This window comes from Rutidosis leptorrhynchoides, chromosome 7 (assembly GCF_046630445.1).
Source record: "Rutidosis leptorrhynchoides isolate AG116_Rl617_1_P2 chromosome 7, CSIRO_AGI_Rlap_v1, whole genome shotgun sequence".
Classification (NCBI taxonomy): Eukaryota; Viridiplantae; Streptophyta; class Magnoliopsida; order Asterales; family Asteraceae; genus Rutidosis; species Rutidosis leptorrhynchoides.
In genome coordinates this window covers 14,014,543-14,086,631 of record NC_092339.1, presented here as the reverse complement: position 1 = coordinate 14,086,631, position 72,089 = coordinate 14,014,543, and the positions used below count along the sequence as shown (strand labels likewise).

At 33.1% G+C, this 72,089-nt stretch overlaps 2 protein-coding genes across 2 annotated transcripts; both read right to left on the bottom strand.

Moving 5' to 3' along the window:
- Window positions 1-46,447: 46,447 nt before the first annotated feature.
- LOC139857477 (protochlorophyllide reductase, chloroplastic-like) lies at window positions 46,448-49,614 on the bottom strand. Its single transcript, XM_071846251.1, has 5 exons — window positions 49,466-49,614; window positions 49,311-49,391; window positions 47,926-48,454; window positions 46,950-47,308; window positions 46,448-46,852 (listed from the first exon to the last, which is right to left on the bottom strand). Exons 1-5 carry the CDS (start codon window positions 49,505-49,507, stop codon window positions 46,697-46,699), a joined length of 1,167 nt encoding a protein of 388 aa, XP_071702352.1. The 5' UTR covers window positions 49,508-49,614; the 3' UTR covers window positions 46,448-46,696.
- A 505-nt stretch (window positions 49,615-50,119) lies between these two features.
- On the bottom strand, window positions 50,120-54,777 carry LOC139858958 (uncharacterized). Its single transcript, XM_071847783.1, has 7 exons — window positions 53,239-54,777; window positions 52,172-52,262; window positions 51,895-52,052; window positions 51,604-51,655; window positions 51,453-51,532; window positions 51,213-51,306; window positions 50,120-51,019 (listed from the first exon to the last, which is right to left on the bottom strand). The coding sequence occupies exons 1-7, from the start codon at window positions 54,775-54,777 to the stop codon at window positions 50,436-50,438; spliced, it is 2,598 nt and encodes an 865-aa protein (XP_071703884.1). The 3' UTR covers window positions 50,120-50,435.
- Window positions 54,778-72,089: the final 17,312 nt, after the last annotated feature.

Here is a 72,089-nt window from a genome sequence, read left to right as displayed (position 1 = left end):
AAATATTGTATAAAAGTTTGAACGCGAACTATTATTATAATCAGTTTTTCATATAGAATTGTAGTAGTTGAATTGTATATTAGCTACTAAGTATGAACTTAATGGGTAGGTACTACCCGAATTTAAACTTATAAAATGCTAATATGAAGAAAAAGCTTTTATAAATGAGTTCATATTATGCTACGAAATACTATTAACTACTCTTAATATTCTGTATGATTAACTTGTTCTATTTGACTATTTTGAAGGAAATGGCACCGACTACTCGACACACCGTGAATATGAATGAAGAGGAATTCCGTACTTTTCTAGCTTCAAACATATCCGCAGTACAGGATGCGCTACATACCAACAATAACCTTGGATCTAACAGTACAGGAAATCGTGTAGGATGCACCTACAAGGAATTCACTGCCTGCAAACCTTTGAAATTTGATGGAACCGAAGGACCGATCGGATTGAAACGGTGGACCGAGAAGGTTGAATCGGTGTTTGCCATAAGTAAGTGTACTAAAGAGGACAAAGTGAAGTATGCTACGCATACCTTCACAGGTTCTGCGTTAACATGGTGGAATACCTATCTAGAGCAAGTGGGACAAGACGATGCGTACGCACTGCCGTGGTCAGCATTCAAGCACTTGATGAACGAGAAGTACCGTCCCAGAACCGAGGTCAATAAGCTCAAGACAGAACTTAGAGGGTTACGAACCTAAGGATTTGATATTACCACGTACGAAAGACGATTCACAGAATTGTGCCTATTGTGTCCGGGAGCGTTTGAAGATGAGGAAGAGAAGATCGACGTGTTTGTGAAAGGATTACCGGAAAGAATCCAAGAAGATATAAGTTCACACGAGCCCGCCTCCATACAACAGGCATGTAGAATGGCTCACAAACTAGTGAACCAGATTGAGGAAAGAATTAAAGAACAGACGGCTGAAGATGCCAATGTGAAGCAAGTCAAAAGAAAGTGGGAGGAAAACGGTGATAAGAATCACCAATACAACAACAACAGCAATTACAATAATAATCGCAACAATTATCCCAACAATCGCAACATCAATCGCAACTATAACAAACGGCCCAACAACAACAACAACAACAACAACAACAACAACAACAACAACAGCAACTACAACAATCATCCCAACAACAATAACAACCGCAACAACAACAACAATCAGAAGCAGCTATGCCAAAGGTGTGAAAAGTATCACTCGGGGTTCTGCACCAAATTTTGCAACAAGTGTAAAAGAAATGGTCATAGCGCGGCGAAGTGTGAGGTCTACGGACCAGGGGTTAACAGAACGAAAGGAACAAATGGTGTCGGAACGAGTAATGGCGGAGCAAGTAGTGTCGGAGCAAGTTATGCCAATGTAGTTTGTTATAAATGTGGAAAACCGGGCCACATTATTAGAAATTGCCCGAACCAGGAGAACACGAATGGACCAGGCCGCGGAAGAGTTTTCAATATTAATGCGGCAGAGGCACAGGAAGACCTGGAGCTTGTTACGGGTACGTTTCTTATTGACAATAAATCTGCTTACGTTTTATTTGATTCGGGTGCGGATAGAAGCTATATGAGTAGAGATTTTTGTGCTAAATTAAGTTGTCCATTGAAGCCGTTGGATAGTAAATTTTTACTCGAATTAGCAAACAGTAAATTAATTTCAACAGATAATATATGCTGGAATCGAGAAATTAAACTGGGTAGCGAAATATTTAAGATTGATTTGATACCAGTAGAGTTAGGGAGTTTTGATGTAATAGTTGGCATGGACTGGCTGAAGAAGGTGAAAGCAGAAATCGTATGTTATAAAAATGCAATTCGCATTGTACGAGAAGAAGGAGAGAACCCTTAATGGTGTACGGAGAAAAGGGCAACATGAAGCTACATCTTATTAGTAATTTGAAGGCACAAAAACTAATAAGAAAAGGTTGCTATGTTGTTCTAGCACACGTCGAGAAAGTACAAACTGAAGAAAAGAGCATCAATGATGTTCCCGTCGCAAAAGAATTTCCCGATGTATTTCCGAAAGAATTAACTGGACTACCTCCACATCGATCTGTTGAATTTCAAATAGATCTTGTACCAGGAGCTGCACCAATAGCTCGTGCTCCTTATAAACTCGCACCCAGCGAGATGAAAGAACTGCAAAGCCAACTACAAGAACTATTAGAACGTGGTTTCATTCGACCAAGCACATCACCGTGGAGAGCTCCTGTTTTGTTTATCAAGAAGAAAGATGGTACATTCAGGTTGTGTATCGACTACCGAGAGTTGAACAAACTTACCATCAAGAACCGCTACCCACTACCGAGAATCGATGACTTATTCGATCAACTACAAGGCTCGTCTGTTTATTCAAAGATTGACTTATGTTCCGGGTATCATCAAATGCGGGTGAAAGAAGATGATATTCCAAAGACTGCTTTCAGAACACGTTACGGTCATTACGAGTTTATGGTCATGCCGTTTGGTTTAACTAATGCACCAGCTGTGTTCATGGACCTTATGAACCGAGTGTGTGGACCATACCTTGACAAGTTTGTCATTGTTTTCATTGATGACATACTTATTTACTCAAAGAATGACCAAGAACACGGTGAACATTTGAGAAAAGTACTAGAGTTGCTGAGAAAAGAAAAACTGTACGCTAATTTTCAAAGTGTGCATTTTGGTTGGAAGAAGTTCAATTCCTCGGTCACATAGTGAACAAAGAAGGTATTCAGGTGGATCCAGCAAAGATTGAAACCGTTGAAAAGTAGGAAACCCCGAAAACTCCAAAACACATACGGCAGTTTTTAGGACTAGCTGGTTACTACAGAAGGTTCATCCAAGACTTTTCCAGAATAGCAAAACCCTTGACTGCATTAACGCATAAAGGGAAGAAATTTGAATGGAAGAAACCCTTGACTGCATTAACGAAATTTATTTAACGGGTAGGTACTGTAGTGACCCGAACTTTTCCATATATATATATATTAAATGAAATTGTTAGTTAATTAATTAAAAACTATGATAAACTTTGATTTAAAAGTTGTTATTCTGAGAAAATGATTTTTATTATGAACATGAAACTATATCCAAAAATTATGGTTAAACTCAAAGTGGAAGTATGTTTTCTAAAATGGTCATCTAGACGTCGTACTTTCGGCTGAAATGACTACCTTTACAAAAACGACTTGTAACTTATTTTTCTGACTATAAACCTATACTTTTTCTATTTAGATTCATAAAATAGAGTTCAATATGAAACCATAGCAATTTGATTCACTCAAAATGGATTTAAAATGAAGAAGTTATGGGTAAAACATGATTGGATAATTTTTCTCATTTTAGCTACGTGAAAATTGGTAACAAATCTATTCCAACCATAACTTAATCAACTTGTATTGTATATTATGTAATCTTGAGATACCATAGACACGTATACAATGTTTCGACCTATCATGTCGACACATCTATATATATTTCGGAACAACCATAGACACTCTATATGTGAATGTTGGAGTTAGCTATACAGGGTTGAGGTTGATTCCAAAATATATATAGTTTGAGTTGTGATCAATACTGAGATACGTATACACTGGGTCGTGGATTGATTTAAGATAATATTTATCGATTTATTTCTGTACATCTAACTGTGGACAACTAGTTGTAGGTTACTAACGAGGACAGCTGACTTAATAAACTTAAAACATCAAAATATATTAAAAGTGTTGTAAATATATTTTGAACATACTTTGATATATATGTATATATTGTTATAGGTTCGTGAATCAACCAGTGGCCAAGTCTTACTTCCCGACGAAGTAAAAATCTGTGAAAGTGAGTTATAGTACCACTTTTAAAATCTAATATTTTTGGGATGAGAATACATGCAGGTTTTATAAATGATTTACAAAATAGACACAAGTACGTGAAACTACATTCTATGGTTGAATTATCGAAATCGAATATGCCCCTTTTTATTAAGTCTGGTAATCTAAGAATTAGGGAACAGACACCCTAATTGACGCGAATCCTAAAGATAGATCTATTGGGCCTAACAAACCCCATCCAAAGTACCGGATGCTTTAGTACTTCGAAATTTATATCATATCCGAAGGGTGTCCCGGAATGATGGGGATATTCTTATATATGCATCTTGTTAATGTCGGTTACCAGGTGTTCACCATATGAATAATTTTTATCTCTATGTATGGGATGTGTATTGAAATATGAAATCTTGTGGTCTATTATTATGATTTGATATATATAGGTTAAACCTATAACTCACCAACATTTTTGTTGACGTTTTAAGAATGTTTATTCTCAGGTGATTATTAAGAGCTTCCGCTGTCGCATACTTAAATAAGGACGAGATTTGGAGTCCATGCTTGTATGATATTGTGTAAAAACTGCATTCAAGAAACTTATTTTGTTGTAACATATTTGTATTGTAAACCATTATGTAATGGTCGTGTGTAAACAGGATATTTTAGATTATCATTATTTGATAATCTACGTAAAGCTTTTTAAACCTTTATTGATGAAATAAAGGTTATGGTTTATTTTAAAATGAATGCAGTCTTTGAAAAACGTCTCATATCGAGGTCAAAACCTCGCAACGAAATCAATTAATATGGAACGTTTTTAATCAATAAGAATGGGACATTTCATATATACCAATAGTACATACATCTAAAAGCTGTGTATTGTACGAGTATGAATACGGGTGCATACGAGTAGAATTGTTGATGAAACTGAACGAGGATGTAATTGTAAGCATTTTTGTTAAGTAGAAGTATTTTGATAAGTGTCTTGAAGTCTTTCAAAAATGTATGAATACATATTAAAATACTACATGTATATACATTTTAACTGAGTCGTTAAGTCATCGTTAGTCGTTACATGTAAGTGTTGTTTTGAAACCTTTAGGTTAACGATCTTGTTAAGTGTTGTTAACCCAATGTTTATAATATCAAATGAGATTTTAAATTATTATATTATCATGATATTATGATGTATAAATATCTCTTAATATGATATATATATACATTAAATGTCGTTACAACGATAATCGTTACATATATGTCTCGTTTCAAAATCATTAAGTTAGTAGTCTTGTTTTTACATATGTAGTTCATTGTTAATATACTTAATGATATGTTTACTTATCATAATATCATGTTAACTATATATATATCCATATATATGTCATCATATAGTTTTTACAAGTTTTAACGTTCGTGAATCACCGGTCAACTTGGGTGGTCAATTGTCTATATGAAACCTATTTCAATTAATCAAGTCTTAACAAGTTTGATTGCTTAACATGTTGGAAACACTTAATCATGTAAATAACAATTTCATTTAATATATATATATATATATATATATATATATATATATATATATATATATATATATATATATATATATATAAACATGGAAAAGTTCGGGTCACTACAGTACCTACCCGTTAAATAAATTTCGTTAATGCTGTCAAGGGTTTCTTCCATTCAAATTTCTTCCCTTTATGCGTTAATGCAGTCAAGGGTTTTGCTATTCTGGAAAAGTCTTGGATGAACCTTCTGTAGTAACCAGCTAGTCCTAAAAACTGGCGTATGTGTTTCGGAGTTTTCGGGGTTTCCTACTTTTCAACGGTTTCAATCTTTGCTGGATCCACCTGAATACCTTCTTTGTTCACTATGTGACCGAGGAATTGAACTTCTTCCAACCAAAATGCACACTTTGAAAATTAGCGTACAGTTTTTCTTTTCTCAGCAACTCTAGTACTTTTCTCAAATGTTCTTCGTGCTCTTGATCATTCTTCGAGTAAATAAGTATGTCATCGATGAAAACAATGGCAAACTTGTCAAGATATGGCCCACATACTCGGTTCATGAGGTCCATGAACACAGCTGGTGCGTTAGTCAATCCAAACGGCATAACCATAAACTCGTAATGACCGTAACGCGTCCTAAAAGCAGTCTTTGGAATATCATCCTCCTTCACCCGCATTTGATGATATCCAGAACGTAAATCGATCTTCGAATAAATAGACGAGCCTTGTAGTTGATTAAATAATTCGTCGATTCTCGGTAGTGGGTAGCGGTTCTTGATGGTAAGTTTGTTCAACTCTCAGTAGTCGATACACAACCTGAATGTACCATCTTTCTTCTTGACAAACAAAACATGAGCTCCCCATGGTGATGTGCTTTGTCGAATGAAACCACGCTCTAAAAGTTCCTGTAACTGACTTTGTAATTCTTTTATTTCGCTGAGTACGAGTCTGTATGGAGCACAAGCTATTGGTGTAGCTCCTGGTACAAGGTCTATTTGAAATTCAACGGATCGATGTGGGGGTAATCCCAGTAATTCTTTCGGAAATACATCGGGAAATTCTTTTGCGACGGGAACATCATTGATGCTCTTTTCTTCAGTTTGTACTTTCTCGACGTGTGCTAGAACAACATAGCAACCTTTTCTTATTAGTTTTTGTGCCTTCAAATTACTAATAAGATGTAGCTTCGTATTGCCCTTTTCTCCGTACACCATTAAAGGTTTTCCTTTTTCTCGTATAATGTGAATTGCATTTTTGTAACAAACGATCTCTGCTTTCACTTCTTTCAACCAGTCCATACCGATTATCACATCAAAACTCCCTAACTCTACTGGTATCTAGTCAATCTTAAATATTTCGCTACCCAGTTTAATTTCTCGATTCCGGCATATATTATCTGCTGAAATTAATTTACCGTTTGCTAATTCGAGTAAAAATTTACTATCCAACGGCGTCAATGGATAACTTAATTTAGCACAAAAATCTCTACTCATATAGCTTCTATCCGCACCCGAATCAAATAAAACGTAAGCAGATTTATTGTTAATAAGAAACGTACCCGTAACAAGCTCCGGGTCTTCCTGTGCCTCTGCCGCATTAATATTGAAAACTCTTCCTAAATCATGAAGTCCTATGTTCGGATACATTGAGTCAAAATAATTTCTTAACCCGTTGCGTAAAATAGCACTTGGGTTCCCCGCAATATATGCGTCAAAGTAAATACATCGCAACTTATGGGTTTCCCAATGTGATATCCCCCATCTTTCAAACTAAAGTCTCTTATAAACCAAGGCATTCTTGGAACGTTCTTCGAATGTCTTACAAACTGATTTCGCCGTAAATAGTTGTGCTGAAGAATTCTGACCGACTCTAGACAAGATTTCATCAATCATGTCTCCGAGTAGGTCTCTTAAAATATTGGGTTGTCTACCCATTTTGTGTTTTTATACTGTAAAATAGATAAGAGTTAGATTAATAAAAAAAATACTTATTAATACAAGCAATTTTTACATATATCATAAAGCATAAGCACGCTATATTACATATATTACACCATACGAATACAACTATCTTATTCCGACTCGCTCATTTCTTCTTCTTCGGTTTTGGTTCATTTTGCCAAGTTTCTAGGGATATATGATGTTCCCCTAATACTAGCTGTCGTTTTCCACAACGGTTTAGAAAAACCTGGTGGTTTAGAGGTTCCCGGGTCATTGTTACAACTTAAGGACTTCGGGGGTTGACGATACATATAAAGTTCATCGGGGTTGGAATTAGATTTCTCTATTTTTAAGCCCTTTCCATTATTATTTTCTTTTGCCTTTTTAAATTCAGTTGGGGTAATTTCTATATCATCGGAATTCTCGTCAGAATCCGATTCATCGGAGAATTGGTAATCCTCCCAATATTTTGCTTCCTTGGCGGAAACACCATTGACCATAATTAACCTTGGTCGGTTGGTTGAGGATTTTCTTTTACTTAACCGTTTTATTATTTCCCCCACCGGTTCTATTTCCTCCTCCGGTTCCTCCTCTTCCGATTCTGATTCTTCTTCCGGTTCTGATTCTTCTTCCGGTTCCTCTTCGGGAACTTGTGAATCAGTCCAATATATATTCGACTCTTTGTTATTATTAGGTGAGTCAATGAGATTTGTGCTAGAGGTAGACATCTATCACACAATATCAAACATGTTAAGAGATTAATATATCACATAATATATACATGTTAATAATATATAGTTTCCAACAAAAATGTTAAGCAATCATTTTTAAAGAAAACACGGTCGAAGTCCAGACTCACTAATGCATCCTAACAAACTCGATAAGACATACTAATGCAAATTTTCTGGTTCTCTAAGACCAACGCTCGGATACCAACTGAAATGTCCTGTTCTTATTGATTAAAAACGTTCCATATTAATTGATTTCGTTGCGAGGTTTTGACCTCTATATGAGACGTTTTTCAAAGACTGCATTCATTTTAAAACAAACCATAACCTTTATTTCATAAATAAAGGTTTAAAAAGCTTTACGTAGATTATCAAATAATGATAATCTAAAATATCCTGTTTACACACAACCATTACATAATGGTTTACAATACAAATATGTTACATCGAAATCAGTTTCTTGAATGCAGTTTTTACACAATATCATACAAACATGGACTCCAAATCTTGTCCTTATTTTAGTATGCAACAGCGGAAGCTCTTAGTATTCACCTGAGAATAAACATGCTTTAAACGTCAACAAAAATGTTGGTGAGTTATAGGTTTAACCTATATATAGCAAATCGTAACAATAGACCACAAGATTTCATATTTCAATACACATCCCATACATAGAGATAAAAATCATTCATATGGTGACCACCTGGTAACCGACATTAACAAGATGCATATATAAGAATATCCCCATCATTCCGGGACACCCTTCGGATATGATATAAATTTCAAAGTACTAAAGCATCTGGTACTTTGGATGGGGTTTGTTAGGCCCAATAGATCTATCTTTAGGATTCGCGTCAATTAGGGTGTCTGTTCCCTAATTCTTAGATTACCAGACTTAATAAAAAGGGGCATATTCGATTTCGATAATTCAACCATAGAATGTAGTTTCACGTACTTGTGTCTATCTTGTAAATCTTTTATAAAACCTGCATGTATTCTCATCCCAAAAATATTAGATTTTAAAAGTGGGACTATAACTCACTTTCACAGATTTTTACTTCGTCGGGAAGTAAGACTTGGCCACTGGTTGATTCATGAACCTATAACAATATATACATATATATCAAAGTATGTTCAAAATATATTTACAATACTTTTAATACATTTTGATGTTTTAAGTTTATTAAGTCAGCTGTCCTCGTTAGTAACCTACAACTAGTTGTCCACAGTTAGATGTACAGAAATAAATCGATAAATATTATCTTGAATCAATCCACGACCCAGTGTATACATATCTCAGTATTGAACACAACTCAAACTATATATATATTTTGGAATCACCTCAACCCTGTATAGCTAACTCCAACATTCACATATAGAGTGTCAATGGTTGTTCTGCAATATATATATATATAGATGGGTCGACATGATAGGTCAAAACATTGTATACGTGTCTATGGTATCTCAAGATTACATAATATACAATATAAGTTGATTAGGTTATGGTTGGAATAGATTTATTACTAACTTTCACGTAGGTAAAATGAGTAGTTTTTATCAATCTTGTTTTACTCGCCATTTCTTCGTTTCTAATCCGTTTTGAGTGATTTCAGTGGCCACGGTTTCGTATTGAACTTAACTTTATGAATCTAAATAGAAAAAGTATAAGTTTATAGTCGGAAATACAAGTTACAAGTCATTTTTGAAAGAGGTAGTCATTTCCGTCGAAAGAACGACATCTTGATGACCATTTTGAAAAACATACTTTCACTTTGAGTTTAACCATGATTTTTGGATATAGTTTCATGTTCATAAGAAAAATCATTTTTCCAGAAGTATAGCTTTTAAATCAAAGTTCTTCTTAGCTTTTAATTATCCCAACCAAAACAGCCCCCGGTTTTACTACGACGGCGTATATCCAGTTTTATGGTGTTTATCGTGTTTCCGGGTTTTAAATCATTAAGTTAGCATATCATATAGATATATAACATGCGTTTAGTTGATTTTAAAAGTATAGTTAGAAGGATTAACTTTATTTGCGAACAAGTTTAGAATTAACTAAACTATGTTCTAGTGATTACAAGTTTATAACGTTGAATAAGACAGCTTTTTATGTATGAATTGAATGATGTTATGAACATCATTACTACCTCAAGTTCCTTGGATAAACCTACTGGAAATTAGAAAAATGGATCTAGCTTCAAAGGATCCTTGGATGGCTTGAAAGTTCTTGAAGCAGAATCATGACACGAAAACAATTTCATGTAAGATTTCCACTCGAAATAAGATTGTTATAGTTATAGAAATTGAATTAAAGTTTGAATATGATTATTACCTTGTATTAGAAAGATAACCTACTGTAAGTAACAAAGGTTTCTTGATCTTGGATGATTACTTGGAATGGATTTAGAAAACTTGGAAGTAAACTTGCAATCATGGAAGTATTCTTGATTTTATGAAACTAGAACTTTTGGAATTTATGAAGAACACTTAGAACTTGAAGATAGAACTTGAGAGAGATCAATTATATGAAGAAAATTGAAGAATGAAAGTTTTTGTAGGTATTTTTGGTCGTTGGTGTATGGATTAGATATAAAGGATATGTAATTTTGTTTTCATGTAAATAAGTCATGAATGATTACTCATATTTTTGTAATTTTATGAGATATTTCATGCTAGTTGCCAAATGATAGTTCCCACATGTGTTAGGTGACTCACATGGGCTACTAAGAGCTGATCATTGGAGTGTATATACCAATAGTACATACATCTAAAAGCTGTGTATTGTACGAGTACGAATACGGGTGCATACGAGTAGAATTGTTGATGAAACTGAACGAGGATGTAATTGTAAGAATTTTTGTTAAGTAGAATTATTTTGATAAGTGTCTTGAAGTCTTTCAAAAGTGTATGAATACATATTAAAACACTACATGTATATACATTTTAACTGAGTCGTTAAGTCATCGTTAGTCGTTACATGTAAGCGTTGTTTTGAAACCTTTAGGTTAACGATCTTGTTAAGTGTTGTTAACCCAATGTTTATAATATAAAATGAGATTTTAAATTATTATATTATCATGGTATTATGATGTATAAATATCTCTTAATATGATATATATACATTAAATGTCGTTACAACGATAATCGTTACATATATGTCTCGTTTCAAAATCATTAAGTTAGTAGTCTTGTTTTTACATATATAGTTCATTGTTAATATACTTAATGATATGTTTACTTATCATAATATCATGTTAACTATATATATATCCATATATATGTCATCATATAGTTTTTACAAGTTTTAACGTTCGTGAATCACCGGTCAACTTGGGTGGTCAATTGTCTATATGAAACCTATTTCAATTAATCAAGTCTTAACAAGTTTGATTGCTTAACATGTTGGAAACACTTAATCATGTAAATAATAATTTCATTTAATATATATATAAACATGGAAAAGTTCGGGTCACTACATGACAAACACCGATTCGACTTTCTCGGTCCACCGTTTCAATTCAATTGTTCCTTCGGTTCTATCAAATTCCAAAGTTTTGCAGGCAGTGAATTCTTTGTAGGAGCATCCTACACGATTTCTTGCGCCGTTAGCTGCATTGCTAGATTTAGAGTTATTGTTGGTATGTAGCGCAGCCTGTACTGCGGCTATGTTTGCAGCAAGAAAGGTACGAAATTCCTCTTCGCTCATATTCATGGTGTGTCGAGTAGTCGGTGCCATTTCCTTCAAAATAACCAACTGAATTGAGTTAATCATACAGAATATTAAGAGTAGTCAATAGTATTTCGTAGCATAATATGAACTCATTTATAAAAGCTTTTTCTTCATATTAGCGTTTTATAAGTTTAAATTCGGGTACTACCTACCCGTTAAGTTCATACTTAGTAGCTAATATACAATTCAACTACTACAATTCCATATGAAAAACTGATTATAATAATATATCACATACAAATATTCTTTAAACTTACAACTTCACTATATTACATATAACATGAAATATAGTACACTATGATACATGACAGTTTTGAAGATAAATCTAGTTAATACGCAAGTTGTTCAGCAAAGAAAATAAAGACACGTAATTCATAAGTCCAGAAACAAGTCACGCATTTTGGTTTTACTAAGATGACTTCCCATCCTTGGTCTTGTGGAAAATAACCGTTATGACCATTGGCTAGGCAGCATGTTGTAATGTCGTCAAAAGGACGGGGGTTTCGTAATGTCCAACAGCCCCGTAATAATCTAAAAACCTTGTTTCTCACTCCAACTACTGAATCCATCACTTGTGGGAAGGTTTTATTTAAAAGTTGCAATCCGATGTTCTTTTTCTCACTTTGGTAAGAAGCGAACATCACTAACCCGTAAGTATAACATGCTTCTTTATGTTGTATGTTAGAAGCTCTTTCTAATTCACGAAATCCTATGTTGAGATATGTTGAGTCAAAATAGGTTCTTAACCCGTAGCGTAAAATTGCATTTGGGTTCCCCGCATTTAATGCTTTAAAGAAAACACGGCGTAACTTACGGTCTCCCCAATGTGATATACCCCACATATCAAAGGAATGCCTTTTATAAACTAAGGCATTTCTGGAAAGTCTTTCAAATGTTTGACAAGTTAATTTCGCCATAACTAAATGTGCTGATGAATTCTGACCGACTCTAAACAAGATTTCCTCAATCATATCCTCTGGTAGGTCTTCTAAAATATTCGGTTGTCTACCCTTAACGTCCATTTTGTTTTTATACTGTAAAATAGACAAGGATTAGATTCGTAAAAGATAATTAACAAACAATACAAGCAATTTTTACATAGAACATAAAAGTACAAGCACACTACAATACATATAATACAAAACATGATTACAACCCTCTAATCTGAATCACTGGTTTCTTCTTCTTCGGACTTGGTTCGTTTTCCTAATTTTCTAGGAATATATAGTGTTCCTCTAATACGAGCCGTCGTTTTCCATAATGGTTTAGAAAAACCTGGTGGTTTAGAGGTTCTCGGGTCATTGTTACATTTTAGGAAATACGGATGTTGTCGATACATATAAAGTTCATCGGGGTTGGAATCGGGTTTCTCTATTTTTATACCTTTTCCCTTATTATTTTCTTTCGCTTTATTAAATTGGGTCGAGGTAATTTCTATAACATCATCGGAATCCTCATCGGGATCCGATTCATCGAAAAATTGGTAATCTTCCCAATATTTTGCTTCCTCGGCGGAAATACCATTGACCATTATTAACTTTGGTCCGTTGGTTGAGGACTTTCTTTTATTTAATCGATTTCCTATAGGTATCAATATTTCTTCCTCCGGACCCTCTTCTTCTTTTGGTTCCTCCTCTTCCGATTCCTCCTCTTCTGGTTCCTCTTCTTCCGGTTCCTCCTCTTCCGGTTCCTCTTCGGAAATTTGTGAATCTTCCCAAATATATTCGACTCTTCATTATTATTAAGTGAATCAATGGGATTTGTACTAGAGGTAGACATCTATCACACAATATCAAACACGTTAAGAGATTAATATATCACATAATATTTACATGTTAATAATATATAGTTTTCAACAAAAAAAATGTTAAGCAATCATTTTTGAAGAAAAACACGGTCGAAGTCCAGACTCACTAATGCATCCTAACAAACTCGGTAAGACACACTAATGCAATTTTCTGGTTCTCTAAGACCAACGCTCGTATACCAACTGAAATGTCCCGTTCATATTGATTATAAACGTTCCATATTAATTGATTCCGTCGCGAGGTTTTGACCTCTATATGAGACGTTTTTCAAAGACTGCATTCATTTTTAAAACAACCATAACCTTTATTTTATCGATAAAGGTTTAAAAAGCATTACGTAGATTATCAAATAATGATAATCTAAAATATATCATTTACACATGACCATTACATAATGGTTTACAATAAGAATATATTACATCAAAAATAAGTTTCTTAAATGCAGTTTTTACATAATATCATACAAGCATGGACTCCAAATCGTGTCCTTATTTTAGTATGCAACAGCGGAAGCTCTTAATAATCACCTGAGAATAAACATGCTTAAAACGTCAACAAAAATATTGGTGAGTTATAGGTTTAACCTATATATTATCAAATCATAATAATAGACCACAAGATTTCATATTTCAATATACATCCCATACATAGAGATAAAATTCATTCATATGGTGAACTCCTGGTAACCGACATTAACAAGATGTATATAAGAATATCCCCTATCATTCCGGGAAATCTTTCGGACATGATAAAAACGAATTTGAAGTACTAAAGCATCTGGTACTTTGGATGGGGTTCGTTAGGCCCAATAGATCTATCTTTAGGATTCGCGTCAATTAGTAGATCGGTTTACTAATTCTTAGGTTACCAAGCAAAAAGGGCATATTCGGCTTCTATCATTCACCCATATAATGTAATTTCAATTACTTGTGTCTATTTCATAAAACATTTATAAAACTGCATGTATTCTCATCCCAAAATATTAGATTTTAAAAGTGGGACTATAACTCACTTTCACAGATTTTTACTTCGTCGGGAAGTAGAATTGGCCACTGGTCAATTCACGAACCTATAACAAATATGTACATATATATCAAAGTATGTTCAAAATATATTTACAACACTTTTAATACGTTTTAATGTTTTAAGTTTATTAAGTCAGCTGTCCTCGTTAGTAACCTACAACTAGTTGTCCACAATTAGATGTACAGAAATAAATCGATATATATTATCTTGAATCAATCCATGACCTAGTGTATACACGTCTCAGGCTAGATCACAACTCAAAGTATATATATTTTTGGAATCAACCTCAACCCTGTATAGCTAACTCCAATATTACTGCATATAGAGTGTCTATGGTTGTTTCAAATAATATATATAGATGGGTCGATATGATATGTCAAAACATTTGCATACGTGTCTATGGTATCCCAAGATTACATAATATATTAGAATACATGTATAATACAATATAAGTTAGCTAGGATATGATTAATATAAATTTGTTACCAATTTTCACGTAGCTACAACAAGCAAAAATATCCAATCTTGTTTTACCCATAACTTCTTCGTTTTAAATCCGTTTTGAGTGTTTCAAGTTGCTATGGTTTCATATTGAACTTAAGTTTATGAATCTAAACAGAAAAAGTATAAGTTTATAGTCGAAAATACAGGTTACAAGTCGTTTTTGTAAAGGTAGTCATTTCAGTCGAAAGAACGACGTCTAGATGACCATTTTGGAAAACATACTTCCACTTTGAGTTTAACCATGATTTTTGGATATAGTTTCATGTTCATAAGAAAAATAATTTTCCCAGAAGAACAACTTTTAAATCAAAGTTTATCATAGTTTTTAATTAACTAACCCAAAACAGCCCGCGGTGTTACTACGACGGCGTATATCCGGTTTTACGGTGTCTTTCGTGTTTTTCAGTTTTAAATCATTAAGTTAGCATATCATATAGATATAGAACATGTGTTTAGTTGATTTTAAAAGTCAAGTTAGAAGGATTAACTTTTGTTTGCGAACAAGTTTAGAATTAACTAAACTATGTTCTAGTGATTTCAAGTTTAAACCTTCGAATAAGGTAGTTTTATATATATGAATCGAATGATGTTATGAACATCATTACTACCTCAGGTTTTGTGGATAAACCTACTGGAAATGAGAAAAATAGATCTAGCTTCAAAGGATCCTTGGATGGCTTGAAAATTCTTGAAGCAGAATCATGACACGAAAACAAGTTCAAGTAAGATTTCCACTCGAAATAAGATTGTTATAGTTATAGAAATTGAACCAAAGTTTGAATATGAGTATTACCTTGTATTATAAAGATATCTTACTATAAATAAGAAAGATTTCTTGAGGTTGGATGATCACTTTACAAGATTGGAAGTAAGCTAGCAAACTTGGAAGTATTCTTGATTTTATGAAACTAGAACTTATAGAATATATGAAGAACACTTAGAACTTGATGATAGAACTTGAGAGAGATCAATTAGATGAAGAAAATTGAAGAATGAAAGTGTTTGTAGGTGTTTTTGGTCGTTGATATATGGATTAGATATAAAGGATGTGTACTTTTGTTTACTTGTAAATAAGTCATGAATGATTACTAATATTTTTGTAATTTTATGAGATATTTCATGCTAGTTGCCAAATGATGATTCCCACATGTGTTAGGTGACTCACATGGGCTGCTAAGAGCTGATCATTGGAGTGTATATACCAATAGTACATACATCTAAAAGCTGTGTATTGTACGAGTACGAATACGAGTGCATACAAGTAGAATTGTTGATGAAACTGAACGAAGATGTAATTGTAAGCATTTTTGTTAAGTAGAAGTATTTTGATAAGTGTCTTAAAGTCTTTCAAAAGTGTATGAATACATATTAAAACACTACATGTATATACATTTTAACTGAGTCGTTAAGTCATCGTTAGTCGTTACATGTAAATGTTGATTTGAAACCTTTAAGTTAACGATCTTGTTAAATGTTATTAACCCAATGTTTATTATATCTAATGAGATGTTAAATTATTATATTATCATGATATTATGATATATTAATATATCTTAATATGATATATATACATTTAAATGTCGTTACAACGATAATCGTTACATATATGTCTCGTTTCGAAACCCTTAAGTTAGTAGTCTTGTTTTTACATATGTAGTTCATTGTTAATATACATAATGACATGTTTACTTATCATTTATCATGATTAAACATAGTGTAACAATATCTTAATATGATTCATATGTAATTAGTAAGACGTTGTTATAACGATAATCGTTATATATATTGTTTCGAGTTTCTTAATTCAATAAACACAATTTTATGTATATAACTCATTGTTAAAATACCTAATGAGATACTTACTTATCATAATATCATGTTAACTATATATATAATCATATATATATGTCATCATATAGTTTTTACAAGTTTTAACGTTCGTGAATCACCGGTCAACTTGGGTGGTCAATTGTCTATATGAAACCTATTTCAATTAATCAAGTCTTAACAAGTTTGATTGCTTAACATGTTGGAAACACTTAATCATGTAAATATCAATTTCATTTAATATATATAAACATGGAAAAGTTCGGGTCACTACACACGTCGGTATCATCTGTGGTAAATTGATCCTTATGTCTTCAATTAGTACCAGTCAAGAAATTCAATCACAGATACAACCAATTCGATTAGGAATCGTACGCCTTTTCTATATTTTTTTATATTTTTTCTGTTTATAATTTGGAACCTGTCGATCCAATTTCACTATAAACCAAAGGAAGTATTCAAGTATATTGATACATTCACCCGACTTTCACATCCTCATTATCAGTTAACAAATTTAATTAGTTCCATTTGTTGAATTTAATCAAAAGAATGAAGAACACAGGAAGCATACCCTGTTCGCGTATTAAATTTTTTATAAGCTCAAATTCAAAATCAATTTCAAAATCCATAAATGTAATGTTGTTAGGAATCGTTCATTTAAACTTTCTGTAAAGTTTCAAATCTTAATTTTTTGTATTGAATTCAAATTTTGAAGTCAAATGTATTTTTTCAAAAAGTCAAACATCGAGTTCATCGTGAAATTTGAAGTCGTGTTTGTGTTTTCAGTAAAATTGTTGATGGATAAAGTTTCCAGGAGTCATTTAGAATCTAATTCGTGTAGAAGTCCAAAGCTAAAACTCTCTACAACCGAAAGTCACATGATGAGTTGTTAATCATTTTCTTTTGTTTTAACAGCTCAATTTTTCTCTTTTCTTTCTGTTTTAAATTAATTTAGTCGCCCATTAAACGACGTTTCTGTCTCGATTTCTGATATTATTCGAACTTTTAAGCCTATTAAATACCTTGGTTTGAGTCTGGTTGATCCAGTTCGAGTTGGAGAAGAAGAAATAAGGAGGGAGTTAAATACGGGTTATAAGAATTAAATGGGAGAAATAAATCAGAAAGCAGTGATGGTTCGATGGTCATGAGTGTTTTCGGGTGGGCGTGAGGTCTCGAGTTCGATTCTGGCTTGATGCAATTCTTTGTAATATGGCTCCTTTGATAAGGTAGCCTATTTCTTTTATTTATTATTACTACTACTATTATTATTATTATTATTATTATTATTATTATTATTATTAATGTTATTATTACGATTATGATTATTATTATTTTTGTTAATATTATGATTATAATTATTACCACATTTATATTTATAAGTATTATAATTAATATTAGTGTTAGTATTATAATTACCATGATTATTAATAATATCATAATCATTATGTTATTATTATTATTATTATTATTATTATTATTATTATTATTATTAAAATTATTACTATAAGTATTATTAATATGTTGATTATTGTTAAATTGTATCATTTATGAAATATAGATATTATTACTAATATATGTATTAATATTATTATGATTAGGGTTATTATTATTATTATGGAATATAATACAAGTTATCATTTTTCTCATTAATATTAGTACTAGTATCACTTTTGTAATTTTTAATATTATTATTATTATTAAGCAAAGGTATCATTATTAACAATATCTTCATTAATATTATCATTTTTTAACAAAGTTGTTATTATTATTAGTAAATCATTAATATCATAACTACCATAAACAGTAAAATTAATATTGATACAAGTACTATTATTAATATCATTGTTATTATCACTAATAGGGTTATTATTAACATATGTATATTATTAATGTTATTATCATTATTTATTTTTACTAATATTAACTTTGTATAATAGAACTACTGTTTTGATAAATAAATTAAATACATACAAAAATATATATATTTAACACATATAACATAACAAAATTTAATATTTATATATATATATATATACAAAATGAACATATATATATATATATATATATATATATACACATATATATATATATACATATATATATATATATATATATATATATATATATATATACATATATATATACATATTATTAACATAAAAATGATATAACTAATACATTTATATATATATATATATATATATATATATATATATATATATATATATATATATGTGTGTGTGTGTGTGTGTTCAATTACAACTATGAATATTAATAAATATACAAATGATATAGGTTCGTGAATCTGAGGCCAACCCTGCATTGTTCAATGTCGTCATATGTATTTTTACTACAAAATACATTATTGTGAGTTTCATTTGCCTTTTTACCCTTTATATTTTTGGGTTGAGAATACATGAGAAATTTTTATAAATGTTTTACGAAATAGACACAAGTAATTGAAACTACATTATATGGGTGAATGATCGAAGCCGAATATGCCCCTTTTGCTTGGTAACCTAAGAATTAGTAAACCGATATACTAATTGACGCGAATCCTAAAGATAGATCTATTGGGCCTAACGAACCCCATCCAAAGTACCGGATGCTTTAGTACTCCGATGTTGTTTTTATCATGTCCGAAGGATTTCCCGGAATGATAGGGGATATTCTTATATGCATCTTGTTAATGTCGGTTACCCGGTGTTCACCATACGAATGATTATTTTTGTCTCTATGTATGGGACGTACGTTTATGAGAAATGAAAATCTTGTGGTCTATTAAAATGATGAAAATGAATGATTATGATAAACTAATGAACTCACCAACCTTTTGGTTGACACTTGAAAGCATGTTTATTCTCAGGTATGAAAGAAATCTTCCGCTGTGCATTGGCTCATATTAGAGATATTACTTGGAGTCATTCATGACATATTTAAAAGACGTTGCATTCGAGTCATCGAGTTCATCAAGATTATTATTAAGTCGATTATAGTTGGATATATTATGAAATGGTATGCATGCCGTCAACATTCGAAGTATTGAAAGTTTATTTTTTTAAAACGAATGCAATATTTGTAAAATGTATCATATAGAGGTCAAGTACCTCGCGATGTAACCAAATGTAATGTATTCGTCCAGATGGATTAGGACGGGTCACGTCACCCGACAGCTATTTTGACATGGATGTTCACCTAAGCTCCGGAAGCAGCGTCACCAGAATGAATCAACCAATCAGTCATCCCCAATTCATCTGATGGGTTCGTAGCCTACTTAATCATTGGAAACAAGAAGAAGGCGATCCCTTTCATCCACCACATTTCCCTCTTGGCGATGAACCTGAAGCAATTACCGGCGAACCTGTTCGAAACACCATTTTCACCCTCATTTCCAGAATATCTTGCAACAATTACATAATAACCATAATTCTAAACATTATTCATCCGTTCGTTCTGTAACATCCCGCGTTTTTCCGTTAAATTTATTTTTAACACCGTCTTTTTCTTTTAAATAATACCTTTCGTTATTTAAATTCGTAGTTTCCGTTGACTAACGTTCATAATAATTCCGTCATTTAATTATAACATCTCTCGTTAACTTGCGTGTTAAAAATGTTCGATCGGTTAAATCCCGCACCCGCTTTGAAACTCGAGGGACCGGAGTTGCCAAATGGGCAAACTAGTTGACTAGGTCAACTAGTCAACCCATTTCATCCATTCCATCATCTCCCTCATCCCTTTTCTCTCCATCTCAAGAACATACACACAAACCCATTCCATTCATTCATCATCTAAATTCAATCTTGGAAGCTCACAACAAATCCGATTACATATTTGGAATCCTCTCTTCATCCTCTACAATTTGATACCAACTTCATCTCGTTTGGGTAACATTTCTAAAACTCTAGATTTCTCTAAATTCGTGTTTTTGATTTGAAATGGTGTTAGTTAGTGTCTATGGCTCGAGTCTAACATGAATATATGTTTGGTTTGCTCGATTTGTTGTTTTTGGAGTAACTAGCATGAACTTGAAATGGGTGTGCTTAATCCTTGATTTTGGATGAGTTAATGTTGTTAGATTGTTAAAGTGCATGTTTTAATTGTGTTACTAGTATCACTAGCTTCGTTTTGATGCGTAGGTTGATTAAGAAAACTTCAAAAACATGAATATTGATTTTGTGATGTTTGACTAGGGTTTGATAGTTCTTGACATGAACTTTTGATGCTTGAATGCCATGGAATGTTAATTGTTAGTGATTAGTTGTAATGTATGCTTAATTACCTTCGAAACGGCATATCGTATGTGTAAATTGGATTCCCGAATCATAAAATACGTTTTACGAACTTGAAACTTTGAAAATAAACCTTTCTTGATCAATTGACGAGTTTTCGGTTATTGTAATTGATGTTTTTGTTTGATGAAACGTGTTTAGTTGTTTTCCTTGTCAAATTACCTTTCCGACGATATATAGTATGCATTTTGGATGTTTTCGGTTCATAAAATAGGTTAATTTGAGTTTTGGTTCGTGACTTGGTCTTTTTCTGCAAACTGCATGTTTCCCAGGTATTGCGCGCCGCGCATATACCCGCGCGCCGCACAAAATTAGAAATCCCAGATGTTTGCCTTCGTGGTTAAGTTCTGACCAGGATTTACACTTGGGTGCGCGCCGCGGAACCCTTTGCGCGCCGCGCATATGCCCAGCTCATTTTAGTTTTTATTTTTCCTTTCACAAAATGTTTCCCGCTTAACCGTAACTCCGATTAACATGAAACTTGGCCATTCTGCTCATAAATGATTTCTCATCATGAGAAAATTGTCGGACACCCGATCCGACCCCGTTGACTTTGACTTTGACCAAGTTTGACTTTTAGTCAAACTTAACCAAACAATTATACGATCGTTCTAACATGCTTAGTTACTTGTATCGTGCATGAAACTTGACTAATTGATTCACATGCTACATAATCGAGTCGTATTGAGCCATAGGACTAATTGAACATCTTTGACCGTTTGTGTTTACCGTTATTGATACAACCTATATGTTTAGGTCAAGACTAGCTTTGTCTTTGCACGCGTCTACTTGTTGAAGTACTTTATTAACTCTTGCACTCAAGGTGAGATCATAGTCCCACTTTTACTCTTTTTGAACTTATATTGGGATGAGAAAACATAAACGATTCTTTGAAACTAAGTGAACACAAGAACGGGAAAACAAACATTCTACATACGAGTTTAGAACAAAAATCCTCAATTCGATTATCATTAGTTACACTTGTCGGGTGTAAGCGAGAACTTATGTTATATGGCCATATGGGTTGACAACCCTCATCTTTGACGGTTCGCTACCGTCTACGGATGAAATATATTTTCGAGAATCAGTGTTTGTTCTAGCACTAAGTGATGGGGTATACAATGGAAGGAATGTTAAGCTTTGATAATTGGGTGCTCGTGAAACAAACTTTTGGAATGTATTACTATTATTTCATTGATGCAAATCTTGTGGTTCACTTGTACTTACTTACTTAAACCTATGATTTCACCAACGTTTTCGTTGACAGATTTCTATGTTTTTCCCAGGTCTTGCACGATATGTGAAACATGCTTCCGCTTACTATTTGATACTTGCATCCGATGTCGAGTATACATGCATTTCATGGAGCGTCTTTTGACTTTACTTTAAACCGTGTCGCCTAGATTTCAATCGTATCTATAACGTTGTAACTTAACTTTTGGTTGAACAATTCTTGTAAACTTTGAAACAATCTTTATTTTGAAATGAAGGCGACATATTTTGGTCAAACGTTATCTTAAAGACTTATAATCAGGTAATGGGACCTAAGTAGACGGCGCCGTCAAACATGATTTGGTCGGGTCGCTACAGATGGTATCAGAGCTGGTTTAACCTTAGCCGTAAAGGTAGTCACGCGCGCCGGCTGTCAGGCCGGGCACTCATACGGACTATGCTTTTTGGCGGGTTAATCGTAGAGGGGGTTCTCACAGTGTTACCTGTGACGAAGCATTGGCTCTTACCCCTTGTGATCCCTTGGAATTTGAGGGTTGGCAGTTTGGCAGAAATGCGGGCCGTAAAATCAGTGTCTGAGGTACACTCAGTGGTCACCAAGCGGTTAGCTGGAAAGGCACTGGGTGGGTTTCTACCCCATCTGTCGCTACAGATGGTATCAGAGCGTTGGTTGTAGGGATTTAGAGTTCATTTGTGTTCACCCCGAGTCATAGGGTACATTGGTGAATCTAGACTACAACCGGCATATAGACTGAAGTAGGAATTATTTGACTAATTGTGCATTTATACTCGAACTCTTCTATCATATCTATCTCGTATTCGATCTTGATCTTACGTTGATAAATTTTGTTGGTGCGCCACCTTGACTTTATGAAGTAATGTTAAATGCACATGAGAATCAGGGTAATATAATTTCCGGGATTATATTACGGTGATTCACATGGACGTTCCGACATTATGACATAGAGAATTTAAGGCGAGTCAAGGAAAAATTTTCTCTCTATCCTTATTCCATGCCACGGTTAGTATTGTTGAAAATACTAACCAACGATATTCTTGTCTCATGAAGGAACAATGGCTCACCAAGGTCAACACAATACTCCTCTCGAAACTCTAGAACAAGCTCTTCAACGAATGATAACCACCGCCGTGGGTACGGCCGTGGCCGATCACTTTTCTAACAACAACAATCATGGAGCCGGTAATTCAATCGAAGGTTGCTCCTACAAGAACTTCATGAAGTACAATCCTCCCACTTTCGATGGAACCGGGGGACCGGTTACTCTCACCCGATGGTTTGAACAAATGGATACCGTTTTTAACACAAGCGGTTGTCGAGACCAAGATAAGGTCAAGTTTTCCACCCTCACTTTCACCGGTATTGCTCTCTCATGGTGGAACACGTATGTACAATTAGTGGGAAGCGATGAAGCCCACACACTCTCTTGGACCGAATTAAGAGAAAGAATGATCACCGAATACTTCCCGCGCGACGAGACTCGAAGGCTCGAACAGGGTCTAAGGAATTTAAAAACGGTCGGAAATGACCTCGAAGCTTATAATCAATGGTTTACCGAACTAGTCTCGATGTGTCCAAATCTCATGACTCCCGAATCCCTAAGAGTCGAACTTTACATGGATGGCCTCCCTAAGAGCATTCAACACAAGGTAATGACATCTCAACCCACTAACCTACAAGAGACTTTAACAATGGCCCGCCAAGCCTTAGAAACGGTGAATGAAATGGAAGCACCGGCACCAATGGTCGAGAACCACCCGAGTAACAACAAAAGAACATGGGAAGCCTCTCAATCAAGCAACCACAACAATAACAACAACCCCGCCAAGAAGCCTTTTACCTCCAACGACAAGAAAGGCTATGCCGGAAAGCTGCCTTTTTGTGACGAATGCCACAAGCATCACTTTGAAGGATGTGGCAGGTTTCGCCACCGGCGCCAAGGACCCGTCGCTCGAAAGATGCCCAACGCACACAGAACGGGTGCTTGCTTCGAATGTGGCCAACTGGGTCATTTTAGGAATGTGTGCCCAAATAAGAAAATCAACCCCAACGCACGCCGTTGAACCTTCGACATCGACACCAAGGATGCCCGGAACGACGATGGACTAGTAACGGGTACGTTTCTTCACAACAAACCGTATATTTCATACTTGTTCGATTCGATTACCGCTAGACGTTTTATAACCAAGGATTTGACTCATGCTCTTTATATTCCACCTCTTTCCCCCAGATACTACTTAGACAATTTAAGTGACCGACGGAAAAAAAAAAAAAAATATTGTGTGCCTATAAATTTTATTGGAGGAAATACGTTAAGACTTTTGACTTGACACCTATAGAACTAGGGAGCTCGGAACCTATTCGTTAAAAAAAAAAAAAAAATGTTTCCCCATCATCTTGTATAGATTATTGTGAACTGAGTAATTTTCGGTTGGAAACCGATACCCTCTCCCTCGCATCCATGACCTCATGATTATTTGCACGAATCCCGTATGTTCCAAATCGACCTCCGTTCCGGTTATCATCAATTGGGGGTTAAGTGAGACGATGTCTCCTAAGCCACTTTCCGAACTCGCAACGTTAGTTGTAAATCTCTCTTAGTACCGCTTGATTTATTTAGGGCTCGCCCGTATCCATAAACCTCTTGAACCGCGTATGCAAATTCATATAGACTAATCTGTTATCGTATTTATAGATGACATCTTAACTTATTTAAGTAAAGAAGGAAAACGAACAACATCACCATCTTACGCTCGAACTTTTGAGAAAAGAGCAACTTTATACCAAATTCTCCGAGTGAGAATTTCTGTTGAACGAAGTCCAATTTTCTAGACCATGAAGTTAATGGTCAAGGAATTACAATCAATCTCGAAATCAAGCCACATGTAATCAGGAAACTCTCCCAACTCAGACTTGTATTCGTAAAAATCTTAGATCTCACCGGTTGTTACCGAAGATTCATTTCTGACTTTTCTCGTATTACACGACTTTAATCTCTCCGCGATCGAACCTTGAGCGTGATTCTTCACACCAACATTTCTAGCTAAATTCGTACAACACCAGATGGGACTCAAATATGGAAATATTTCTACTTGGACGCCGAAAGGCATACTCCCTTGACTCGAAATCAACGGGACGGAAATTCGTTATTTTGCACGAAGAATTCGAATACTAAATTGTGGATCCGATCAATATTCTTGTCATCACGTACCACACTACATACCTCTGTTATTTCACCGTTACCGTCTGATATTACTGGAAATTAAGATAACACACAATCCAACGATACTTCACTCTTCTTTGACTTAACGCCCTTGTGTTTCTGATAATCGGTCAATTATTATTCAACCCCGAACTATACAACTACGTGTACTACCTCGTTTCTCTTTCAGACTTCAACTTTTGACAACTAGAGGCACGTTATAGCAACCTCGAGATGTAAACTCATCCTATTCTAAGTCCTCATTTCACTACTATCTTTACCGTTCGCATTTCCGTTTAAAGAAACTCCTTGTAACATTTCTCCATGGATAGAGAAACTCCTCATATTACATAAGTATTCGCCACGAGGGTGAATAGTCCTAACGAACATTTTTCGAACCCTAACTAACTTGTTCAACGTATCTTAAGAGATTCTTTTCCAACACGGTGTATCTTTGTCAATTATTCTGTATCGAAATACTCGTTTCACTTCTAGTTTTACAAGAAACCTTGGGAACCTGCTTAGACATGAGTACCGCGTACCACCCACAAACTGACGAACCGAGCAAACGAACGATTTACGTCTTGGAAAGACATCTCACAAACTCGTATTGTCACCTTTAGTAGATCACTCTTACAACAGTAGTTACCACTCGTGTGTTCACGCGCACTTTTCGAAACCTTATATGACCGCTAATGTCATACCCCTGTTCATTTAACCAAAGCATCAACCACCGAAATCTGAACTCCATCAAGAAACAACAATTGAGATCGTTCAAGTCCGAGAAGGGCTCGAGACAACCCATTGTCGCCAGAAGAGTTATACCAAACTTAGAGGAGAACCTCACAAATTCCAGTGTGTAACCGCGTAATATTGAGAACCCGCACCTTGGAAGGGTGTAATCCGTTTCGGGAATCAGGGAAAGTTAAACCCGTGACATGTTAAACCTTTTGAAACCTTGGGGCGTATTGGAACCGCTCCCTACCGTTTAGAACTTCCGACTCAATTAAGTTTCCGTTTACCCTACATTTCGTGTAACAAACTTAGAAACGTGTCCTGCGGAACAGGAACGTGCAATCCTGCTGGATACATCAACTATCGATGACAAACTTCTCTTCATAGGAAAACCAGTTGAAATTGGGGATCGTAAAAACCGAACCTTAATGCAACGTAAAACCCTGACTATCCAAATTCATGAGAACCCTCAAGAACGTACTTTCACTTATTCATAGCATTGACAACGTAAAGTCTCGAGTAAGAGATATCGACTACTACTTCCAACTAAATTTCGGGACGAAATTTCTTTTGAGTTGTGGATAATGTAACATCCCGCGTTTTTCCGTTAAATTTATTTTTAACACCGTCTTTTTCTTTTAAATAATACCTTTCGTTATTTAAATTCGTAGTTTCCGTTGACTAACGTTCATAATAATTCCGTCATTTAATTATAACATCTCTCGTTAACTTGCGTGTTAAAAATGTTCGATCGGTTAAATCCCGCACCCGCTTTGAAACTCGAGGGACCGGAGTTGCCAAATGGGCAAACTAGTTGACTAGGTCAACTAGTCAACCCATTTCATCCATTCCATCATCTCCCTCATCCCTTTTCTCTCCATCTCAAGAACACACACACAAACCCATTCCATTCATTCATCATCTAAATTCAATCTTGGAAGCTCACAACAAATCCGATTACATATTTGGAATCCTCTCTTCATCCTCTACAATTTGATACCAACTTCATCTCGTTTGGGTAACATTTCTAAAACTCTAGATTTCTCTAAATTCGTGTTTTTGATTTGAAATGGTGTTAGTTAGTGTCTATGGCTCGAGTCTAACATGAATATATGTTTGGTTTGCTCGATTTGTTGTTTTTGGAGTAACTAGCATGAACTTGAAATGGGTGTGCTTAATCCTTGATTTTGGATGAGTTAATGTTGTTAGATTGTTAAAGTGCATGTTTTAATTGTGTTACTAGTATCACTAGCTTCGTTTTGATGCGTAGGTTGATTAAGAAAACTTCAAAAACATGAATATTGATTTTGTGATGTTTGACTAGGGTTTGATAGTTCTTGACATGAACTTTTGATGCTTGAATGCCATGGAATGTTAATTGTTAGTGATTAGTTGTAATGTATGCTTAATTACCTTCGAAACGGCATATCGTATGTGTAAATTGGATTCCCGAATCATAAAATACGTTTTACGAACTTGAAACTTTGAAAATAAACCTTTCTTGATCAATTGACGAGTTTTCGGTTATTGTAATTGATGTTTTTGTTTGATGAAACGTGTTTAGTTGTTTTCCTTGTCAAATTACCTTTCCGACGATATATAGTATGCATTTTGGATGTTTTCGGTTCATAAAATAGGTTAATTTGAGTTTTGGTTCGTGACTTGGTCTTTTTCTGCAAACTGCATGTTTCCCAGGTATTGCGCGCCGCGCATATACCCGCGCGCCGCGCAAAATTAGAAATTCCAGATGTTTGCCTTCGTGGTTAAGTTCTGACCAGGATTTACACTTGGGTGCGCGCCGCGCAACCCTTTGCGCGCCGCGCATATGCCCAGCTCATTTTAGTTTTTATTTTTCCTTTCACAAAATGTTTCCCGCTTAACCGTAACTCCGATTAACATGAAACTTGGCCATTCTGCTCATAAATGATTTCTCATCATGAGAAAATTGTCGGACACCCGATCCGACCCCGTTGACTTTGACTTTGACCAAGTTTGACTTTTAGTCAAACTTAACCAAACAATTATACGATCGTTCTAACATGCTTAGTTACTTGTATCGTGCATGAAACTTGACTAATTGATTCACATGCTACATAATCGAGTCGTATTGAGCCATAGGACTAATTGAACATCTTTGACCGTTTGTGTTTACCGTTATTGATACAACCTATATGTTTAGGTCAAGACTAGCTTTGTCTTTGCACGCGTCTACTTGTTGAAGTACTTTATTAACTCTTGCACTCAAGGTGAGATCATAGTCCCACTTTTACTCTTTTTGAACTTATATTGGGATGAGAAAACATAAACGATTCTTTGAAACTAAGTGAACACAAGAACGGGAAAACAAACATTCTACATACGAGTTTAGAACAAAAATCCTCAATTCGATTATCATTAGTTACACTTGCCGGGTGTAAGCGAGAACTTATGTTATATGGCCATATGGGTTGACAACCCTCATCTTTGACGGTTCGCTACCGTCTACGGATGAAATATATTTTCGAGAATCAGTGTTTGTTCTAGCACTAAGTGATGGGGTATACAATGGAAGGAATGTTAAGCTTTGATAATTGGGTGCTCGTGAAACAAACTTTTGGAATGTATTACTATTATTTCATTGATGCAAATCTTGTGGTTCACTTGTAATTACTTACTTAAACCTATGATTTCACCAACGTTTTCGTTGACAGATTTCTATGTTTTTCCCAGGTCTTGCACGATATGTGAAACATGCTTCCGCTTACTATTTGATACTTGCATCCGATGTCGAGTATACATGCATTTCATGGAGCGTCTTTTGACTTTACTTTAAACCGTGTCGCCTAGATTTCAATCGTATCTATAACGTTGTAACTTAACTTTTGGTTGAACAATTCTTGTAAACTTTGAAACAATCTTTATTTTGAAATGAAGGCGACATATTTTGGTCAAACGTTATCTTAAAGACTTATAATCAGGTAATGGGACCCACGTAGCCGACGCCGTCACTTGACGATTTGTCGGGGTCGCTACACGTTCCAACCGCCAATCATCCCGGAATAATAGAGGAAGTCAACGAGCTTCGCGCCCGAGAAACAACTTTGGAGAATATGGTGCAAAACTTACCAGCTTTAACAACATCATCAGCACCAATAATACCACCAAGATCAACACCAGTACCACCAACAACCTAAGTTTCAACATCACATGCCTCAACATCTCATTCTGTATCTCGAGTATAATCATCGTTCCACATGACGTTCTACATCAATTATCTTCGTTCGACATGGCGATTATGTAATCTCTAATGTTTTAGAGATTATATATTCTGTTCTAACGGTAAATCAAATGAGTTTAATATCATATTGACTCATTAAATCCATAATTATATATGAAGAAAATATATATGTATATATGTTTTCATAAAGATTGTAATTAAAAATTCTTTTGTACAAACTGTTAATGGTGAAAATATTTTAACGGGTAGGTAATACCCGAGGAATATTTCGATTTCACATTAATAAGTTACACTGTACATTCTTCCAATTTGATTCAACAGTCATTTACTATTCTATTTACATCCACAGATATACAAATCCGTTCACCACAAAATAACCATTTTTATTCAATTTCATATTTAGATTATGACTTATCAGAATCCAACAAGTGGCATAATGAAGAAAACATTGGACAAAATAAAATTTGTTAGAAACAAACAAATTAACTATGAGGAAAATTTTGTTAAGAATCCAAGATAACTGTTTCCAGCTAACTGTTCCTAGCTAACTATTAATTCCATATTACATTTATTTATCGCAATTTTAATTCTCGCAATTTAATTTATCGTCTGTAACACCCGTTTTCAGTTACGAGATATTTCGAATGACATTCGAAATACGAGGCATGTAAGTGTATATTTGGATCCCAAATAAAGTTGGAGTTGATGTTCTAAAACCTTACCATTGGATAGTAAATCTCATTACGTTTCCAACGATATTTGATTCGTCGAAAATGGAGTTACGGTTTGAAAGTTACGACCAAAACAAGTTCAGTTTCAGACTCAGTTCATTGGGACTCCGTCCAGACTTTGGGACGCCGTCCAACAATGAAGGTCAGGACGTCGTCCAAGCTTTTTGGACGCCGTCCAGAAGGCCTAACGGGCCAGCAGCTCTATTTTACTCAAATTAAAAGGGGTATTTGGGTCTTTTCACTTGGGGTCGGTTTGGGATCATCAAAAATGATCTAGAACTCCATTTGGAGCTCATTCTCACCCACACAAAACACTCTCATCTTATTTTAGAGAGAGAGGGTTAATTTAGAGTGAGAAAACTTAGTTTGGTGAAGAAGATGAGCGTTTCGGGTCAAAGCTCGAGAGTTAAAGTTGTTCCTTTCATTCACGGCTACATTTTGGTAGTATTGGTAAGTCTCAACTCCGAATTTCATTGTTAAGATTCTTGTGTACATTTAGGGTTTGAGCTTGTTATTTGTAAAACCCTTTTAGATGATGAAGAGGGTTTATGGAAACCCACTATTTTGATATTTTGCGGGTTTTGGGTTGGTTAATGATTTAAGCATGTTTAAGGTTTGTAAGTGGGGTATAATCACTAGTATTAGTGACTTTAGGAGTGTTGGAACTTGTAAGACCCATTTGGGGGTAAAATGGGTAAATTTGGGTTATGTTGAGATAAGGAAAACCCTAATAGCTATGATCTAGGGTTTGGCCATGTGAATTGAAGTCGTAAGTGTTAAATTGTGTTGATTAGTCATTAATACACTTGTAAATGATGGAAGAATTGTAAATGGGTCATGTTTGGCTAAAATGGTATGTATAAGTGTTGAAATGGGTCAAATGAGTTAAGGTTGACCTAATTGAGTGAAATGGGTATGAAACACCCTAAGTTTATGCTAATTGGTGTTAGTAGACTTACATCACTAGTTTTAGTAATTAAAGATGAGTCTTGGCCATTTTATGGGCGGTTTTGGGTGTGAGTGAGTATTGCGGTTAATTCCACAAGTTGTGTATTGAATGTGTACTTATGTATTAGGTACCTTGCTCGAAGCATACGGAAGTGCTAAATCACCACCGACGTGATAAGGTGAGTGGAATAATTATATGCGTAGGTATATAATGTATCTATTTGTTGTAGCGTGAAATGTGTAGTGTCGAGGTGTTAAGACACCATATTTCACGTGAAGAGTGTAGCATCGAGGTGTTAAGATGCCACTCGGGTGTAGCATCGAGGTGTTAAGATGCCACCTAGGAGTGTAGTGTCGAGGTGTTAAGACACCACTCCGTAAAATAATGAGTGTTGCATCGAGGTGTTAAGATGCCACTCGGGGTGATGTGCCGAGGTGTTAAGGTGCCACCCTAGGGGTTAGTGGTGCGAGGTGTTAAGTGCCCTAACGGATGTTATGAACACCGATGGCATTTTCGCGAGCGCCGTTCCCTTGTACTATTGGTTAACCATGGTTATTTGTATTGTAGCGTAAGCATATTATATTTGTTCATATTATATATGCTTTTGTTATGCTAGCTTGATTATTGGAGGTTATAGCTTGTAATTGTGATGATAAGCTAATTGTGTTGCTAGCATGTATGCGGTATGTGAGTAAGTGTTTGCAAGTAGGTATATTATATATGTATGTGTATAATTATTGCATTCACTAAGCCTCGAAATACCCCTCTCGTTGTTTACCTTTTTACAGGTATTGTGTTATTGATGCTAGCTAGTTGTTAGACTAGACGTGCAGGAGCGGTTGGGCTTGATGGGGTAGCTTTCGGATAATTGGATGCGGATGGGGGTTTTGGTAGACCCCGGGATTATGCTCTTGGTATCGGGTTGGGTTGTGGAGTCCTAATCCGTCTAAAGAAATAAATGGGTCGAAATCACTACATTATTTGTAAAACGGGTCATTGTGGTCCCGGTGTTGTAAAACTTGTTTTTATGGTGGAAATATCTTAGTTTTACTTAATATGACATATTGTGAAATTGGTTACGTTTAAAAGTGTCGGGAAGTGGGTTTTCCACTCGCGTGTAAATAAAAACTGATCAGTCCACTTTAGTTCATTTGGACGCCGTCTAAAATCATGGGACGCCGTCCTGGTCTTCATCTCTGGACGCCGTCCAGATTATGGGACGCCGTCCAGATACGCTGTCTAACAAAAAAAATTTTAAGGCGTGTTTTTGGTAAAACGATGTCGGGTTGTTACATCGTCATTTAATTTCTGTTATTTATTTTACGCACTTTAAATATCGGGACACGTATACAAGGTTTTGACATATCATATCGACGCATCTATATATATTATTTGGAATCACCATAGACAATCTATATGCTGTAATGCTAGAGTTCGCTATACAGGGTTGAGGTTAATTCTATAATAATATATATACTTTGAGTTGTGATCGAGTCTGAGACATGTACACGGGTCATGATACGTATTAATTAATTCGAATATTATAAACTACATATGAATTATTGAATTAGTAACTGTGGACTGCTAACTGTGGACTACCAACATTGGACAATTAAAATGAATTAAAATATTGATTATAACATATGAAACTAAATGATTCTTCAAGTTTGCCACTTGATTTCATCTTAAACCTCATTTGTATCTTGACGATTACAAACTGCGTTCAAACCTTTCATAATTCTTGAAAGCACCTTAATCGAGAGGATGAACCAACCGTACTACATCTACGGAAGGAAAGATTGATGCATATAGTTATGCACCTGAAAACACTCGAAACCTGAGTAAACATTTAACACGTATCTGTGCTAATTCCTTTAGTGTTATTATTACCCAAAATAACTTGGTAATTTCTTTCAAAGTAGCAAATTTTGTCACAGCTCCAGCAAGTCAACTTTGACTTTTCATTCGAAACAACCTTATTATAACCTTGATATATATGCGTGCTCTTTTATTGTTACCGAGGAACCTTTTATATTCCACCATATTACCATCGGTGTTTAATCATCTAAAAACACAATTCTCCTGAAACCACCTTGGATTGATAACTGATGATTCAGATATAGTAGCATTAAATGCAGAGGAAATAGAGTAGATGGTCTAAACAGCCAAAAGTTTGATGATAATGAAAGGAGTGTTGGGAACGCTTGATAGAAAATTTGGTACTAAAAGACAGATTGAGCTAACCCTGAAGGAGACCAAGGACAAATACAAGGACCAAACCCTATATTCAAAGAATCCAGATAATTCTGTATCCGATGAAATCTTTAGAGAATATCTTGCTCCGTACTCATGTTAAAATCTTGTGGAAAATCTTTCTTCATCAACCATCAAACTTAGAAATTTCAAAATATCATCATAAATATCTTCGATATTTCTGAAGATATTTTCATGAATATTCTCGTCCGAAATTATTTATCTCTGCGTGCTATCTATATTACATTATAAAGGAAACTATTTTAGTTTCTAAATTTCATTAAAATTTGAGTTTGAATTATGAATGATTTTGAAGTAGTGTTGGAAATTGATGCATGAGTTAGTATAATATAATGACACTTGATCAACGTGATTATATTATAGTAAGTCATGCTGAGTTTCTAATGGAACGTGATGATTCACAGACCATAACATCATCATGTGTCATGTTACATAACTCTTTCATTCTGCTTAACTTCTAAACATATCAAGAAAGTATATTCTTGATAGTTCCATTCTCAGTGATTCGGGTAATTTGACAAATCAAATCGTGCGATTACGTTCTTTCTCGTTTAGAATATTAAGTTCATTCGAAACTCCATACTTACGAAATCTGGACCGTTACTCGTTTTACTAGAGGTCGAGAGATAATAAAAAGGTAAAGAGCTCCAAAATATAAGAGAAAATATAAGGGCCAATAACAACATGGAGGTTACAAATCGCGGATATTAATACGAACAGCAATATAAAGACATGGTATAATTAAGAATAGTATCACCCCAAGGTAACAATAGAAGTGAATAGATTCCTCCGGTGGTAAAAGAAAAAGAAGAATGATAGAAACGATAGTCAGAAAAATATCAAGGATTAGAACTGGATTAATCATTTTCATAATCTTTTGGATGTATGAAATAAGAAAGATAGTATAAGAATGGTGAGAATAATGGAATGGAAGAGTTTAATTTATAAGGGAAATATCAGACAGAGTAATCGAGACAGATTACCGTATTTAATTATAGAGATCTTAATTTCCTTATTCGGCAGAGAATCAAATCTTTTAGATTTCGAAGATTTTCTTTAATCCCTTGAATTCCGGAATTCAACCCTGACTACGTTAAAAGTTACATCTCTATCTCAATTTTTGTGACAATTTCACTTGTACGCTTCACATAATCGAATCGTTCTGTCTATATTAATCAATAACGATAAAACTCTATTTATCAACTCATATTCGTCATGAAAACATTCTTATCGTTAGTCATGACGACCTAGATCAAATTTCGGGACGAAATTTCTTTAACGGGTAGGTACTGTGATGACCCGGAAATTTCCGATCAAATTTAAACTTAATCTTTATATAATTCCGATACGATAAGCAAAGTCTGTAATGTTGAGTCTTAAGATTTTTGAACTGTTTATGAAATCATTTGACTTTGACTACTTCCGACGATTCACGAACAATTGTTTGTAAATAAACATATGTATATATATTAATGTAGGAGTATATAATAATTTGAAATTATAAAATATAATTTAAACATTAAAATTAAATACGTAAAATAAGAGATAAAATAATTAAGTGTAATTTAAAATGAAGCTATATATAAATATATATAATTATTATAATATTGTATTACATATAAAATGTATAAATAATAAATATTCAATAAAAATTATTATATAATATGTTATATGATGAGTAAATATTACATAAGTAATAGTATATATATATATATATAAAACAAATTAAAATAAACTTGTTATAATAATATTATTACTTTCGTTATTATCATTAAAATAAATATCTAATAATATTATGATATAAAATATGAAATTTGATGTATATAAATTGTTATACTATTATTAATATTGATATTGTTATAATTATAATTAGTATTATGAATAATATTGTTATTACCATTCTTATAGTTAATATCATTTTATATTATTATAATTTTTATTAAAATAGTTAATATTAGTGTTATTATTAATATTTATGTGAAAATAATACATCTTATTATTATTAACATTAATAATATGATTATTACCATTTTAGTATCAATATTATTTATTATTATTATTATTAATATAATTATTATTATAAATAATACATTTATTAATTATTAGTATTTATTATATAATCTATAAATAAAGGAAAACTAGTACAAATCTATTTTAAGTTACTATCATACTATTATTGATTTACAATTTCGTACATATCAGAATCAATTAACAACAACAAATCCAAATTCAGTTGAAGGTACCTATATGTATTATATTATTATTTTTTTTCTTTTTCCAAGTGCTCGTACTTCCTGTCAGATTTGGTTATACGTCTTAATCCAATCCAATGCAAACAAATTAGGAATGATCATAAGTAATACAATCCACTAATTGGCTCAGACACATTCAATCACCACTATATTACAAGAATTAAACCGAAAATAAGAAAACTACCTCTGTTCTTGCTCATTTTTGCTAAAACTCGAATTCGAATTGAATTTCAAAATCCTTAAATGCCATTCTGTTAGAAATCTTTCATGAAAACTTTATGGAAAGTATCATTTTCCAATTATTTGTATCAAGTGAGAATTTTGAGGTCAAAGATTAAGTTTCAAAAGTCAAACGATTTGTTTATAAAGAAATTCGAAATTTTTTCGATGTTTTATGTTAAATTGATAAGCCAGAAAGATTCTAGGTTTGATTTAGAACTTATCTTATGTTTTAACTTTTGTCTAAAACATTCTGGAATTCGAAAATTGATTTAATGTTCATTATTTTTTTTTCTCGAACAGACAGTGCAACTATTTTTTTTTTCGTTTTAAAATCTTTTGTCAAACAATAAACATCACATTTAATTGTTCCAATTCTATATTGTAGTTTAATTCAAAATATAATCTGATTGATATAAAATTTGAATGGGTGGATTGATTCCCTGGTCGACAAAGATAGTGATGGAGATGAGGAACAAAAATTACGGGTTAAATAAATATGGAATGGGTATTTAAACGAGAAAACAGTGATGGCTTAATGGTTTGCTGTGCTGTTGGGTAAACGAGAGGTCTCGGGTTCGAGCCCTGTCGTGGATATTTATATTTTTTTGGAAAAACCATTTAAAGGTAGTGCTTATTTATTACATTTATTATTATGATTATTATTATTATTATTATTATTATTATTATTATTATTATTATTATTATTATTATTATTATTATTATAAATAATTATTGTTATTGTTATTATGAATTGTTATTATTATGTTAAAAATTAGGATAAGATTATTATTATTATCATTTTAGTTAATATTAAGTAATATCATTAAATATTATTATTATTATTATTATTATTATTATTATTATTATTATTATTATTATTATTATTATTATTTGTTATTATTATAATTATCATGATTACTAAAATAAGTATAAGATAATATATGATTATGATTGTATTAGGTATGATTAAAGTTATGATATATTAAGATAATACTGTGGATATAACCACGATATGTATAATAAATACTAATACGATATACGTAGAAGTATAGATATGTAAAGAGGTAAAAATTGTATTTAAAAAGATGCATATACGAATAAGTAAACTCTATGAACATGGTTTTAATGGAAAATAAGTATATAACTTGTTATATATAAATATTAGTAATAAATACAATATATATTGATTATAATTTTCTGTATATATATATATATATATATATATATATATATATATATATAAGCATATATTTTTAAATGACATATTAACAAGTATATAAATATTTATTAATAATATAACATATTAAGTTTTCATATAACTATATAATTTGAATTTACTTAAAATATTAACATATTAAAAACTTTGAATATTTAAACATATTGATATGAATTATGTATTAAAAATATTTTTACAGGTATTTACTACATTTATATTAATAAATGTATTATGATAATTCAAATATAAATATTAGTTATTAAAATTATTAATGTAATGATATAATAATTATTATATAACCAAAACTTTTAATATGTAAATACTATGATATTAATATATAAACATATAAATTATCACTATAACATTTATATCACTAGTAATATATAAATTTGCTTGATTTCGATTATGTGTATTAATATATATACACAAATGATATAGGTTCGTGAATCAGAGGCCAACCCTGCATTGTTCAATATCGTCATATGTATTTTTACTACAAAATACAGTATAGTGAGTTTCATTTACTCCCTTTTTAAATGCTTTTGCAATATATATTTTTGGGACTGAGAATACATGCGCTGCTTTTATAAATGTTTTACGGAATAGACACAAGTAATCGAAACTACATTCTATGGTTGGATTATCGAAATCGAATATCACCCTTTTAGCTTGGTAGCCTAAGAATTAGGGAACAGACACCCTAATTGACGTGAATCCTAAAGGTAGATCTACGGGCATTAACTCCCCCCATACTGGAAAATGGTATGCTTTAGTACTTTGAGTTTATATTATACATATGGATTTCTGTTTTGGGGATATTCTATATGCATTATGTTAATGTCGGTTACCAGGTGTTCAATCCATATGAATGATTTTTAAACACTTACGAGTGTATGATTATTGAATAAAGGAAATCTTGTGGTCTATTAAAATTATGGAAATGATTGATTACTATAAACTAATGAACTCACCAACCTTTTGGTTGACACTTTAAAGCATGTTTATTCTCAGGTATGAAAGAAATCTTCCGCTGTGCATTTTGCTCATTATAGAGATATTACTTGGAGTCATTCATGACATATTTCAAAAGACATTGCATTCGAGTCGTTGATTTCATCAAGATTATTATTAAGTCAATTATAGTTGGATATATTATGAAATGGTATGCATGCCATCAACTTTCGATGTAATGAAAGTTTGTCTTTTAAAAACGAATGCAATGTTTGTAAAATGTATCATATAGAGGTCAAGCACCTCGCGATGTAACCAAATGTAATGTATTCATCTTGATGGATTAGGACGGGTCGTTATAAGGAATCAATCGATAATCTCAGATTTCTCAACGATTCTACGACAATAATTATATATATATAAATATATAACTTCTATCTCCTGGATTTACGAACTTCAATTCTGAATTTCTGAAAACCGCTTTAGCCTATGAATCAGTTTTCTGAGTTTTGAAAAAGCTGATGAAGCAGTGAAAACTGAAGACTGCCTTAACAGTCAAAAGTTTGGTGATAAAGAATGGAGTGTTGAAAAAGCTCAAAGATTTTGATACAAAAAAAAATGAATTGAGCAAACCATGAATGAGACTCTGAACAAATCACAAGGACTAAACTTGTACATAAAGAATCCTGATGATTCTGTTGTGATGAAATCTTCAGCGAATACTCTGCTCCTGACTCTACACTTTTACGAACAAATCTTCATCATCATCCATCGATATTAGAAATTCTAAGATATTTCATTATAAATATCCTCGATATTTCTGAAGATATTTTCATAACTATTTGTATCTGAAATTATTTATCTCTTTGCGATATCAGTGTTACATCAGAAAGAAAACTATTTTAGTTTCTAAATTCTGTAAAATTCAAATTAAAATATGAATGTTTTAAAGAAGTGTTGGGAACTGAAGCATGAGTTAGTATAATATAATGACACTTGATCAACGTGATTATATTACAGTAAGTCATGCTGAGTTTCTAATGGGACGTGATGATTCACAGATCATAACGTCATCATGTGTCATGTTACATAACTCTCTCATTCTGCTTAACTTTTGAACATATCAAGAAAGTATATTCTTGATAGTTCTATTCTCAGTGATTCTGGTAATTTGACAAATCAAATCGGGCTATTTCGTTCTTTCTTGTTTAGAACATGAAGTTCATTCGAAATTCCATACTTACGATTTCTGGACCATTACTTGCCTTATAGAGGTCGAGAAGAGAATAAAAAGGCAAAGAGCTCCAAAATATAAGAGAAAATATAAAACCCAATAACAACACGGAGGTTACAAACCGTGAATATTAATACGAATAGCAATATAAAGACACAGTAGAGTTAAGAATAGTATCACCCCAAGGTAATAGTAGAAGTAAATAGATTTTTCTGGTGGAAGATTGAAAAGAAGAATGACAGAAATGATAATTAGGAATATATCAAGGATTAGAACTGGATTAAGCATTTTCACAATCTTTTGGATGTATGAACTAAGAAATAAAGTATAGAAATGGTGAGAATAATGGAACGGAAGAGTTTAATTTATAAAGAAAAAATCAGACGTAACAAACGATACAGATGACCGCATTTAATTAAAGAGATCATAATTCCCTTAAATCCAGAAGAATCAGATCTTATAGATTTCGAAGATTTTCTTTAATCCCTTGAAATTCCGGAATTCAACCCTGGCTACGTCAAAAGTTAAGACGAATCTCTATTTCTTTATTTCACTCTTTTGTGATAACTTCACTCGTACGCTTCGCATAAACAAATTGTTTTATCCATATTACTCACTGATGATAAACTCTAATTTTCAGCTCGTATGCATCATGAAAACATACTTATTGTCAGCCATGACCATCCCAATCAAATTTCGGGATGAAATTTCTTTAACGGGTAGGTACTGTGACGACCCGAAGATTTTCGACCAAATTTAAACTTAATCTTTATATGATTTCGAAACGATAAGCAAAGTCTGTAAATGTTGAGTCTCAAAAATTTTGAACCGTTTCATATATTCAATTGACCTTCGACTATTTTCGACGATTCACGAACCATTATTTGTAAATAAATGTGTATACATATAAAAATAAATATAAATATATGTATAGAGTATATTAAATATAATTATTTAATGATTGTAATACTCGTTGGACGTTTCGATTATTATTTAGAGAAGTTTAATTCGAACTTATATGATTTTAAAATAAACGGTGATCCGAAAATGAGTTCTATAAATTTTAGGCTTACTAAAAATGTATTTAGGATCTAGTTATTAAATTTTAACACTTTTTATATTTTACCCAGAATCGAGCGGGACAGTTGATGTAATTTTTATTTAATAAATTAATGATCGAATTTTATACCATAATGACTAAAATAAATAAATATAATTAATGTAAAAATTTGGAATTTTTCCGAAGACTTTTATCCGCCACTGATTATCAACGGAGTACGAAATTTAGTCCGTAATAGGCGACGGCTAACTAATTACATGTTTATATTTCTTTGATTATTATTATATTATTATTTATTATTATTATTATTAACTATTATTAATATTATATTATTACTTTAAATTATTTTACATCCGTGAGTGAGAATATTTAACCATTAACTGTATTTGTGATGGCGCTGTATTTGTTCTATTATCAATATCACTATCTATAAACTTATGTATACATGCATCTTGAGATAACCCATTAAAACCACCTTGACAATCTCTCCCTCTCAATCACTCTCTCATTTCTGTTACGATCTCTTTTACCATTCATGAACCCAAGACTGTCACCACAACTTAACCTACTTGTTTATGTGTTTTGTATACATCAAACAAACACTCAACATCCCCACTGATTCTTTCTGTTTTATGGTTACATCAAACCCCATCACCTTCATCAACTCTTTTTCAATCATCACTTAGAAAGCCTGTAACTTTCTTCTTCTTCGGTTAGAAACATCACACACCCTAACGTCCTTCTTATTTGAACCATCACCACCAAAACCCTCGCCACCACCACCATAGATTTTCTTCTCCATCACCTTCTAAGAACCACCATACGATCCACTTCACCACCCAATTACTTGTTGTTATAAAGTGTTCTGTTTTCTGTGGCTAACAAAACCGTCACCCAACCCACTTCCACCATCCACAAACCCACCACTCTCGTGAACCACCACATTAAACCACCACCTACACCATCACAAATAACTATTGTTGTCTTCGTTTGTTTTCTGTTCGATTCAACTCAAACCTATAAAGACCACCTCATGTCATCGTTGCTTGCTACTGCGATTGTTCGAGATCATCATTAGGACCACCATTGCTAACCATCGATCACAATCACCTCCCATCACCACAAAGAACACCACTACAAACGGTTGTTTCCAACTCTAATTCGTTTACTTCTATTTCATTATTAAATTTTGATAAAACCTTCATCAACAAAACCGCTGATTTTTTTTTATATTTTCTAAATCGGTGACCCACTTGTTTAGTGGTAGGGTAGTTACATATGATTCCTTACCAAGCGAAAATGTACTGCCTGTTATAGTATTAGACTTATAGCAATAATACTTCTAGTTAATGGGCTTCGTTATTATTTGCATTTGGTTAAGTGGGCTGCAGAAAAGAATTTAACCGAGAGTTAATAAGTGGGCTCCTGTCTTGCTGTATTTCTGTTACAATAGTGACGAAGATGATATTATAACGGGGTGATTATGATATCCTGGTATTGACGATAGTATGATGATTAGGGTTAACGATGAGATGGTGATCATGATAAAATACATGATGAAACGTTCCTGATAATAATTAACGAATGATAATCGTGTGGAGATTTTAGATTAGTATGATTATGATTATAATATTAGTCGTATTATGAATATGATTATGATTATGATCATAACTGTAACCAATGATGATGATGATAATAAATAACGATGATGAATTTTTGAAGAAGATGAAGGTAACAGAAATATAATGGTTAAAAATAAATGGGTTGGGAAATAAAATAGATAAGTTGGGACAGACGGATGGTAAAGGGGTGTGTTGGGTTAACGAGAGGTCGCGAGTTCGAGCCTGGGCAGGGGCGTTTATTTTTTTAAAAGCTTGTTACATTGAGGTAGCATTCCTATTATTATTATTATTATTATTATTATTATTATTATTATTATTATTATTATTATTATTATTATTATTATTATTATTATTATTATTATTATTATTATTATTGTTGTTGTTGTTATTGTTATAATCGTTAACATTAAAATTAATATTTTAATTATAACTATCATTATTATTATCATTATTACTATCATTATTATTATTTTCATTAACATGATTTTTATATATAATTTTATTTACATTATTTTATTATCACTATTATTATCATTAGTATTATTATTATTACAGTATTATTATTTTTACTACAAACATAATAACATTATTATATAAATATTACATATAACAAATTACTGATTTGTGATATAATACCAACTACAAATATATATATATATATATATATATATATATATATATATATATATATATATATATATATATATATATATATATATATATATATATATATATATATATATATTGTAATATAACTATATATATGAATATTGATTATTTACAAAATAACTATATATAAAATATAAATAAAGTATATATATATTTATATAACTACAACACTTAATATATAAATATTATGTAGGAGGAATTATGTGATTATATGTGTTAATATATATACTTGATATAGGTTCGTGAATCCGAGGCCAACCCTGCATTGTTCAGTATCGTCGTATGCATATTTTTACTACAAAATATCGTATAGTGAGTTTCATTTGCTCCCTTTTTAAATGCTTTTGCAATATATATTTTTTGGACTGTGAATACATGCGCTGCTTTTATAAATGTTTGACGAAATAGACACAAGTACTTAAAACTACATTTTATGGCTGGATTATTAAACCGAATATGCCCCTTTTTAGTCTGGTAATCTAAGAATTAGGGAACAGACACACTAATTGATGCGAATCCTAAAGATAGATCTATCGGGCCCAACGAGCCCCATCCAAAGTACCGGATGCTTTAGTACTTCGAATTTATCATGTCCGAAGGTTGTCCCGGAATGATGGGGATATTCTATATGCATCTTGTTAAGGTCGGTTACCAGGTGTTCACCATATGAATGATCTTTATCTCTATGCAGTTTGCGAAATGCCTGATATGAGATGTATGTTTATGAGAAATGGAAATGAAAATCTTGTGGTCTATTAAATTAATGGAAATGATTGTTTATGATAAACTAATGAACTCACCAACCTTTTGGTTGACACTTGAAAGCATGTTTATTCTCAGGTATTAAAGAAATCTTTCGCTATGCATTTGCTCATTTTAAGGATATTACTTGAAGTCATTCATGGAATATTTCAAAAGACGTTGCATTCAAGTCGTTGAGTTCAATAAAGATTATTATTAAATAAATGACAGATTAGGTCATTTATAGTTTGAATATTATGAAATGGTATGCATGCCTGTCAACTTTCGATGAAATGAAAGTTTGTCTTTTAAAAACGAATGCAATGTTTGTAAAATGTATCATATAGAGGTCAAATACCTCGCAATGAAATCAATTATTATGTAACGTTTATAATCGATATGAACGGGGCATTTCAGCTTTGGCACATAAATCTTCTTAACAGGCTCCACTTTCTTTAGAACATTCTTGATACTGTTCTTTTTCATTTGCACCACAGTGAAATCATTATCATTCTTTTGATCTTTTGCATTCTTTGATTCAATCTCAGCTATGGTTCTAGGCCTAACTTTGCACACATCATGATTATGTCCAAAAATAGCACAATGGGAACACATTGCAGGCTTCCAGTCATAATCAACTTTAACTTTTTTAATTCCTTTTGTAACTTGCATCTTATCCTTGTAATGAATATCAACATTATCCACATACCCCTTAGCAGCCTCAATCTCAACCATCACTCTTGCATATCCAGGCCTACCAACACCCTTTTGACACATCATTGCAGTCGTTTGGTCCATCACCATTGGTTTACCCAATCTACTAGCCACTGCACTGATGCCTTTTGAGTTCCATGCTTCAAGAGGTATATTAGAAAGTTTAACCCATACATGAATTTTTGCCGGTTCCACCTTCTCTATATTCAGGTCTAGGCTACATTTAGCAACAAACAATGGTTTGCCATTGACAATCCATGGTCCCTGCTCCACAACACTATTAAGCCCCTCTATATTTTTGAAGTTAAAATAGCAGATCTGGTTGTGATCCATACTAATTTCCTTCACTCCACATTTTCCTCAAATTGTATTGTAATATACCAAAAGGCATATTACCACCAACTATATAACCATATGTAGTTAACTTCCACTCATTACTACCTTCCTCAACAAATTCCTCATCAAAAATGACTATTTCATTTCCATCTTCATCAACAGAAGGTGGAATGAAGTTCAATTTCCTGTCAATCACATTATCTGCTACCTTTGCATACGATAAACCTTTTGAATTTGCCTTATTCACAGTAATATGTTCATCATTATTCTCATCAACAATTATAGTATCCTTATCCTTATTCACAGTATCAAAATTAGATGGTTCAGCAATAGATTTTACCTTCATACCTAACGGTGGAAATTGATCCATCGTTAATGGACTAGTAACCTGCACATCGGCACCATCAGAGCTCTTCTCTTTCATTTTGTCCACTTCACCATCTGAATTATTATTCAAACTCAAATATTCCTCTTCCTCACTACTGATAGTACCTTCATGCTCCTTCGTCTTCGGATTATGAATTGAATTCGAGAACTTATTCGGAATAGTTGTTTTTCTTTTTGATTTTCTATGATTAGGAGACATTATAAACGAAATTCATCTCACATAAAAGCAAAACGACATCTACTAGTGATATATACAAAAATAGTAGTGAAAAAACGGAAGAGAATGGTGGATTTTGGCCGAAATTTGATCGGAAATGTGAAATTAGGGCAAAAATTGAAAAGTAGATCTTCCCGCCAGAATCGCGAGAGAGAAAAAAGTTTTTTTTATTTTCTTGTTTGTGTCACCATAAAGTTTATCTTGATTGTTTTTTGTTTGTGTCACCATAAAGTTTCCATTTTGGCAGCCCTTCCGCACATTGTATATGGTAACATCAAATGGTATCATCAAATGGTTGAATTTTGATGTTTTGGTAATGATCTAGTTACAAATGGAATTTTGACACGTCAAATCTTATTTTTATCAATTTCAGGCTAATATATTAGAATTCCGATAAATATGAGATTTGATGTTCATTATCAATAATTTTGTTTATTTCTAAATTATAAAATTACTGGAAGTTAATTGTTTATTAAATTTAAGATAATTCTCCCTTATGTGATACGGGGACATTACATTTACATTTTGTACAAAAAGAGTTTACGAATATAGGATCTAATAAGCCATCAAATGTATTAAAATTTCTCAAAAAAAAAACTGGGTGAAACCCTTTACCCAAAAAAAAAAAAAAAAATTTCTCAAAAGGATTTTGAAGACAACTGCCATAAGTTAATAATCAACTACTATGTACGAGTGTTTTATGTGTTCTGTCATTGCAATGCATAGCTGTCGTGACGACACATAAAACACTTGCCGTCACCTCAAAATTAATAACCAACTGTCAAGTAAAATTAATAACCAACTGTCAAGTAAAATTGTTTTATGTGTCTACACAACAACTTTTAGAGTTGTCGAACAAAATCTCAATATATAAAATATAAAATATATAAGTTATTCGAACAAAATCTCAATATATAAAATATATAAGTTATTAGACCACTCTCAAATGTTACATTCCCGGGGCGTTGTTGCTACTTTTTCTGAGGGCGCCGGTAGCATGGCCCCCACTCTCGTCCGCTCTTGGTGGGCCCTTTTAGTTTTGAAAATGGTTAATTCGCAACTTTTATAAGTTTGTTTGTGTTAATCTTTGTTAATTTATATATTTCATTTTGTGTTATAGATTGTGAGGAAACGGTGAAATGATTATACAATCTATACATGTGCCTTCGGAACAACTTTCTTGCTTTTTAAAGCTTATCAAGTTACTCACAACACGAAATAACTTATTTTGTGTAAAGATGATATTAAAGCTTGTGATTCTGCATCTTTTGGCTCCAAGTTATTATTGTAATTCTTGTTTAATAGTAAATAATAAATAATAATAATTTGAAAGATCTAACAACAAATTTATATGTAACTGGTTTATCTATTGATCGATGCTTCAGTTACTGCCTATTTCAAACAAGTAAACTGCTTGGAACTAAATACTCTGGGAATTTATTAGTGATACTAATTCAAGCCTGCAGCTATGTTCTATACTCGAACTATCACTCAAATTGATCGATCGAACAATGAGGTCTCTTGTGTTTAAGCCAGCCCGACAAGTTTCTCGCTTATGTCCCAAACTTTACGAGCTTTGGAGACATCGCTAGCTTCTTCTGACAACTGGTTCTCGAACGAAGCCGAGTTGTTGTTCCAGCTCCAATAAACTCCAGATTTCGTCAAACTTGGATCACTCACAACCTTAAATCATCACATACAAAAACATAATAATGTCATAATCCCAAATCAGAAGATAATTTCAACTTCATGTCGCAATAAACAGATTCAGATTCATTACCTGAGCAAGTCGTTTGCCGGATTCATCCTCGGAAACGTAACCTTTGGTGATGTACTTTTGGAATGGGGGAAATAAAAGTCTAAAAAGTGGAATATGTTCTCTAAATAAGCCTGTTGTTGCAATACAACCAGGGTATAGAGATGCAAATGTGATGCCAGTTTCTTCATGATAACGACGATGGAATTCTTGCATCATAAGCATGTTGCACACCTTGCTGTCTTTATATGCTTTTGCACCATCGAAATCTCCACCATCAATCATGCTTGAGCTGTTGAGCCCGTTCAAACCGCCCGCTAAACCCCTCATGTCCCCTAGGTTAGCCTTTGGAGGTACATTCCCGGCCAATGTATTTGTGTTACCTACCATATCATCACATTCCAAATTTAGTGCCATCAGGCATCAACATACACACACAATTAGTTAGTTAGTTAGTTAGTTAGTTAGGGTGCATTTAATAAAATTGGATTATTAAGCGTTGAACAGTTCATAATCTGAATGATTCAAAGAAAATGAATGAAGATCCGAATGATTGTAACATGTTTGATAGTCATTTTGAATTAACAATGAAAAATGATGTAAGATTACCTTATTAGCCTTTTGCATGAGTATAAAAAAAATTATATCTGTTGAATGTTCTTGATATAATTTAAAGATGATATTACTTAAATTTAGGTTCTGAATGAATAATAAAATATTTCTAACTCTGAATGATTCAGTACTGAAAGCTAAACTATTGAGCATCATATGTCATTAAGAGGTTAGAAACACTGAATGTTGAATGATTCTACATTCAGCGCCCGATCTATTCAATGGTAATCAAACGCATACTTAGTTAGTTACTTGAGAAAATTTGACAACTTTCTGAAAAAAGTGTCACAGATCAAGTGATCCAACCCGTTTTGACATGCACAGAACCACCCAGTTTGGCCAACCTGCCCAATTTTTGGTACCTTTAAAGTTAAAATTTTTATATTACCTGTGATTGAACCAACAATTATGAGTCTTTTAGACGGATAGTCCGACTGCTTCAAATCATCAAGCAACAATCTCGCAAGCAAAAAGTGACCAAGATGATTAGTCCCAACACTAAGTTCGAACCCATCAGCCGTATAAGTCGGCTCTTTAGCCGTAGGTAAATAAACCGCAGCATTACAAACCAACACATCGAGTGATTGACCCGATTGTTTAAAATTTCCAACAAATTGTCTAACACTATCAAATGATGAAAGATCTAAATGCATCACTGTGTAATTTTCTTTCGCCATTCCAACTGATTTTGCTGCTCGTTCGGCCTTTAAAAAGTCTCTGCAAGCCATAATCACGTGCCATTTTCCGGTTTCGGCTAACGATTTTGCTGTTGCTAGCCCTAAACCTGATGAAGCTCCGGTTATAATGACCGTTCCCTTTCGTAAAGTTTTTTTACCGTCTGGTGATGCATTTTTAACTGCAGGGTCTGTTGTGGCTACAGCTTGTATTTTGAGTGCACCCCTTTGGCTATATTCCTTCTGCAAGTAAACCCAAATCATGTTAAACTGCAATTCTATAAACTTGACTACATGAAACATTAAAAGCTTGACAAAATCTAGCTGGGCCCATTAACCAAAAGATCGTGGGTTCATGTCTTAGGGTGCGCTTGATAAAATAAAATGATCAAGTAGTGAATGGTTTGAAATCTGAATGATTCAAAGGTTATGATTGAACTTAAATTTGAACGAAAATAACTTGTTTGATAATCATTCTTAATGAACTCCATGAATATTTATGATGTAAAACAATTGTAGTAACCTTTTGAATGAGCGTATAAAAGAATATAATTTTTTTTTTTTTTTAACCTGGGTATCCAACTTTTTTTTAACAGGGCAACTAACCGCTTTGCGAGCAGCCCGGAGTCATTGCACACGAACCTCCGTGGCCATGAGAGAAAATAACTTTGTAGGTGCAAGGCCGACCTCCACATTGGAAGGCCGGGGTCTAACCATGCCACCACCACCCTCATGGTTTGATTGTTTTGATAAGTGTTCTAGGATATTATTTAAGGAAGATATTAAAGGAAATGGAGATACTTAATGGTTAAGAAAGTATTTCAACCCTAAATGGTTCAACATAGATTTTTGAATGGTTCAACGTCATTTGTCAATCAGATGTCACAAACAAACGCACTTAAAGGTTTAGCATTGTTGAACTATTCAATTAAGAGGCAATCAAACGCACCCTTAATCTCAGTTATTTGAAAAGCCTGACATGAGCGAATTGCAATGTGTGGATAGTGTGTGTGAGTTATTGTCAGTTAAAGTATATATATTAAATAAGACCAGTAATTTAATGAGTTATAATGGATTGAATAGAGATTTAATGTAGTACCCTGGTTTTTGATGATGTGAAGTCAACTTTAAGATGAGTTGATAATGGTACTCCAAATAGGCTAGAATCCTTCAAAGATGCCTGCATATGTACAACATTGTTAGTTTGTTACACTTGAATGCAAAAATGAAACTGAGAACAGTTGGTGAACAAACCTCTTTGTGGATGGAGAAAGAAGATGTAGCTTGAAGGGCCATTGGAGCTTGGAATAATGGAAGGTGAAGTGAATTGTAAATATGTAAATGAAGATTGTTGAAGATGATTATTGTTGATGTGGGGATATTTATACAATTGTGATCTTTATGATTCCTTGTGCCAAATATGTATTCTTCTGTTATGATATATATATCTTTATTATTACAAGGGTGGATAAAATAATTGATCATTAAAAAAAGGTGGGCTCCACTAGATTTTCAAGCAACCAATGAGGTATTGTAATGTAGATTTCCAGCAGATGCCACTGTTTGGTTTTTGGGGGTTAGATAAGTGAAGTGGGCCTGAAACTAAAGAGGATATGAAGGTGCACTGCCCAAAAAGCATGTTTACAACTAAAGAGTTATGGGCTTGGAATGGGAGCTGAAATGCACATATGATATGATTCATTTCATTTCAGGACATTGGAGATTTTTGATTTTTTAGATGCTTTTCTTTTAGATATGGAGAATTTATATAATATAAATATATAACTCAAACACTAAACCTGCAAAATTAGCTAAATCATTTTAGTTTAAGCCAAGTATTTGTTAACACTATAGATTGCATACATCTATTGATCATGAACGGCTAATTCATTTGTGAAATACTTGGCATCATTAAAAAAATAAATCGAATAGAAAAACGATGACTTTATACACGTCACATTGTATCGAAGAATACACAGAATACACATGAAAGAATTGGCAAAAAAATAGCAATTTTGATTTCCAATCTGCTTTTTCATCACCTTGTTAACTCTACATTTTTTTCCTACTAAACCAAAAACTATCTTGTTTTTCTTTTGTTCCTTTCTCCTGACCGAATTTAATTCCTTTGCAATGCCTTCAGGCAAGCCGTATACACTAATATTACAAACCATGGATGCTGTACAAATTTCCCATTAACAAATCTCATGGGCCTTACCTCGATCTATAATCGAACAGGTAATCCAAAATTCTGGAATATCCTGATTTCCCCATGAAGGCCAGCTGTCACAATCACCATACCCCATCCCGACTTACCATGGGTCGACCCGTTTGTATAATCTACACTTGTATGTCGACTTGGGTTCTTGGTAGCCGAAACAAGTTTTTCCTCGGGCCATGTGGCGGAAAACCGATCAAAAAAGTAGCCGTTACTTGCACTAGAAATAATTCCATGAAAGGGGCTACTGTTAGTACATTTACCGTGAACTTGATCTTCAGGTGTTGGAGGATGGTTTACCACCGCCACGTCATCAAAGTGGTCCCCACTGAACCTATTCGGTTCCGTGGAAAGCCCGTTTTGGGAACCCCAAGAAGTGTCGGTTTTACCGGGCCATGGAATGGCTACTGATACATTATGACAGTGGAAATGCTCGTATGAATGACTAACGGTAACACCTTTGTTTCTGCTAGCTCGGGAATCACCTTCGTGTTTCCATACATAAACTTGAGAATCTTCACTCGCACAAACCACGTATCTCCCGTTTGACGTCACAGAAGCTGAGATTTGTCTGTTTGTGTTTCGAAATCCTGTGAAATGGGCGAGTTGGGTGAGTGGTCAAAATGGGATAAATTCAAATGGCTAACTTATTCGTACAGTTTAAAATGAAGTAAGGTTGACCTGCAAACACTTCTTATAGAAATAGTATCTTGTTTTTTGTTTTTTTTGTTGCATTAACTAACGTGTTAAACATGACTATAAACATACTGTACTAAATGTTACCTTTGAATTTATGAACCAAGTCAACACCATCAACAACACGAACTCGCGAGTCTGCAGATGTAATGAGCACTTCTGATGTCGTACCTGGAGCAAACTATAGAGGGTACTAATCAGCATTGCGTATAGTGCGAATAAATAGTCAAAACATGAATGCAACTTAAATTAATGCAGAAAACAGTAATTATAAAAAACCAAAAGGCATGAATCGAGTTATGGAGGCATGTAGTACTTGGTTTTTACCTGAAACCCAGTAATCTTTTTATGACGGGATTTCTTTTTGTTCTGCAAATTGATCTGACTTTTTTGCTGTAACTTATTTTCTGCAAAATATTAATAAAAGCATGAAAATTTAAGCAGAAAAACACACACAGAAATAATAAATCACACATACCAGTTGTGTTATATAAACAGCAGTTCCCTTTGTACGAACCAACTAGTGCGGCCTTCAATTATTAAAAAAAAAATTCCATCAGTCACAAACTCACAAATCATATTGAAAAGGTATACACAGATATTAAAAGTGCTCTACCAACTGTTAGATAGAAAAAAAAGGTATAGTTGCTGACTTCAACCCATTCACTTATGAATGGATCAATATGGGTTGTATTTAATACTATACTTTAGATAAAAGAGGAATGAGTTAAATATGTCAAATAGAAAAGACAAAGAGTCAACGGTCAACCTGACCATCTGGTGTATAGCAGGCAGCAGTGACCATCTCATGCATATCGTTCCAATCAACCACTTGATGATCGGGAATGCTCCATATGCGAACTTTAGCATCAAGTGATCCACTGATGAAGTATCTATCATCAACAGGATTGAACTGGATGCAAGTTACTGTATTAACAAAACGGGTCCAAATCAAGATACTTAGTAGTCATACAGATACATATATTATAGAAACACATACATTCACATAGACACATGTATAAGCTTCATATTTTCAACTTTCTTACCGTAGTCGTTGTGTGAAAATATCTTCAAACATGACTTGGTAGACAACTCCCACAACCGCACTGTTTTGTCCATCGATGATGAAAGCAAATGCTGAAAACAAAATTTGCTGCCAATAAGAAGCTTTCATATATGTTTTGCCTCCCACCGCAAAGTGCGTAACATTAAAATAGTTCATTAGATCAATACTATGCAAACACGTACATTAATCACAGCTTGCAAATCATACGTTGCAAATATGCCCAAACTAAACACACATATGAGAACTTCTCCAATAAAAGATAAGTATAAGACAAGTCTATAATTTTGAAATATAACAGCAATATCATACTCAAAGAACTCCAAACGTAATTCGAAATTGTAACAGGATTAATTGCCGCCTTTCACACTAAATAGTTGTAACTTTTATCAGTCACTTTCTTCAACATTAAAAACATATTCACCCTTGACTTCTTCCCATGCACAAATATTCACTATCATTTGGCATTTGATTTTACTTACCACTTTCCTACTTCTTCACAAAACTTGTTTAATGACAACTTGTAAAGGTATTTATGGAACTTAATTATTTCCATTTCTTCCCTTATTGGTGTCATACATTTAAACAAGGACTTATGCAACACATCAGTAACCTAAATAAGAGTTCACAAAGATAGAAAAAATCTTTATATCTACAAATTTAGGTAGTCAATCGTTCTCTTTAAACTTATTCACTGATAACTTCCACTGTCCACATGAAGCAGATAATTAGATCTTCAAAGATCTGGTACTCTTTAAATCCAAGGTAGAGTCTCATAAATCAACTTAAATAACCATGTCAATCAGCTATGTACCAAAAAGAGCATCTATATGTATCATACATTCCAAAAGTCAATTAGAGGCCCTAAAACAATTTGTGCAATTGGAGGGAAGGTGCTTATAAAGCACGTATAAAAAGGTAAATGTATGTGTTCTAGCAAAAAAAGAAGATCATATCCAAATTACTTTTAACACTGAAAGACGTATTCTTTAGTAATTACCCACATAAAATGATAATTATGCAACCAACAAATTAATAAAAGTAGCTAACCTGGGATTTGGACCAGGATAAGTCAAGCACATCATTCAGATGTCCTTCGAAGGAACAAAACGGTTTTTCTGAGAGTCCAAACACGGTCTCTGGTACCACAATATGGTCCAAACTAGTGGACTTTCGGCTTATCGATAACCTTCCTCTTTTCTTCTTCTCAATTTGGCTATCCAAATTCGGTGATGCCAAACCTGGTTCCGGTGACCCATTTGGCAGCAATAACACATTCAAATTTACATCTTCTTGCTTATCAAGTAAAAGATCACCTTTTCTATCTGAGGAAACCACTTTCCATACATGAATGAGACAATCCTCACCAGCACTAGCAAGATACTTACCATCTAAACTAAACTTAATGGACCAGATAGATCCATTATGAGCCTGTATCTCCTGGGTTTTATAAAGACCCGTTAGATCTTTAGAAGATTTCCCATAATGTCTAACACGTACTTTTTCCGGCCCATGAAAAGGAACATCTTGACTATCATCCGTAGCAGAACTAGACCTCCTTCCACCTTTTTCCGACGATGTATCTCTCTCATCACTACTTCGTCTCTCCCTATACCCTGCAACCGAACTCGCTACATTCTTGATACTCTTCAACCACCCACCTTTCTTTTTCAGTTTAGATTCATTCCCACCGCTGTTCATATCAGGTGAAGAAACATCATTACCAGCCTCCACATTTTGCCTTCTCATCAACTCTTGTACAATAGGCGAACGTCCAACACACATTTCAAATTCTTCCATTGTTAACCGCCTGCCTGTCCCAACTTCCTTTAACTTCCCCCACATTCCATCCTCTCTTACCTCATCAACCACAAACTCCTTCCCATTATCAAGATTCTTAATGATTGTACACACTGCATCATCAACAATCACTTCACCATCATTACAAATAGCATCCAAATTCAAATTACTCTCAATACACTCACTCTTAACTATCTCGGGCGGCTTATTGAGCATAATATCATTAGTACTATGAACCGTGTTACTGTTATCACTTACAGTAGTCATTAGTACAGTATCAGTATCAGCAGTAGTATCAGCCACAGGCGAAGAAAACGAATTAATGGAACAAATTTTGGTACGCAAGTTCGAACTAACATTAGAATTACACTGATCAGGATCATCAGCAGATTTCGAACGAATAATGCTAGTGTTAGAATTAACCTGATCACCAGCTGAAGCATACTTCCCTAACTTAACTGATGACGAATCACGACTGAGGCCCATCTGTCGAAGCAACCGCATACGACGTTCGTCAACCGAAGACGGTTGCGAGATCCAAACATCATAATTATTCACAACGCCCATTGGAAATTTAGGAATAGGTAAACAACGTACCACGCCATTATAATCACTTAAAATCAAATCATCATTATTGTCATTATTATCATTATCATTAGTGCAGTCATAATCGTATTCTGAACATGATGATGAAGAAGATGAGCAAGTAGTTGAAGAAATCAATCGATCAAAGGACTCGTAGAAACACTCGTTGTTATCTTCGTTATCTTCGAATTCGTGTTTGCTCATCGTACGGGCATTCACATCTGATAATGAAAATGCCCGGACGGAATCCGATCAGAAGGATCTGGTGGTGTGATTTGAGTAGGATATAGAGAGATACAGATCGAATAAATGGAGTTAGGGTTTGTGGTTGTGAAATTGTAGATCCGGCGAAAGAAACGAAACCCTAGGGGAGTGGAATAGACCCCGTGAGAAGAGGAATAGACGGTGGGAGTGTGGCGGAGAACGGCGTCGTTTGGTTTAGTCGTTGTACTTTTTGCTGTGACTTTGTTTGTTTTGTTTGGAGAGAGAGAGAGAGAGAGATTGGTTTGGTTGGGTTTGGGGGTTGGGTTTGGGGGTTGGGGGTAATACCGGTGTATGATGATGTAATAAATAATTAATACTGTAAATAATACTCCGTGAAAAATAAATACTCCCTATAAATAAAGCTACCGGGTATAATTTATAACTAGTGAAATAACCTATGAAATTACGGGTTTATTTAAACGAAATAATTTAATGATATGTTTTAGGTATTAAGTGAATGTTAAGGTTATTTAGTTTAATGACCCGTGGAACCACAAAGTCCGACTAAAAAACTCGTCAGCTTAACATTTCATCAAATACCTAAAATGCATATTAAACAATCCACATTCAATCATAAGAGATAATATTGGGTGTCATTTTATTTAAAAGTGTAGATTAAAATATAAATTTAGAATTGGTTTCCTTCTGCATAGCTTTTATATCTTATCGTACTCAATTCAAAATAATTAATTAAAATAATTTAAAATTATTTAATTCTAATAATTAAAATAATTATTAATATGATTTAATAATAATAATTAATAATTAATTAATAAATTTTAATTTTAATTCAAAATTATTTATATTAATGACATCACACACCGTGCTTAGATTTCTTTTTCTTTTTCTTTTTGATTTTTTCTTAACAAATGAATTAGCCTAATAATGAAATCATCATTATAGAATTTTAATATTAACTATAGATAATTAATTAAAATTATAATCATATTAATTTATTTTTATAATAATAATAATAAATAAATATAAGATTGATGGTTAGATTATCATAATTTAAATTATATCAATTAATTTAAATAGAGTTCAAATAGTTCCTATAAAAATGATTTTTCTTATGGAGGTGTCAACAATTAATTGGGTAAGATGAAAATTAGGATAAATAAATATAATTAAAATTATTCATTTAATTAAATATGATAATTTATAATCCATACTTTCGCAATATTTAAAAAAGTTAATAATAAATTGGATGTATTGTAAACATATATAAATGAAAGAACACACGAAATCAAAATAAAATGATATAATATAGTCATCTAATTAAGCATAATATAAATATGACACATAACAAAATTATGTAAATAATTTGAATTTTAACTGAAAAAATTAAATTGTCATTGTTTTGGATGTACCCAAATATTACTACTTAATGTCGTAAGTATTTTAAATTGTTTATTATGATAGCTGATAATCGTGTGTTATATTAAGTGTATTAAATTAAGTATAAGTTATTATTAAATGTGTTTACGTTGGAATCCGCAGCAATGGGCACGTATGCGTCCCACCCATCATAATTTTTTCTTTACCCATTTGGTCCCATGGACTATTCAACAGGTTATTATTTCTGTGACGATCGCTCCAAATCCATATGGACGAACACGTCATTCATCGATTTCATTACGAGGTATTTGACCTCTATATGATACGTTTTGTAAACATTGCATTCTTTTGAAAAGGCACACCATAAATGAATATTTAAATCAAAGGTTTTCGACAGCTGATGATTTCTACATATAGACAATCACCGTAAATAATAGTTTACAATAGTACTTCCGTTGACAATGCAGTCAAAATAAGATACATGGTGATGATTTGGTGAATGCAACGTTTCCTTGAAAAATATGTCATGTAAGACTCCATGCACATAGCTTGTCTAACATATAATCAAACAGCGGAAGACTTCTAGGAAACCTGAGAATAAACATGCTAACGAGTGTCAACACAAAGGTTGGTGAGTTCATAGTTTTAATGTTTTGCATAATCTGTACATAAAGGTGGATCACAAGATTTCAGTTGTGTGACGATCACTCCAAATCCATATGGACGAACACGTCATTCATTGATTTCATTGCGAGGTATTTGACCTCTATATGATACGTTTTGTAAACATTGCATTCTTTTGAAAAGGCACACCATAAATGAATATTTAAATCAAAGGTTTTCGACATCTAATGATTTCTACATATACACAATCACCATAAATAATAGTTTACAATAGTACTTCTGTTGACAATGCAGTCAAAATAAGATACATGGTGATGATTTGGTGAATGCAACGTTTCCTTGAAAAATATGTCATGCAAGACTCCATGCACATAGCTTGTCTAACATCTAAGCAAACAGCGGAAGACTTCTAGGAAACCTGAGAATAAACATGCTAACAAGTGTCAACACAAAGGTTGGTGAGTTCATAGTTTTAATGTTTCGTATAATCTGTATATAAAGGTGGATCACAAGATTTCAGTTGTTTCATCCAGAAACGTTTATCAAAATATTCTACAAAATTGAGCACCCTGGTAACTAAACTTAACGTATATATAATTTGTACCCTTTGTATAATCATCTTAATAATACACGCAAACCAACGTGTACGCTTCTCAAATAGCATACGTCCGTTAAAAGGCTAGTGCTCTAGCTCGAACGGGGATATCAAACCCTATGGATCCATATACTACTACTCGCGCCCACCAGTTCTTATAACTGGCAGTTACTAGTTACCAAAGCTAAGGGATTTTCGGTTCAAACTCAGTGTAGAATTTAGTATGTACTTGTATCCATTGTGTTTAAAATAAAGTGCATGTATTCTCAGCCCAAAAATATATATTTCAAAAGCAATTAAAAATGGAGCAAATGAAACTCACGCATATAAATATTGTAAATCAGTTTATAAAGCATTTGCATGTATTCTCAGCCCAAAAATGTAGAGAGTAAAAGAGATCTTATGAAACTCACTGTTTAATATTGATATACAATATTGTAGGAAAGCACGTAGACGCATCGGAGATAATAAACACGAGGTTTGCTTCACAAAAATATCCCCGAACATTACCCATAACCTCCTTGGTAATAACCCATATTTTCCTTAGCTCTAGCTCGCTTGGAAACTCGTTTTGAAAATTACTTGGACAGCACTTCGTCTTAATATTTTATGTATATACTAATAATAATAATAATAAGATTAATAATAATATTAATCTTAATAATAATAATAATAATAATAATAATAATAATAATAATATATAATAATAATAATAATATATATATAATAATAATAATAATATATAGAGAGAGAGAGAGATATCGATATAGATTAGAAAATGAAACAGAAATCGATCAATTTATAGGAACATTTCTGTCCCAGCACCTCATGCGATCGCATGAGGTTTGTATGGGATTCTCATGCGATCGCATGAGCCCCTCAGCCAGCTCACAATCGTTTGTATTTTTGCTTGTCGACATGATTATTTAATATAAATATAAATATAATATATTTAATTTATATAATTAATTATATATTATATTATATTCACGTGCATAGTTAACTTGTAATTTTTATTCCGATAAGTCGTACGTCGTCACTCGACTTATGTCCCGGTTCCGGTTTTTCGAACGTCCTATCGTATACTGAGAAAACTTGTACTTTACGTTTCGTGAATCGTACCTTTGTCAAAATATAGTCTTAAATCATCCATAAACTATACCACTCGAGGTATAACTTATACATTTGAGTGTTTTGGTCATTTACTTCTATAAATCATCGTCTCGCTATTTGTTAATATATATATATATATATATATATAATACATACAGTTTCATTTTGAAATAGTGTTTTACTGCAGCAAAGTTACTGTAGCAAAGTCAATTTTTACTGTAGCAATTCACTGTAGCAAAGTCAATTTCGCTGTAGCAAATAGTGAGTTTCGAAAACACTGTAGCATTTTGGGTACTGTAGCAATTTGAAAACACTGTAGCAAATTAGTGTTTTACTGGTTCATCTTAAACGCTTTAGTTAACTTATCTAAATATCAATCGAATCAATAAACGAATGTTACTATCGTTTACTAAATAACTTTAAATTATATATATGTATATATCTTTTTAATATACATAAATCAGTTTTTAAATACACATTGGAAGTTATTTATAAATAAATTTTAATAATAAATATTTCAACTTATCATATATATTCAAATAGATATTTAAACCAATAAGTTTAATGTACGGTATCAAACAATTAATACATTGTTACCTTTTTAAGTTATAGTATATATGTATCTATTTACATATATTTGTTCGCGAATCGTCAAAAACAACCGAATGGTATTTAAATATATAAAAGTAGTTCAAAAATTTTGAGATTCAGTTTTACAGACTTTGCTTATCGTGTCGAAAATGTTAATCATACAAAGATTATGTTTAAATTTGGTCAGAAATTTCCGGGTCATCACAGTACCTACCCGTTAAAGAAATTTCGTCCCGAAATTTGAATGAGGTCGTCATGGCTAACAATAAAAATATTTTAATGACGAATATGAGTTGATAATAGAGTTTTATCTATGTTTAAATAATATGGATAAAATAATCCAATTACTCGAAGCGTATGAGAGAAGTTATCATAATCAAGTGAAATGAACAATAGAGATGCGTCTTATCTCTTGATGTAGTAACGATTGATTTCCGGATTTTAAGGAATAGAAAATCATCATAATTTAAATAAGATTTGATTTTTTTTTTTTTTTTTTTTTTTGAATTTTCGGAAATTAGAATTTTCTTTGATTAAATGCGTAATCTGCCTCTATTGCTGCGTCCGATATTTTGCTATAAATTGACCTCTTCCGTTTCATTATTTTCACTACTCCTACATCTTCTTCCTCATTTCATACTTTCAAAAGATTGTGAAATGCTTCATCCAGTTCTGATTCTTGATATACTCCTAACTTTCATATCTGTCATTCTTCTTTTTCATCTACCACCAGAGGAAATTACTTTCTTCTACCATTACCTTGGGGTTATAGTGTTTTTCATTCTCCCGTGTCTTTATATTGCTATACGCATTGATATACACGGTTTGTAATTTCTGGGTGGTTGTTGGGTTTTATATCTTTCCTTATATTTCGATGTCTCTGCTTCTGTCTTTCCATAATCATTGACATCCACAGTTAATACTCTCTCTAATTTACTGTGATTTATATATACTCCCATTGATATTTTGAAGCTTCATGCTTTTGTTTTATCTTCCCGACTTTAAATCAAGCGAATAATGGTCCAGAATTCGTAGGTATGAATTTCGAAATGAACATAATTAATGTTCTAAAAAGGAAATGGTAATAGCACAATCTGACTTGGCAAATTAGCAGAATACCTAAAAAAAACTGAATCCTTAAGAAAATATTTTCTTGATAGTTTAGAGGTTAAATAGAATGAAAGAGTTATGTAACATGGTTTATAATGAGGGTAGGATCTGTGAACCTTTATCACGTTCCTTTAGAAACTCAGCATGACTTACTGTAATATAATCACGTTGATCAAGTGTCATTATATTATACTAACTCATGCTTCAGTTCCCAACACCACTTCAAAAATATTCATATTTTAAACTCGAAGGTTTCAGAATTTAGAAACTAAAATAGTTTCTTTTATGATGTTACACAGATATCGCAAGGAGAAAATTGATTTTCGATAAGAATGATTATAGAATTATCTCCAGAAATATGGAGGATATTTATAATGAAAGATACGATGATATCTTAGAATTTCTAATATCAGAGGATGATGAAGAATATTGTCCGCAAGGGTTTAGATTCGGAAGCAAGGTATTCGTTAATGGCTTCAGCAGATACTGAATAATTTGGATTCTTTGAAGGCAGGTTCAGTCTTTGTGATTTATCCACAGCCTCTTTCATACTTTACTCAATCCGTTTTTCAGTTCCAAACCTTCTCTTTTTCTCAGCTTTACCACCATACTATTCTTTATCATCAAACTTTTGACTGTTAAGGTCGTTTACAGTTTTTGCTGCTTCATCAGCATTTTTCCAATTTCAGAGAACTAGTTCATAATTTGGGATGTTTTTCAGAAACTTCACATTCGAAGTATGTAAGTCTAGAACATAGATGTTATCTATATATAACTGTTGTCGTAGAAAATGCTGCGAGATTCAAAATACTGATTGCTAATTCCCGGTGGTTGGTATGGCAATTATTGTTACAAAATGTGGATGAGTACATGATACGGTTTCAATGAGTATAAGGATTTTTCGGAATGTCAAAGATCAATGAAGTCGTTGGTAAATTTACTGCTAATGTGGTGGAACATGAAAGATTCCCCGATAACAAAAACGTATATGCCAAAGTTACAAGTCTAAAAGGTCGTCGTGACTGGTTGAACGGTTGATAATACTGGATACTTTGAAAAGAAATTGCAAGGTTATTTTCAGAAATAACAATGCTAAAGGATCTTTCACATTTTTGAAGTCAAAGTATAGCTTTGAAAGATGTAGAGATCTAAGAATGATGTCACCCATTAAATCTTGACTTGGATTCTGATCCGTCAATATCAGAATATGTAATTGAATTTGTATGGAAACGATTGTATATCGCTGTGAGCATACTTAATAATTTTTTAATCAAAGTTGAAGAATGTACAGTATAACATATTAATTGTGAACTTATATATTTCCCGGGAATTACCTACCCGTTAAAGATTTCACAAGTAATATTTTGTACAAAAGAATTTTTATTACCGTCGAAAATATATGTATGTATATTTTCTTCAGATGTAATACAGATTTGATGATTTAATATCATATTAAGCTCATTTGATTTTTGACTTGAATTAGAAATGGATAATCTCTAAAACATTAAAGATTTAATAATCTTTACGGAGTATTTCACTAATGTAATCAATACTCAGTTTTATTGATATTTTCTCAGTGAATCATGTTGGTGCTCATGGAACTCTTGCTAACTTCGCAAGGTACGAATGATGTTTTCTAGAAAGTTTCGAATACATCGAAGATGAAAGTATAAAATCAACCATATAACTGAATAATATACTTAGTTTATTATGAAATGGAATTCATTGAGTTGGAAACAGAGATTGTAGTTAACGATGGTTAAGTCATTAACGAAGGATGTACGTCATAGCATATTAGTAATATGAATTAACCGAGTAGTACCTACCAGTTAAGATTCACACGTAATAACTTGGTACGAAAAGATTTATTTTGAATTCAAAATTCATATATATTAAATATACATAAAATTTATTCAGGGGAAATGAGTTAATACTTCATCGGTTATTGTTGCTGGTATTTCTTGGTAACTATGGTGCGTATGACGTTGATGCTCGTGGAACAGATTGTGAAGTTGAGGTTTGCGATGCGGATGTTGTTGGTGGTGGTAATGGTACTGTTGGTGTTGTTGTCGGAGGTACTGTTGATGCCGGTGCTGCTACTGGTGCTTGTAACCTTTGCACCATATTCTCCAAAGCCACTACCCGAGCGCGAAGCTCGTTGACTTCTTCTACTACACCGGGATGATTGGCGGTTCGGACCAGCGGATGAATAAGATCCAGAATTTGAGATAATATATTGTCGTGACGAGATACTCTGGAAATGAGAGAGAAAATGGTGTCTCGAACAGGTTCGCCGGTAAGTGCTTCAGGTTCTTCGCCAAGAGGGCAATGTGGTGGATGGAAGGGATCGCCTTCTTCTTGTCTCCAATAATTAAGTAGGCTACGAACCCATCCCCAATTCATCCAGAATAGATGATGGCTAATTGGTTGATCCATTCCGGTTACACTGTCTTCGGAATTCAGGTGAATATCCATATCGGAATAGCTGTCAGAGTTTAAGGAATTTGAATTAGATACGGGATCCATCTTGTATAATTAGATAGATGATTTTTGATATGAAATAGATTATAGAATTTAGATTGGTACTCTTCAATACATAATTTACATATGTATATATAATACCAAAATTCCGTAAATTACGGAGAAATTTTTGGAAGATGGCAGTCAAAGTTTATAGTAACAGATACGCTAAGATATGAATTTTGTCTATACACTATTCATGCAATCAATGCAGTAAAATGTGTATAGACTTAAGAATGATAAGCATGTAATTTCCGACAAGAAATGATAAGCAAAACTTTTAACATGCAGATACGGTCGAAGTCCAGACTTACTAATGCATACTAACAACTATCAGTTAGACACACTTATGCAAGACCTGGTTCACTAGGACCAACGCTCTGATACCAACTGTGACGATCGCTCCAAATCCATATGGACGAACACGTCATTCATTGATTTCATTGCGAGGTATTTGACCTCTATATGATACGTTTTGTAAACATTGCATTCTTTTGAAAAGGCACACCATAAATGAATATTTAAATCAAAGGTTTTCGACATCTGATGATTTCTACATATACACAATCACCATAAATAATAGTTTACAATAGTACTTCCGTTGACAATGCAGTGAAAATAAGATACATGGTGATGATTTGGTGAATGCAACGTTTCCTTGAAAAATATGTCATGCAAGACTCCATGCACATAGCTTGTCTAACATCTAAGCAAACAGCGGAAGACTTCTAGGAAACCTGAGAATAAACATGCTAACAAGTGTCAATACAAAGGTTGGTGAGTTCATAGTTTTAATGTTTCGTATAATCTGTATATAAAGGTGGATCACAAGATTTCAGTTGTTTCATCCAGAAACGTTTATCAAAATATTCTACAAAATTGAGCACCCTGGTAACTAAACTTAACGTATATATAATTTGTACCCTTTGTATAATCATCTTAATAATACACGCAAACCAACGTGTACGCTTCTCAAATAGCATACGTCCGTTAAAAGGCTAGTGCTCTAGCTCGAACGGGGATATCAAACCCTATGGATCCATATACTACTACTCGCGCCCACCAGTTCTTATAACTGGCAGTTACTAGTTACCAAAGCTAAGGGATTTTCGGTTCAAACTCAGTGTAGAATTTAGTATGTACTTGTATCCATTGTGTTTAAAATAAAGTGCATGTATTCTCAGCCCAAAAATATATATTTCAAAAGCAATTAAAAATGGAGCAAATGAAACTCACGCATATAAATATTGTAAATCAGTTTATAAAGCATTTGCATGTATTCTCAGCCCAAAAATGTAGAGAGTAAAAGGGATCTTATGAAACTCACTGTTTAATATTGATATACAATATTGTAGGAAAGCACGTAGACGCATCGGAGATAATAAACACGAGGTTTGCTTCACAAAAATATCCCCGAACATTACCCATAACCTCCTTGGTAATAACCCATATTTTCCTTAGCTCTAGCTCGCTTGGAAACTCGTTTTGAAAATTACTTGGACAGCACTTCGTCTTAATATTTTATGTATATACTAATAATAATAATAATAAGATTAATAATAATATTAATCTTAATAATAATAATAATAATAATAATAATAATATATAATAATAATAATAATATATATATATAATAATAATAATAATATATAGAGAGAGAGAGAGATATCGATATAGATTAGAAAATGAAACAGAAATCGATCAATTTATAGGAACATTTCTGTCCCAGCACCTCATGCGATCGCATGAGGTTTGTATGGGATTCTCATGCAATCGCATGAGCCCCTCAGCCAGCTCACAATCGTTTGTATTTTTGCTTGTCGACATGATTATTTAATATAAATATAAATATAATATATTTAATTTATATAATTAATTATATATTATATTATATTCACGTGCATAGTTAACTTGTAATTTTTATTCCGATAAGTCGTACGTCGTCACTCGACTTATGTCCCGGTTCCGGTTTTTCGAACGTCCTATCGTATACTGAGAAAACTTGTACTTTACGTTTCGTGAATCGTACCTTTGTCAAAATATAGTCTTAAATCATCCATAAACTATACCACTCGAGGTATAACTTATACATTTGAGTGTTTTGGTCATTTACTTCTATAAATCATCGTCTCGCTATTTGTTAATATATATATATATATATAATACATACAGTTTCATTTTGAAATAGTGTTTTACTGCAGCAAAGTCAATTTCGCTGTAGCAAATAGTGAGTTTCGAAAACACTGTAGCATTTTGGGTACTGTAGCAATTTGAAAACACTGTAGCAAATTAGTGTTTTACTGGTTCATCTTAAACGCTTTAGTTAACTTATCTAAATATCAATCGAATCAATAAACGAATGTTACTATCGTTTACTAAATAACTTTAAATTATATATATGTATATATCTTTTTAATATACATAAATCAGTTTTTAAATACACATTGGAAGTTATTTATAAATAAATTTTAATAATAAATATTTCAACTTATCATATATATTCAAATAGATATTTAAACCAATAAGTTTAATGTACGGTATCAAACAATTAATACATTGTTACCTTTTTAAGTTATAGTATATATGTATCTATTTACATATATTTGTTCGCGAATCGTCAAAAACAACCGAATGGTATTTAAATATATAAAAGTAGTTCAAAAATTTTGAGATTCAGTTTTACAGACTTTGCTTATCGTGTCGAAAATGTTAATCATACAAAGATTATGTTTAAATTTGGTCAGAAATTTCCGGGTCATCACAAGTTGTTTCATCCAGAAACGTTTATCAAAATATTCTACAAGATTGAGCACCCTGGTAACTAAGCTTTAACGTTATAATAAGTACCCATGTTTTAACATACATGCAACCAACATGTACAATACACGCAAACCAACGTGTACTAAACTCAAATAGCATACGTATGTTTTATAGTTCAGGCTAAGGTTTCTATACCTGGAACAGACGGGGATGTCAAGCCCTATGGATCCATATACCACTATTCGTGCCCACCAGTTCTTATAACCGGCAGTTACTAGTTACCAAAGCTAAGGGATTTTCTGTTCAAACTTGGTGTAGAATTTAGTATGTACTTGTATCCATTGCGTTTAAAATAAAGTGCATGTATTCTCAGCCCAAAAATATATATTGCAAAAGCAATTAAAAAGGGAGCAAATGAAACTCACCTTAGCAGCACATAAAGTCGTTCACCGAAATGTGACCGAAACTTAGAATACCAAATAACCGTAGATCTCAACCTAGAGAACATATGTTGGTCAATGATTGTCTATCAAGTTAGGTCAGGTCATAGTGTATCACAATCCTAATGCTCGAGATCGACATACAAAAGTTATCCAAAGTCGTTTCAAAAAGTCAATTTTGATTATAGTTCAACAAAACGAGACGTGCCTTATATAAGGATTCATTTACTCGGTTGGTAATATTCAAAAATCCAATTTATCAATCTTACAAACTAGTTGTTTAAATATTAATTGCAGATTCAAAAGCAATTTCAATTAACGTTAATCATAATTCAGTTGACCATATCTTTTAATTCGTTCATCGAAATTACTTGATTTCTAAATGAAAAGTTATTGATTTTTCGCCAGCTTTCTAAAAACATGTATATCATATACCTTTTACCAGTAGTATATGTATTTAATTCGTGATTCATTATAAACAGTTTAACGACGAAATTTAGCATACAAGCATGCATAAATATATATACTCGAGCACCAGTGTGATGACCCTGAAATTTTTGACCAAATTTAAACTTAATCTTTAATGTTTCCGAAACGATAAGCAAAGTCCATGAAGTTGAATCTCAAAATTTTGAACTATTCAATTACCCTTCGATTGTTCTCAACGATTCGCGAACAATTATATGTAAATAGATACATATACTATAACTTGAAAACGTAACAAAGTGTTATGAAAATGATACTGTGCATTAACCTTATTGGTTTGATTATCTGATTAATATTTAGATAAGTTAACTAAAACGTTTAAGATGAACCAGTAAAACACTAATATGCTACAGTATTTTCGAATTGCTACAGTACCCGAAAAGCTACGGTGTTTTCAAAAAACACTATTTGCTACAGTAAAATTTACTTTGCTACAATGAAATGCTACAGTAAAATTGACTTTTCTACAGTAACTTTGCTATAGTAAACACTATTTTAAAAATGAAAATGTATATATGTATATGTATATACTACGAGACAATAATTTATAGAAGTAAATGACCAAGACACTCGAAAGTTTAAGATACACTTTGAGTGATATAATTTAGGGATAATTTAAGATTATATTTTGACAAAGGTACGTGTCCCAAAATGTAAATTACAAGTTTTCTCAGCGTACGAAGGGACATTCGAAAAACCGGAACCGGGACATAAGTCCAGTGACAACGTACGAATCATCGGTACCAAAATTACAAGTTAATTATATACGTAAATATAATATATTATATAATTAATTATTTAAATTATATATATTATATTTATATTTTATTATGTCGACAAACTAGATTACAAACAAGTTGTGAGCTGGAGAATCTTCCCATGAGATCGCATGGGAAATGGTCATGAAGGCCATGCGATCGCATGGCAGTCTGGGTCAGGCACTCTCTATAAATTCGATCGATTTCAGCTCAGTTTTACACACTTATATATTCATTTTACTCCGTAAATATTTATTATTATTATTATTATTATTATTATTATTATTATTATTAAGATTATTATTATTATTAATCTTATTATTATTAGTATTATACATAAAATACTACGACGAAGTCATGAGCGTGTCACTTTTAAAATGGTTTTCAAGCGGGATAGAGTTAAGGAAATTATGGGTTATTGCCAAGGCGGTTATGGAAAATGTTCGGGGGTATATTCGCGAGTCAAACCTAGTGTTTATCATCTCCGTTACGTCTACGTACTTTCCTACAATATTGAATCTCAATATTGATACGTTGAGATCTACGATTATTTGATATTCCGAGTTTCGGTCACATTACGATGAACAACTTTATGTGCTGCTAAGGTGAGTTTCATATGATCCCTTTTACTCTCTACATTTTTGGGCTGAGAATACATGCAAATCCTTTATTAACTGATTTACAATATATATATGCGTGAGTTTCATTTGCTCCCTTTTTAATTGCTTTTGCAATCTATATTTTTGGGCTGAGAATACATTCACTTTATTTTAAACACAATGGATACAAGTACATACTAAATTCTACACTGAGTTAAACCGAAAATCCCTTAGCTTTGGTAACTAGTAGCTGCCAGTACATAGGATATGGACTGGTGGGCGCGAATAATTGTATATGGATCCATAGGGCTTGACATCCCCGTCCGAGCTAGAGCGCTAGCCTTTTAACGGACGTATACTATTTAAGAAGCGTACACGTTGGTTTGCGTGTATTATTAAGATGATTATACAAAGGGTACAAATTATATATACGTTAAAGTTTAGTTACCAGGGTGCTCAATTTCGTAGAATATTTTGATAAACGTTTCTGGATGAAACAACTGAAATCTTGTGATCCACTTTTATATAATCTATTGATAAACGTTTCTGGATGAAACAACTGAAATCTTGTGATCCACTTTTATATACAGATTATGCGAAACACTAAAACTATGAACTCACCAACCTTTGTGTTGACACTTGTTAGCATGTTTATTCTCAGGTTCCCTAGAAGTCTTCCGCTGTTTGCTTATATGTTAGACAAGCTATGTGCATGGAGTCATACATGGCATATTTTTCAAGGAAACGTTGCATTCACCAAATCATCACCATGTATCTTATTTTGACTGCATTGTCAACGGAAGTACTATTGTAAACTATTATTTACAGTGATTGTCTATATGTAGAAATTATCAGATGCAGAAAACCTTTGATTTAAATATTCATTTATGGTGTGCCTTTTCAAAAGAATGCAATGTTTACAAAACGTATCATATAGAGGTCAAATACCTCACAATGAAATCGATTAATGACGTGTTCTTCCATATGGATTTGGACCGATCGTCACAGTTGGTATCAGAGCGTTGGTCCTAGCGAACCAGGTCTTGTATGAATGTGTCTAACTGATAGTTGTTAAGATGCATTAGTAAGTCTGGACTTCGACCGTGTCTGCATGTTAAAAGTTTTGCTTATCATTTCTTGTCGGAAATTACATGCTTATCATTCTTAAGTCTAGACACGTTTTCCTGCATTTATTGTATAAATGGTGTATAGACAAAAATTCATATCTTAGCGTATCTGTTACTGTAAACTTTTCCTGATATCTTCCGAAAATTTCTCCGTAACTTATGGGATTTTGGTATTATATATACATATGCAAATTATGTATCGGAGAATACCAAACTAAATCCTATAATCTATCTCATATCAAAATCAATTCCCTGATTATACAAGATGGATCACGTATCTAGTTCAAATTCCTTAAACTCCGACAGCTATTCCGATATGGATATTCACCTGAACTCTGAAGAAAGTGTAACCGGAATGGATCAACCAATTAGCCATCATCTATTCTGGATGAATTGGGGATGGGTTCGTAGCCTACTTAATTATTGGAGACAAGAAGAAGGCGATCCCTTCCATCCACCACATTGCCCTCTTGGCGAAGAACCTGAAGCACTTACCGGCGAACCTGTTCGTAATACCCTTTTCTCTCTCATCTCCAGAATATCTCATCATGATCATATACTCTCTCAAATTCTGGATCTTATTCATCCGCTCGTCCAAACCGCCAATCATCCCGGTGTAATAGAGGAAGTCAACGAGCTTCGCGCTCGGATAGTGGCTTTGGAGAATATGGTGCAAAGGTTACAAGCACCAGCAGCATCACCGGCATCAACAGTACCACCGACAACAACACCAACAGTACCATTACCACCACCAACAACATCCGCATCGCAAACCTCAACTTCACAATCTGTTCCACGAGCATCAACGTCATACGCACCGTAGTTACCAAGAAATACCAGCAACAATAACCGATGAAGTATTAACTCATTTCCTCTGAAGAAATTTTATGTATATTTAATATATATGAATTTTAAAATCAAAATAAATCTTTTCGTACCAAGTTATTACGTGTGAATCTTAACTGGTAGGTACTACTCGGTTAATTCATATTACTAATATGCTATGATGTACATCCCTCGTTAATGACTTAACCATCGTTAACTACAATCTCTGTTTCCAACTCAATGAATTCCATTTCATAATAAACTAAGTATATTATTCAATTATATGGTTGATTTTATACTTTCATCTTCGATGTATTCGAAACTTTCTAGAAAACATCATTCGTACCTTGCGAAGTTAGCAAGAGTTCCATGAGCACTAATATGATTCACTGAGAAAATATCAATAAAACTGAGTATTGATTACATTGGTGAAATACTCCGTAAAGATTATTAAATCTTTAATGTTTTAGAGATTATTCATTTCTAATTCAAGTCAAAAACCAAATGAGCTTAATATGATATTAACTCATCAAATCTATATTACATCTGAAGAAAATATACATACATATATTTTCATAAAGACGGTAATAAAAATTCTTTTGTACAAAATATTACTTGTGAAATCTTTAACGGGTAGGTAATTCCCGGGAAATATATAAGTTCACAATTAATATGTTATATTGTACATTCTTCAACTTTGATTCAAAAATTATTAACTATGCTCACAGCGATATACAATCGTTTCCATACAAATTCAATTACATCTTCTGATATTGACGGATCAGAATCCAAGTCAAGATTTAACGGGTGACATCATTCTTAGATCTCTACATCTTTCAAAGCTATACTTTGACTTCAAAAATGTGAAAGATCCTTTAGCATTGTTATTACTGAAAATAACCTTGCAATTTCTTTTCAAAGTATCCAGTATTATCAACCGTTCAACCAGTCAACAATGACCTTTCAGACTTGTAACTTTGGCATATACGTTTTTGTTATCGGGGAATCTTTCATGTTCCACCACATTAGCAGTAAATTTACCAACAACTTCATTGATCTTTGACCTTCCGAAAAATCCTTATACTCATTGAAACCGTATCATGTACTCATCCACATCTTGTAATGGCAATTGCCATACCAACTATCGGGAATTAACAATCAGTATTTTGAAATCTTGCAGCACGTTTACGCCAACAGTTATATGTGTGCATATAACGTCTACCTCCTGGACTTACATACTTCGAATGTGAAGTTTCCGAAAAACACCCCAAACTACGAAACTAGTTCTCCGAATTTTGGAAAAATGTTGATGAAGCAGCAAAAACTGTAAACGACCTTAACAGTCAAAAGTTTGATGATAAAGAATAGTATGGTGGTAAAGCTGAGAAAAAGAGAAGGTTTGGAATTGAAAAATGGATTGAGTAAAGTATGAAAGAGGCTGTGGATAAATCACAAAGACTAAACCTACCTTCAAAGAATCCAAATGGTTCAGTGACTGCTGAAACCATTAGTAAGAACCTTACTTCTTATTCTAAACCTTCACAGACAAATTTTCCGCATCATCCTCTGATATTAGAAATTCTAAGATATCATCGTATCTTTCATTATAAATATCCTCGATATTTCTGGAGATATCTTCATACCTATTCTTATCAGAAATCATTCATCTCTTCGCACTATCTATGTTACATCATAAAAGAAACTATTTTAGTTTCTAAAATCTGAAAAATTCGAAAAAAAATGGATGTTTTGAAGTAATGTTGGGAACTGAAGCATGAGTTAGTATAATATAATGACACTTGATCAACGTGATTATATTACAGTAAGTCATGTTGAGTTTCTAATGGAACGTGACAAAGGTTCACAGATCACACCCTCATCATAAACCATGTTACATAACTCTTTCATTTTATATAATCTCTAAATATATCAAGAAAATATATTTCTTGATGATTCGGTCTTTTCTAGATATTCTGGTAATTTGACAAATCAAATCGTGCTATTACCTTTCCTTTTTACTTTGTATATTATGATCATTCGAAACTCCATACCTACGAATTCTGGACCATTATTCGCTTAACTTGAAGTCGGGAAGGAAAAACGAAAGCATGGAGCTCCTAAATATAAGGTAAAATATAAAGTCTGACAACAACACATATATTACAAACCGTGTATATCAATGCGTATAGCAATATAAAGACACGGGAGAATGAAAAATACTATAATCCCAAGGTAGTGGTAGAAGAAAATAACTTCCTCTGGTGGTAGATGAAAAAGAAGAATGACAGATATGAAAGTTAGAAGTATATCAAGAATCAGAACTGGATGAAGCATTTCACAATCTTTGGAAGTATGAAATGAGGAAG

What these genes read in the sequence shown, in the direction of transcription:
- LOC139857477 (XM_071846251.1), bottom strand. Translation starts at nt 49,507, where the DNA reads ATGGCCCTTCAAGCTACATCTTCTTTCTCCATCCACAAAGAG. An exon ending in CTTTCTCCATCCACAAAGAG is followed by an intron (nt 49,392 to 49,465) that starts GTTTGTTCACCA and finishes GTACATATGCAG; the next exon opens with GCATCTTTGAAGGATTCTAG. An exon ending in AATTGTTGGTTCAATCACAG is followed by an intron (nt 47,309 to 47,925) that starts GTAATATAAAAA and finishes ATGATATGGTAG; the next exon opens with GTAACACAAATACATTGGCC.
- LOC139858958 (XM_071847783.1), bottom strand. Translation starts at nt 54,777, where the DNA reads ATGAGCAAACACGAATTCGAAGATAACGAAGATAACAACGAGTGTTTC. An exon ending in ATTTTCACACAACGACTACG is followed by an intron (nt 52,053 to 52,171) that starts GTAAGAAAGTTG and finishes TTGTTAATACAG; the next exon opens with TAACTTGCATCCAGTTCAAT. An exon ending in GCTATACACCAGATGGTCAG is followed by an intron (nt 51,656 to 51,894) that starts GTTGACCGTTGA and finishes TAATAATTGAAG; the next exon opens with GCCGCACTAGTTGGTTCGTA.